Source organism: Lutra lutra, chromosome 3 (assembly GCF_902655055.1).
Source record: "Lutra lutra chromosome 3, mLutLut1.2, whole genome shotgun sequence".
Taxonomy (NCBI): domain Eukaryota; kingdom Metazoa; phylum Chordata; class Mammalia; order Carnivora; family Mustelidae; genus Lutra; species Lutra lutra.
The window spans coordinates 2,549,453-2,610,400 of NC_062280.1; the positions used below are offsets into that span (position 1 = coordinate 2,549,453).

Genomic DNA, 60,948 nt, shown 5'->3' on the forward strand with positions numbered 1-60,948 from the left:
GGTAATGAAGGCTTGAGATTAATAAGATGGCCAAATTTTTGCATGAGTTTTTACTAAGCTTCATCTTTCCTCCCCTGTATTCGAATAGGTAACTTTTCAGACAAAAGCATGATTGTAATTTTATCCTTATTTAATTTCCTCTTGTCAGAAAATCAGATCCTTGCTGTAACCTATTATATATTTTTTAAGATTCTCATTCTCACTTTCTCTCTCTTCTTCCCAGTTTTGTATATTCTGCAATATAATAATAATAATAATAATAATAATAATAATAATCAGAGAAGAAGCAACAACATGGCAAGAACATCTCTAATCCATTAATAACAACATGGAACCAAATAAGATAGAGAGTGTATCCCACTTCCCTCCAGTGGCATCGGTAGAAGCAAATCCATTTCAGATTGGTCACAGCGTCCAACCCTACTATCCAACTGCTCATCTTGTCCCCAAGGATAGCATGACAGACGTGTAAAATTATTTCTGTCAGGCAGCTTCGGAAACATGACAAGCACACTCCTACACCTACTGTTCAAGTCTTAGTTCTATCAGTTCCTTGGTTTATGCCAAGTCTGAACATATAGCTTAACCTCAATAGGTTACAGTCTCCATTTGTAGAATATTGATCACAATGTCTGCCCCACAGATCTGGAAAGAGGATTAAGTGAGGTGATTCATGAAAAGCATCTGACACCTTATATGTACACAATACAGGAGCCAGCTTATTTTATATTATCATTATTATTATCATTACTATTTCCCCCAAATTTATGTGCATCTGACTTGGTCCTGGAGTATATTTCTTTTTGATAACAGTAGACTCAAGAGAGGACCATTGCCTCATTTCAGCAGATAATAGCAATACAAGAGATCATGTGTGCGAAGTTGGTCATAAAATGGACCAAAAGACTTGTTCAGGGACAAACTACCACTGAAGAAAATTTTAAAATACAGCACAGGGAATAGGAAGGATATTATTGATTGAGGGTGAAAATAAAACTTTACAAGGTTTTTTTTTGCCTAAGTTTTAGGAAACTAATAGATATGTACTTTTATTATCAATAGGTACCTAGAAAAACTGGGCACTTACAGAAATTTAAATCCTAGACAATATTGACTTATAACCTACAATGGAATTTTACCAAAATCTGGCCTCTTTCTAAGAAGGTGCACACTGGAAAAACCAAAGGTTGGGGAAGAAAGAGCTACTGGAGCCAGACAGACCTGGGCTGGACATCTAGCTCTCCATCTACCCCCTGAATTGCCATTAGCAAACTTCATTGTTTGTCTAATCTTCAAGTCCCTCAACTATCAGATGTAAAAATTTTTGTCAATACCATCAGGTTGTTGAGTATGTTAAGTGATTTATCATATGCAAAGAGCTTTATACAAAATAAGCATTAAGTAAATGTTACCCCCACTTTCCTAAATGCTGTTGGTTAAGTACAGGTAAACGAGGGGGAAGTGAAAGCATTATTTTGTTCAAATGGACTGCTCCCAGGCTATCCTTCATTTCCAGCACTTATCTTCACAAACTTATTCTTTGAACCCCACCATTTATTACAGCCAAGAGAACACAATGAAATGGCATCTATTTTTAAACACTTACTAGAAGATAGAGAAAGGAAATCTATTTCTAATGACTTTGTGCTTAATCCCATGACACTTGGTAGATGAAAAATGAGTCTCATTCTTTGCTTACAACTGTCCTTAGAGGTCACCTAATGCAAAATATACAAGCTAATCAATATAATACATGCGCATGGTAGCAAAGCAAACAGGACAGGATAAACACAAAGATAACCTTCTCGTCCTCCTCTTCTCTCCCTCAATGCCACACCCCACAGGCAAACTCTTTCAGCTGTTTCTGTTTTCAGTTTTGGTGATGGCCTCCCTAATTCTAGATATCATGATTTTATCTGTTTCAGTGTGTCCGCTTTAGACAGTATCTAATGAATCCCATATACAAGAGCTTGAAAGTCGGGTCACTTACTCAGCTCTACTTGTCTCCATGTACGTTATTATTTATAGTTTTTCTGTTACTTATTTTTATATATTATAACAACATACTTAAACTTCTATTTTTTATTCCAACATTCCAAATTATTATTATATAAGTATTATGATTAATATAATAGGACATTCCAAAAGCAGTTGCAGTGTCTCTAGCAGCCTCACTTACTAAGGGCGTACTGTAAGCTCCATGAAGACGGAGAGATTTGTCTGGTGTTGTCAGACATCAGATATTGTCTGAATGACCAGAACAGGCCTGCACCCAGGGTGTTCTCAGTACACATTTGTCAAGTGAATGAATGAATGACCAGACAGATGTTGTCAGCGTATTATCATTCTCGCCTTTCCTTTCATATGTCCTTTTCCTCCACCTACTAGCTACATATTTGCTTTGTCACACTATGAGCTTATTAGTATTCACCTATTGTCCTGCAGGCACAGCAACGCTTCCTATACTTTGCCCACAGGTGACGTAGGGTTAGTCATCTTTGCTTTCCCCAAACGTTGGTCAATTTATTTGGAGACAAGCTCTACATGCCATCTGTCTGCCCACGTGTTGGTTCGGAGAAGAGGACCCGATGTGCCCGTGCTGGCAGCAGCTTCATCGCGGACCTCGGGTGAATCCCCTGGTTTCTGCTCTGGTTCCCATTTGCTTGCTCTTGACTCGGAAGCCAGAGACTTTCTGAGATACGTTCTGTCAAGCATCAGCTCTACATCCCCGTCGCTCCCTTCGTCTGTAAAACCTCAACTCTCAGCCTGTCTCGTTCACCACACCATTCCCAGTTTCAACTCCCAAAAAAGTGTTAAAACCATTTGTTTGTTGGCTCATTCCCACCCTCATTTTCTTTAGGGTTATTGATTTCTTTCTTCTCATGCTTCTCTACTTCAAGCTCAGGAGATGTTAAAATGAAAACTCATACCTCATTTGCCCCCTTAGACAAGTGCTAAAAGTAATATTTTTAATATTTTATTTAGCTTGTGCATAAAAGAAACTAAGAGACACACATGATCTGTTATAGACAACTTGTTTCTGCTTTTTCTCTTCTGAGTTTGACTTCCCACATGAACCCAAAGATAGTCATTACATGATTGTTGATTCTCTTAACTTTCATTTTTTTTTAAAGATTTTATTTATTTATTTGAGAGAGAGACAGTGAGAGAGAGCATGAGCAAGGAGAAGGTCAGAGGGAGAAGCAGACTCCCCATGGAGCTGGGAGCCCGATGCGGGACTCGATCCCAGGACTCCGGGATCATGACCTGAGCCGAAGGCAGTCGTCCAACCAACTGAGCCACCCAGGCGTCCCTTAACTTTCATTTTTAATTTAATTCTGAGATTTATGGTAACTCTGTTACCATAAATCTTTTAAGCCACGTTAAAATCTTTTTTTTTTACAAAATGTGGCTCAAGATGAGAAACTATATTTAAAAAACAATACCGTCTCCACACACACACACACACACACACACACACACACACACACACTGTGAATGAGCAACATCCTACCTCACAGACAAGGGAGCTTAGGAAGGGCCGAGGAGGGTTGAATGAGGAACTGCGGCCTGATTTCCTGGTTGTGCAGCTGTGGCCACAGAGCCAATGTATTAAATCAGCTGGATTTTTCCAAAATCAATGAGCTTAGAGAATTCTAGAAAAAAATGTCCAAAGACCACCTACATTTATCACACCTTCACCTGAAGAGAAAGAATTCTCTTACCAAATTCATTCACTCATCAAGTGAAGACTTTGGAAGGAAGGAGTCTCACATTTATGGACTATATAGTGTTCTATATCTATATAATTATATGGATGATCTAATTTATATGTTATATACATGTTCTCTTTCACCTGTTACTTTTTTTTCATAGTCACAACAAACCTAAGAAGTAGGTATTATATTAGACTCTTGTGATTGACTTAAAGATTTAACACGAGAGGGTTTGGCTATTTGCCAGTAACCCCAAAAGTAAAAGACCTGTCATTTTTTTAAAGTATTCACTTGAAACCGATGCCCACATGGAGGCTGGAGTAGGGGCGTGAGTGTTTCACCAGTGAATGAGATGGGATTTGGCGAGCTTCTCTATTTCAACTGGATTTTCTCACCTTTCTCTCCAGTCTCTTGTAGCTCCAATAGTATTCTTTCATGTAAGGATTCCACATCTCAAGACTACCCCTTGAGTATTTCAAGGGTCTACTATTATCAAGACATAAAATAATGTAGCAATGCCTACCGAGGGGGAAAAAATGGCAAACTGGGATTCAAGGCCATTTTTCTAGACTCACTTCTCTCTTAGCTGGCCCACCGAGCTTCTTCCTCGTGCTGGGGACAGAACCTCCGCCAATGACTGTTGTGTGCGCCAATTCTGAGCCCCCCCACCCCACCCCCGAGGATGGGTACACCACTCCCAGCAGCAGAAGGCTCTGAAGCGGGTTAAGGATCTGTGAAGGTCAGCCTGTCAACGAGGAGGCTTATCTCTTCTTTATCTACAGGAAGATACAAAACTAACTCCCTCCTGACAACCAGCAGAGTGAGATGAGCAAACATAAACCCTTCCATTCACTCGGTCAAAGGACCGACTTAGTAACAGGCAGAGATGTGCCTCCTGAAGAGAATACGAGCTATTTGTGAAAGATTGACAAAGAAGCCAAAACTGAGTTAAGAAACAATGGTATAAGTTGTTTTGTTTTGTTTTGTTTTAAGATTTTATTCATTTATTTGACAGACAGAGATCACAAGTCAGCAGAGAGGCAGGCAGAGGGGGAGAGGGAAGCAGGCTCCCCACAGAGCAGAGAGCCCGATGTGGGACTCGATCCCAGGACCCTGAGATCATGACCTAAGCTGAAGGCAGAGGCTTAACCCACTGAGCCACCCAGGCACCCCAACAGTGATCTAAGTTTTGCCAGACTCAGAGAGCGTCCGTGACAGGTAGTCCCTGTTGACCAGCTTTATAATCCGCAGGAATGTTTTTACGACGCTATTGTTCTAGTTCATCATAAGGTGAGACATGAAGTCTTCCAGGTGTTTTCAGCAACCAGTAAACCAGTGCCTTTGTGCATGGGAAATAGTTTGTAAATGACTGTAAATGATTGTAAAATCCTCTTCTTCTTCCAAAATATTTCATCAACATGTTTCCTTCGAACCAATTAACTCTTTTTAGGAAGGGGACGTTTGCCAAATTGGAAATTAATAAGATCCCTCCTTCCATACAATTATCAATTTATAAAAGGATCCTGAATCCCCAAGCTCTCTTTCAGACTCATTCAGTGTGAGCTTTTCCTACTTCATGCAGCAGACTTTATTGGATATGGGTGTCCTGGGTTAGTTCTGGCTTTTTATTTTCCCCAAGAAAAGAAGTTCAAAAACAATTTTTTTAAACTAATAGCATCTGGGCTCCAGGCAACTTAGTGAGCTGAGATGCCCTTAGATAAGTATTATAAACATTTAGAAGGTACCTAGGCCAGATAATCAGTGAGATTATTAGTGTTTTCTCCCAAAGAACACAGTATGCAGAAAAGGTAAGATCTAATTCAAATTGCGCAAATAATACCTCGATACTATGTCACTTTAGAATTACAGAGTATCTCCACATTCAATACTCCATTTAGGCCTCATAAGATTCTTGTGAGATGGATCTTATTCTTTTCTTTAACAAGCTGAGTAAGTAACCTGCCCGAGGTGATGCAGATGCCATGTGCCCAAAGCCTACTCTGTATTTTAGTCCTTCGTTGAGGGCAAACGTGGTGTCCGTCCTGAGCGAGGGAGACAGTCCTTCTTTACAATGTGCTCGCAGTGTGTGTGCACATATTCTCAGTACAATGTCAGTGCTTCCTGGAGTGAGTAGAAGGTGGTCTTTTTGCCATCAGACAAGCAAACCCAAGCCAGGCACGGTCCCACCTGAGCCTACCTGCCCTGTTTCAGCTTTGACCTGCATAGACCATAAGTCATGTGAAAAGACTGCGCAGTCACGTGCCCATTCTGTCCTTGCTTGGATCCATACAAGGGGCCAACAAAGCTGAAAAGCAACCTGATTTGTCAGGTCACTGCTACGAGGGCAGTTGATATCACTTTCCTTGTGCCAGGTTGCGTCTGGGCCCAAGATTCTCCCCAGGAAAAAGTAGGGGAAACTCTTGAAGTGACGACAGCTAAGGAGAAACACTGACCTGGTAAAGGTCACATAGGACCACAGCCAGAAGTGAATAGAAAATTCTTCTGCTGATATCTGAAATGGAATACAGTGATATGAATTAGTTTTCACTCTAATGTCCCCTGAAGCACACTGAAATAGTGTCAGAACATGAATATATCAAACCGTCAATATATATATATATATATAATATCAAAACTGTTGGCCGAAGGCAGAAGTTAGTGGTCTGATTCTTGGCTCGCTCTCCCTGTAGGCAGGTACAATGTCACAAATGGCCATGACCCTGTGGTCCTCACCCCCACCACCTGTGCCCGCCCTTCTCTCTGCACCGAGAGGCTTCCCTCCAGTACACTCAGGAGTCGGCTTTGTCCCCAGCATCTTTCCCGAACTATTCACCCAGGAGTTGCTCCTCCCTAGGCCTCGGAGCCCTGGCACCTGGCATGGCTCCTTTGGCAGCCGGGAACCCTCGAAGTCTTGCAATCAAAGTCCCCTTTTGGGGAGGCTCTCCCCCTTGGGACCAGCAGACAGGACCTGTCGTTCTTTGTTTCTGCTCAACCCACCCGTTTTCCGGACTATCGCTCCTCAGAGCGGTCGGACCTATGAGTCTTTGCCAAATCGCCAGGGCGACCTGACCCAAGAACTGGGCCGAGAACGGAGCGATTTAGTTCAGTAGAAATGGTCCAGGAGCAAAACAGCCAGCGAGTTTAAGCCCTTGCCGCAGGTCCCACATAGACCTTCCCTCATGCTTCTGCCCTGTCGGCACCTTCCTGGGGTAACCTCTGCACTTCCTGTGACCTCTGCCGCACACAACTTGACCTTGGAGAAACCCCATTCCTAAAAGCAGTGGTTGCCCTTCCCTTGCTGCTTGTCACCCCCAAGTCATTCCCTCTAGAGTGGATCCCCAGGTGCTGCTGCCTGACCTGCTCGGCTGAGGCTGGTGGGGCTCTTCCCGGCAGAGCTATCCCAGTGGTGCGGACGGTCACCTGCAGGTGCCTCTGAGAACTTGCTGTCAGCGCGAGCCGCACACAGTCCTTTCTTTGCCAAGCCAGAGAGCAACCACTGGCTTGGGTACCTGCAGCCCTAAAGGACAAACATTCACGCCCAGAGACAGTACAGACAGTTTAACCAAAATCACAAAATAGTAGCCACAGACTTTGTTGGGGCCTTCGCTTTAAAAAAGAAATGAATCTTTTTCTGGAATGGACAGAAAAATGCTCCCCTCTAAAATGTCCCTGTGCTCATCCCAGAAGCTGTGACTGTGTCACTGTCCCGGCAAAAGGGACTTTGTCAATGGGATTAAGGATCTGGATCTTGAGCTGGGAAGGGGATCTGGGAAGACTCAGGTGGGCCCAGCGTAATCACGATGGTCCTTACAAGAGAAGGAGGAAGGCAGGAGCATCAGAGTCAGAAAAGGAGACGTGATGAAGGGAGCAGAGGGTCCGATCAGAGAAATCACATGATGCTGTGCAGCTGAACAGGGAGGAAGAGGCCATAAGCCACAGGACGCAGGCAGCCTCTAGACCCCAGGGAGGGTGAGCGAATGGATTCTTCTCTAGAGCTTCCAGAGTGAGCAGAGCTGGGCCAACACCCTGATTTTGACCCAATGAAACCCATTTCAAACTTCTGACATTCAGAACTATGAGATCATAAATTCACATTAAGCCACTAAGTTTGTGGTAATTTGCTATCGTAGCAATAGGAAGCTAATATAGTTTCTAACATTTAAACACCAGAAGTGGGGTGCCTGGGTGGCTCAGTCATTAAGTGTCTGCCCTTGGCTCAAATCATGAGCCTGGGGTCCTGGGATCGAGCTCCATATCAGGCTCCTTGCTCACTAGGGAGCCTGCTTCTCCCTCTCCAGCTCCCCTGTGCTTGTGTTCCTTCTCTCACTATCTCTGTCATAAATAAATAAAATCTTTAAAAACAAACAAACACCGGAAGATTTGACATGAAAAAGAAAATTTATCTTTTTGGCCTCTCTTTGAAAATCAGGAACTCTGTCCACACTTGGCGCACTTTCCACTGGCAGAAATCAGCTGGGCAGCTGCTGCCTCTTTCAGAGGAGAATCGTACAGCTTTCTGCCATTCCCTGTGCTCCCAAATGCTGAGCCCCATGTGGGTTATTGTTATCAGGTTAGCTACTCTGGTTTACGGCTGGGTTCTTCAAGCAATGTGTCATTGTTCCCCTGCCCTTTTACTGACTTGAACAGCTGCTTACATGGACGGCCATTGGAAGTTTTAAAACTTTCAATGCAAAGCCCTCGTCTTTGAAAAGTCCTGGGTAGAGAATTGCAATGAACCAAGGAAAGGAGATAATGCATCCACAGGCAAGCTGAACGGTGGGACCAGACTAACTAAGTGTCACCCATCAAGACACCATATCCTCTTGGGTTCAGACAGGTTCGTCTTAATAATTTTATTTCCTGGGTGATTTGTAGTAATCACAACAATACATAAATTCAGATAATGATCACTTGAAAGCTCTGGCATTTGGGGGGGTGGGTGGAAAGCAGAGGAGCCTAAATTAGATTATAGAAATAGTTGGCCAGTGATGGATTTGTATCATGTTTTATAAAATTATGTTAAATCCAGTAAATGTTAGCCAGAATCTGGGTTGTTTTGTCTGGGAAGAAAAATTATGGCCACAGAACAGCTTCTAAAGGTCTTGAAAATAGAAACGTCTAAAGCTCTGTTCTGAAAGGGAGCCCAGAGCACAGCAGCTCTGCCATGGAAGCCACCCACTCGGCAACTCGATCGTCGGAAAATATTTCCACTGTTTAGAGAGAATCTTACGCCAAGCCAGGTGCAACCACGACAAACTGTAAATGTCCAAAGTTGTACAAAAGGCTGCTTTATAAACTAGCGGTCAGTCTGTTTTCCCAGTAACACTGAATATCAAAAGGCAGCACCAACAGTACATTTCTAGAAATCATAATCACTTCCTCCATTAATAACACCTACTCGGAACCCTCACTTGTAATGGACACCGTTGTTGGGCTTTATTTTTGTAACACATCTGATGGCTCAGCCGTGCAATGGCCGGTCATTGTCAATGTGCCAGCTCTATTATTAGTTTGGTTTAGAAGAGTCTCAGTCCCACAGAGTAGAAGAGATTTTTTCTCCCAAACTGACTGTTCCCTCACGATGCAAACTCTGGTCAAAGAACCACTGTTTCCAGGAAACGAAGTGAATCAGGAAGGAAGACGGTTCCCAACTGCTCGTGCAAATACGTGTTCTTCAGAGGGAACTGAGTCACGTTCTCTCTGCAGCACGAGAGAGCTCCGTGCGCACGACTGGGGAGACATGCTGTTGACTTACTTGCTTCTGGGCCTGTAGTTTACTAGGCCTCATGCGACAAAGAACCGAAACCTGGATGGCTTAGACAACAGAAATGTATTGTCTCACAGTTCTAGAAGCGACAATTTCCCGATCAAGTTGTTGGTGTGGTTGGTTCCTTCTGAAGTCTGAGAGAGAGAATCCATCCCATGCCCATTTCTCAGCGTCTGCTGGTTTGGGGGCCATCTTTGCCTTCATTGGGTTTGGCTAATCACCCCAATCTCTGCCTTTGTCTTCACATGGTCTTCTTCCTGTGTGTATCTGTGACCCAGTCTCCCCTTTTCATAAGGATTGGGATGCCACTTTACTCCAATGGGACCATATCTTAACTAATTACATCTGCGACAACCCTATTTCCGAATGAGCTCACATTCTGAGATACTGGTGCTAAGACTTCAACGTGTAAATTTTGAGGGGACACAATTCAACTATAACAGGACCAAATCCATGTTCTCACTCTCTCTTTTTTTTTTTTTAAGATTTATTTATTTTAGAAACAGAGAGAGAGCACGAGTGGGAGGGGCAGAGGGAGAGGGAGAGAGAAACTCAAGCCAACTTGGTGCTGAACGCAGAGCCCAATGTGGGGCTTGATCCCAGGACCCTGAGGTCATGACCTGAGCCAAAACCAAGAGTTTGGATGCTTAACCAACTGTGCTATCCAGGCACCCCCAAATCTATGTTCTGTATCAAGTGGATCAAAACCCTAGAAAATCAAGCTCAAAGAAAAAGAGAGCAATTGTAAACAAGTCTTTTCTCTCATACACCATCTCTCTGTGCATGGCATTTGGAGAAAGGATGCATATTTATGAATGATAGGCCTTTATCATGGTGAAAGCTATGGAAAGTTTTGATCAGCATTTAGACATTATAGTTAAATTTTATCAGAGACTAATTTCCAAAACTGACAATGGTAAAGTAATATTGTTAGACTTTATTTGAAAAGCTAAAAATAAAAGAGTGAGAGCATTTCAAATATGATAAATGTATTTCTTAAAATAGAGATAACTGTGCTCAAGGGTAGGTTTTTTTTTTTATAACCCAAGAGACCTCCCCATGACTGTCCATCACGGTGCAGCCTTTGCCAGCACTGCCTTCCTCCTTAAGCCTCCTTGGCTCCCATGCTTAGCTCACTATTTTTCATTCTTTTCCTGACTACTCGTTACCCTCTTCAGGGTCTCACACTTCTCCTTCCAACTGTTAATGTAGAATTTCCTCCAAACTATACACCAATCCTGTCCTCTCTCCCTTCTCTGTCCTATAACTACATTTATTCCTTGAATCCAATAACCATTTTCAGTCACCTGAATGCTGATATTTCTAGCCTTGGCTTCTCTTTTGGCAATAACCGCTCCTCCAGTAAACCTCACTGGCCACGATGCGGCCACAGCGCCGAGCTTAGCCTCGCTTCTCTGGCTGCAGACTCTCATTGCCCTGAAACTCAGTGAAACTAAACCAGAGAGCATCATACCCTCCAATTCCCTGAGCTGTTTTCTTCTACTACACTGTTTCTGCTAATTTATTATTATTCAACCAGGTTCAGAACCCTGCAGTCATCATATGTGTCTTTCTCTGTGTTCCCATATGTGCAGGCATTCCGGAAATCATGCCGTCTCTACCTCTGCTCTGTTAAGTTGTCCTGGTCCAAACCACGTGGTACTCTCACCAGTTTAAATTGCTTCCTGTCCCCTCAGCCTCTCTTGGCTCCATTCTCAACTATACCCAGTGTCTTCCACTTCCAAGAGTTCAGCTGGACAACACAACTGATTCCCCATTATCTGTAAATTTTAAACTGAGGCACCAGTTTGAAACTGGGCATTTGTGGGGCCCCTGGGTGGTGACGTCGGTTAGGTGTCAGACTCGATTTCGGCTCGCGTCATGATCTCCGGGTTCTGGGATGGAGCCCCACACCAGGCTCTGTGCTCAGAGCAGGGTCTGCTTCTCCCTCTCCCTATGTTCCTCCCCCCAGCCATGCTCTCTCTCTCTAAAATAAATAAATAATCTTCAAAAAAATTATAAACCGGCATTTGTGACCTCTATGATAGGGATAAGCTCTTCTGGTTACCCTTGTCTCCTGCCAGTTCTATACAGGTACCTATTTCTCTGGCCAGAGTAGACTACTTACAGTACTTTTTTTTTCCCCCCAATGGATTTCACAGAAATGGGTTCTTCCAGTGTGTTCTTTAAGTCTAAAGACGTATTTATTCCATGTTCTCCATGAAGTCATTTCCGATAACCAAACAATATCTCTGATGCTTAGCATTTTGTTTGTGCATCATTCCACTTAACACGACCCTGATGATAGGCTCATGGTGTACGCTCAGCAAATTTCTTAATGACTGCCTTTCCCAGCATGGCCTGCTGTAGGGTGACTGGCATGCTTTGCTTACCCTGTCTACTACATTGCAAAGTCCCAAAAAGTAAGGATTCTATTTTATTCATCTCTTTATACCCCTATAAACTCATCTGTGATTTTTTTCTGAGCCTTCAATATACCACTAATTAAAGACTATTGATTTAAACTAAAAATGATATTGGAAAATCAGCATGACACACCAAGAAACTGTTACATACTTCACAGCCAGTAGGCGAGCAGAAGGTCAAAATTATTATTTAATCTAAATAATTTGTGAAATATACATTAATCACTAGATCATTTAACCTTATCTTTAAAACTTCGTAACAATCCTATTATGAACCATGGGCTGCTAATGGCTGGACGCTTGAAGGAGAGGAGGGAGGAACAGCACAAGCAAACTTCTTGCACGCATGGGCCCTACTGAGAGCGATGGGGAAGGATGGTCCCAAATCCCAACCTCAAGAACGTCCCCGTGACATTTTTATATGTGACTCTTCCTATTGTTCTTTAGAACAAGAGACAAAGGTTTGGTTTTGCCTCCTAATCACTTAAATTGAACATTCGATAAATAATAAAAGTCGTCCCTCCTTGTGCTTTCTCACAAGCTCCCAATAAACCACCCAAGTCTGTGTTTGATTTATCTTAGAGGCTGGTTCTCCTACAGAAGAATGAGAGACTCCTTTCTCCTCCAACGTGATAACGTTGGTTTCCCCTGCGCTAGTGGATATATATGGAGTGATAATAAGGCCGGATTTTCCGAGGATCCAGAGAAAGCTGACACCACGACAAAGCAAATGTAATCTAAAAATACGGATTTACAGATATGGAAAATATTTGCCGTTTTTGTTTATTTGTATAGGAGGAATACCGATCCCAGCTGTTCTGGCTCCAAATACTTTAAAACACGATTCGAATTGCAAACTATGATAGATTTTTTTGTCAGGAAGCGTCCACTAAGTTAAGATGATGGAGAATTTACTATATGTAAACAATTCTTTTACGTAACCTATTGCAGAAAACCAAGTCGCTAGTACCACGAGGATGCAAGTGCTTGTCTGAGTCTCTGGGGATGCTGCGGGCAGTGGGGACGGACCACACTGAGCTCCGGAGACGGGCGCCAGCCTCCCCGCGGACGCATTGCTGTAGCCCCTGCAGCACATTCTCATCGTGAAATGAGGATGCTAATAGTGTTTACTTCCTCGTTACTTGATTGCCAACATTAAATGAGAGTTTACACAAACTGCCTGCTCCAAAGAAGCTGCCCCAGCCCTTTAGCCACTCTTGTTATTTTTTTAAATAATTTATTTATTTGACAAACAGAGGTCACAAGTAGGCAGAGAGGCAGACAGAGAGAGAGGGGGAAGCAGGCTCACCGCTGAGCAGAGAACCCGACTCGGGGCTCGATCCCAGGACCCTGAGACCATGACCTGAGCCTAAGGCAGAGGCTTAACCCACTGAGCCACCCAGGGCCCCGCCACTATTGTTATTTAAAGCAGTCCGTTACTAAATCAGATTACACTGATTCCTTTCTCTTTCTTTTTCTTTTTTCTTTCCTTCTTTCTTTCTTTCTTTTCCTTCCTTCCTTCCTTCTGTCTTTCTTTGGCTCCAAGTTATTTGGATATCAATGGCTTTTAAAAAACGGCTTTATTGAGATGTGATTCACATGCTATACATTTTACCCATGTAAAGGATACAATAAAATGGTTTTTACTACAGTCACAGAATGGTGCAACATCAACAAAACCTAATTTTAGGACATTTTTGATCTATGTTTTTTGCATAATAAATTACCAACTTTTTTTTTCCCAATTATTGTATTCTAATTGCCTTTTCAGAATTCTGCCTACAGTCCCTGTAAAGGTTATATTGCATACTAGAGGAAACCACTTTATTAATGGAACAACCTGTATTTTTTTAATTAATTTAATTAATGTGAGGACAGTACTGGATGGATTCTGTCTTCCTCACTGTCTCACAAAATGTCTAAGATCCTAAGATTAGACTGGTGGGAAGGAGAAAAGCAATGGCGTAATAATTATTTTTTTCAACAGTTGGATTGTAGGTCGGACTCATGTCCTAAGAATGAAATGAGTTCCCTTAACCAAGTATACATTGTATTTTTAAAGGGCTTGAGGAAGAGGAAAATGCAACCCTATATCTTTAAGTGGCAGAGAGCGTAGTAATAAACTATCACATGATGGGGATCATAAATTTCTTTAAAATTCTGCGATCTGAAGGACAACGCTAGATAAGGAGGCTTCTGAGGAGAGGAGGGGTGGTTGTTTATTTCATACTCAGGTGAGCCCAGGTGGACCAGGTCCCGCTACTCAGGACTGGACATCTCGAGGGACAGGGCACAGAATGGGAGTGCGCGGGCAGGAAATCACACTCTGGCGCTGGTGTCCCACAGGCGTGGGTCGAAAGCTGAGGTGGGACAGACAGAAACTGGAGTCACAGGCAACGAGGAAAACCTGGAATCCCCTCAGCAACGTGCCCAGGCCCAGCTCAGTTCAAACACCCGCAAACACCCTGAGCTGTACTCAGATCCCTTCGCTCATACACACGTACTGGGTTTTAGAGTTTTTTTAAACAAGTCAGTAGGCTCAGGAAAAGTGAGCATGTATGTCGCTGCCAGTCCCCAGAAGTTTCCTGGATTAGTTCGGGCAACAGCTGCGTAAGTATTTCTTACACTGGCTGCCTGCCTTGCCCACTTCCTTGTAGGAAAGACCTTTGTGGAAAGATTTTTTTTTTTTTTTAGCAGTTCAGTTTACTACTTGTATCTTATGTGGATTGACTAAAGAACATTATTTCTAGAACTAGGAGTGTTTCAAGAATAACTATGACTTCTGGAAGCTGAAGAGACAGGACCCATTTTTCTCTTTCTCTGTCTGGCTCACTCCTATCCACCCTCTAAGACGTAGCTCAGAACATTCAGTATCAAGAAATGAGAAGGACCAAAGGAATAAAACTATGAACATTTATTACGTAACACTCAAACAAATAGAAAGACATACCTATTTAACAGGAAGAAAAATTCAAAATTACGAGGAAATCAATTTTTCCTAATAGTAATAGTATATATTCTCTAAAACGACAATCAAAATCTTAATGAGTTTATTTAGAATTAACAAAATGACTCTAAAGCTTACCTAGAAAAATAAAAATCCTAGAAGAATTAGGAAAATTCTGAAAAAGGATGAGAGAGCTTGTCCACAGGTATGTTATGTTATAGTTAGAATTGGTACTGACCCATGAACTTCTAGACTCCAGTGCATGTAACAGAACAGGATCTAGAAACAACCCCACATGGTGTAGGAATTCGGCACTATTTTGTGAGCTCTGATAATGTGCCATGTATTCTCCTCATCCCCGGACATACACAAATGTATGTCATCCTGACCATTCAAGAGATCGATATTTAACCCCATTTTATGTGTGAGCAATCAGGCCCAGTGTGTAAGCCGTGGACCCAGCAGCTGGACTCAGACAACCTCCCTCCAAGACCCATCAAGGGAAAAAATGTCACTCAAGACAGATGGCTAACTGAAACCCTACCTCAGATTTTGTATCACAGCTTATTCTAGGTGGCTTAGATACTTAAATATAAAAATAAAACCGTGGAAGTCATTGAAGAAACTATGAGCTTTTAGAAATCTTGATGTCTAGAGGACTTTTTGCCACCCACACCGAAGTCAAGATCAAAATAGAAAAGACTGACGGGCCTGACTCCGACAAAGTGGTGAAATACGAGCCGTCGTGCCCACGATGGGCAAACGTCCACGACCCAGGCACCGGAAGAGTCTCGCGAATCAACCAGACGGCGATAGACATGCCAATGAAGACAGGAATAATTCATGAAAGTTTTAAAAAGAGACAAAAACATGTGGGAAGATGTTCAAACTTACTAATGATTAAAGAAATGTACACTGGAACAGAAGGAATTTTCATGTGTCAGTCTGGCAAAGACACGGCAGATTAAATCCCATGTTGACAAAGGCCCAGGAAAACATGGCAACAGGAATTGGTACAACTCTTCTGGAGAGCAGTTTGGCATTTATAAATCAAAATTTCAAATGTGTGTCACTTACAGTCTAGCAATTCTTCCAGAGAATGTGTAGAGATCACGGCCTGAGTATCCAAAGTTATATATACAATGATACTAAATACAGAATTATTTAAAAACAATAAAAAGGGGAACAACCTAATTGTACTTTGATCAGAGACAATCTAAACAAGGTATAAACTATAGGGGAATACTATATAGCTGTGAAAAGTGACAGAATTTCTAGTTCATTGATATGGAATAAATCAGGATACAGAATAACATGTGGAAAATAGCCACACTTATATAAAATTCTATCTATTTGCACACATACACACATTTGCCTAGAAGGGTATTCACCAAAATATCAAACTGTAATCAACTCTGGGTGAAGAGATTTGGGGTGAATTCTACTGTCTTGGTTATATTTTCATGTGTTATTTGGAATTTTTAAATAAGCAAATACCACGGACAAAGGGACAGAAGAGAAGAAAGTGAGGACGGCCTCTCTAGGAGTCCTTTCCTGATTCCAGGCTGCTCTAAGAGCTGTTCTCTGGCCTCTCACAGCACTGTGCACATCTCAAGCACAGCAAAGCCACATTACAATGTAAAGATACCGTTTCCCATGAAACCCTCACCTTTAAAATATCCCTGATATCCCACGTGTTTTTGTTCTTCTTGTGCGAAGGTCAGACTAGTGCAGAGCAGGCACTGCATGACTCAATCTGGGACTCCAAAACGTCTTATAAAGTGATAGATCGTAAGAGACGCAGTTGTCAGTTTTATGAGATAACGATGTGATTTTTTTTCAACAGTTTTAATGAGATAAATAAATTGTGGAGAAAATGCAAAGTAATGGCCTCTTTTTTTTTTTTTTTTTTTTAATGGATCTGTCTCCCTTCAAGCAAGATACAGGGCCTCAGTAAATTAACATTCTTCAGAATCTTTTGAGCACTACTATGTAAGTCTTGGCAACAACTAACACTGATTTGTGACTGGGAACATGTCGACCGATTTCTCTGAAACTCTCACTTCTGCAGCTGCAAACTCGAAATGGAGGCATTTCACCCAGCAACAGGCATCTAACCCCCAGTGAGGAGGGGATGAGGAGTAGCTAAGCGTATTTGTGGAGGGTTCTCCTCTGGGCATGCTTTATTTCTGCTCCAAATTTTCCAGTGAACTCTGTCTCTATTTTGACATTGAAAACAATGTTTCAGCTCTGAGGGACATTCAAAAATGTTTCACAATAAACTCCTCTTATCTGTTTGTTGACTTCGTCATGTGAGATGTGAGCCACAGATCACAAATTATATTCCAGGGTTAGTGCTTTTGAACTCTAACAACACACATGATTTGAAGGTAGAAAATGGTCTCTAATAGATATTATTAGATATTCCCATGAAATATAAAATACGTGCAAAGGGGAGTAGGTAACACATCAGATAGCCCAAGAGTAAGAAAGAGCCCTGTAACTGAAATTAGTTAAAAACTGAAAGACCTGTACTTCATACCCAAACTGTTAAAGTATTTTTAAAGCTATGCCGGAAGACGGTGTCGGTTTTGTGGTGTTAATGAACGCTGCTTACGTTCAAACAGGGCAGGATGGTAGCACATGAGAAGTGCCGGCTTCACCCTCATGACACCAACCAGAGGGAATGCCTTCTCATTGTTCTCTGGTTTTCAGGTAGTTACTCATCACGAGGCTTGTCTCCCTGTGTTTAGGCGGGAGGGATTTTCACACGCTCCCCCAGCCAATGAAAGCACCAGCTTTTATTAACGATCATGTGAAATCTGTGACTCTTACTTCATAAATATTGATACTGCTAGATCAGTCAGTGTCTTCCTGAGTGTTTATTTACTCAATCCTTTGTCAATTAAACTTTGAGTTTCTACAAATGTGTTACTTTAAGCTTGTGTCATCATTTTGAATTTAACGCGTTACATAAAACTGCTCATAAGACAGGTATGCATGGCTAAACATTTATTTACTTAAAATCCATGGACCTAAAGTTTAAAGCAATGTAAAACATTGGAGAGTATGAATGAAATACTGCCAGGAAAAAGAAGGATGGGAGAGAATTAAAAGATTAGAATTAGAAGAATGATAAAAGTAACCCATAAGCTATAGTCAAAACAATCGCATATGAGGTAAATAGTAAAATGTAGAACATTATGACATTTAATAACTATTTGATAAATACTGGAATTAACTGCTTTAGCTCTGAGACCAGTCCTTTTTTTAAGATTTTATTTATTTTATTTATCTATTAGACAGAGATCACAAGTAGGCAGAGAGGCAGGCAGAGAGAGAGAGAGGAGGAGGCAGGTTCCCTGCTGAGCAGAGAGCCCGATGTGGGACTCGATCCCAGAATCCTGGGATCATGATCTGAGACGAAGGCAGAGGCTTAAACTCACTGAGCCACCAGGCAGCCGAGACCACAGAGTCTTTAAGACACCTGGTCAGAGAGCACAAGGACAATCAGGTTTCCCTTCCAGTATCAGAACACAAGAGCGTCTCTATGGGGGAAGCTGCTTCCCTAGGAGAACTCACCCTCTCCAGACTAACCGTTTCACCTTGCAAATGTCCTCGTGTCATCAGCCCTGCACACCTGCTCTCCACAGAGCCTGGAGCTCCTTTCTGCTGGAAACGAGCAGCTGTTTTGTATTCAACCTTCTGCCCACCTTCCTCACTGGCTCCCTACACCTGTCGAGACGGGCTACTCCAGGAAAGTCGCTCACACCCGTGCCACAGCCTTCGGCACCAGGGCTTAGACGTCGGTACAGTCTCACTGGCTTATTTCTTTATGCCAGAAATGTACGCTTGATCTGCTGAGGATTCTGCCCAAGGTTGGGAACATGCCACAAAAAGGAGCTGAAGGTTTTTGTACTCATTTCCTGTCTTTTCAGGGACATCTGAGGAGGAAGAGTAAACATATGGACGCTGTCGACTATCTTTGACTGAGAACATGCGTTGTGAATTCCCTTCCCACTCTCCCCAAGACCCCAAGGATGAAGTCTTCTCTTCATCCTTCTCTCCCTCTGTCCCCTCTCCTTTTCATTTACACAGAAGTGCCTAGAAGTTTAGGAAATATTAGAATTAAAAACAGTGATGAGAATATTCCTCTTTTTAAAAATCAGACGTTCTTTCTAATGTCCACAAAAGAAATCGCAGCTAATTGTTTTCCAAAGACGTAAAACTAAAATGTAAATTCAGTGTACTTTTCTTCTAGACAGATGGGTTGGTAGACTTCCACTATCAAAGGGAATATGTTACATTTGAAGAAAAAAGTGAACAAGTAAAGTTAATTGGTATATTTAACTGAATAGTCCATCCAACATGACACACTTACGTAAGGGTAATTCAGGTAAAAATAAATGATATTGAAACAAAGAATATCCTTAATTCCTTCTCACGTGAATCTGAGCAACACTGTCCTGGGGGCTCTGTACCGGGTATTGGGCTGAAAATGTGGATTCCCTATGAGACACATATTACTACTCCCGTTGCGCTCACAGAGGTCCCGGGAAGGGGGACGATGTAACGAGGAGCACAGAAGCGGGCAATGCCAAGGCCGCAGCGCACACCCAGCGCTCCGTGCCGCTCCTACGCACTTCCCTGTTCCACCTCGCAGGGATGTGAGGAAATACCCCGATGTACCTCACTCACGCCTCCCACAGTACTCTAAGTGCCGCACAGGGACCAGCCAGGACATCCTCGATGGGTACGCAGGCGAACTGGAAACACTTTCGTTCCTGGAAATGCAACTGGAAATCCTCCTGCTCCGTGAGCTCCTAGTCACACCCGTGTCCCCATCTAAGGTAGCACATGTGCCGTGACAAACAGACCCTGGAGGGGTGGTAAGGATTTTCTGACACTTCCCGTTAGAGAAGGCCTTGCCGGGGTCGTGTGGTGTGGAGGGCAGAGGACAGCCTCTGCAGACAGACACTCCTAGCTGTGCCACACATGACCCTTCGTGTAGGACTCAGTTTCCTCGTCTGTAAAACACGGAGGGTAAGATCTCCTTCACTGCGTTACAGCGAAGATCAAAGAAAGTGCTGGCAAGTAACAGAAGTTTACGAGTTAGTTCCTTTCCATTGTCGTGTCCCTGATTTAAACACCTCTGCTCGGTCAGGTGCGCAGCAAACAGACCCGCGCACGGTAACCATTCCTTCCAGAACACACAGGCACACACTGGGTTCAAGTGTTCCTTCAGGTATGATTTGTTTTGTGACTGTGTCCTGCCTATTAGGGATTATCTGTTGAAAGAAAACCAGTTCTTCAAACATATATTTCTTCTGAAGCGTTTTAACCACCATAAAACATGTTTATCCTCTCACCTCTTCAATCAATTTAATTCAATTAGCATCTGTACTATCAGCACTACGACTGCCTGTGTGAGTGGAGGACAACTGCTTTCTCAGACAGTTTAGAACAAAACTTCTCCGGTGCACCTTTGTCCCAGCAAAATGCAATGAGGAAAATGTTCAAATAAAAAAATATATACTAATTTGCATCGAGGCCAGGGTGAAGAACGTGGAAAAAAAGCACTTGTACTTTGATCTCTCATTGGTCCATCCTTTAGATAAAATATTTGCTCCCTTTTGGACTTGGAGACTGTAAACAAGTCTCCATATAAGGAAAAAAGTCTCTTAACTTTTAAAGTGTGACTTAGATGTAGCCGGTTCCGACTTGTTTGTGATGAAGGTGCATGCGTTGTCACAAGGTTCTTCCAACATTTCAACTCTACCCGTGAATTGCTATGTTTGTAAAACAAAAATGCTCTGATAGCAAAGATTATTCTGAAAGGTGGATCGTGGGGGAAAAAAGGAGCTGGAAGGGCAGCAGCAATGTTTAAGTGAGATAATGAAGAGCTTCAGTAAGTGTCACTCGGAGGGGAAGGTCAAATTCAGGGGCCTTCTGTCTTGGCCGAAAAGAATCTCAGACTACATTGATTTCTCAGTCATTATAAATATATTAGACTAGAGATTTGTGTACCTATTCTATGCTTTTAAAGTTTCTAATCTATACTTTAAAAAAAATGTAATTGCTATATCAACAATCTTAATGCAAATTTGTTTTTAACTCAGAATCTGGGGGATAAATATACACTTAAAAATCAATGAACAGATAGAGATCAACACCATCTTGGTGAAGGAGCCCAATGATGACATGAAGAGGTATTTTTTAAACTTCATCCCAAAAGTATTATTTGTAAGGATGCACCGTAAACGGTTCACTGCGGGAGTGGGATGGGAAAGGGGACTTTGTCCATGTAAAATTCTGTGCTTTTTCTTTTCCAAAACAGGAGCACACTGTATAATCCAGAACATTTTTCAAGGTTGTTTTTTTTTTTTGTTTGTTTGTTTTGTTTTGTTTTGTTTTGTTTTTTTAATCGTCATCATCCTGCAGCCGCACAGGGTAAAGAACCTGGAGTAAGAAGTCTGGGCCCGATGCGCGGACGTCGTTCGAGCCGACGTGACCTCGGGCAGCTCTTTCCCGCTCTCCGCGCCCGCAGCTGTGCGTCCGCCGCGTCTCCCCGCGCACTTCACCGCGATGCCCGCGTCTTCCCCGCGAACCGCTCTCCAGGGAAACTCGGACGCAGCGCGCACGGGGCTCGGGGCTGCCGCAGGTGTCGTCCACAGGAGAGACGGTGCGGGCACCTGTCGTCCGCAGGAGGGACGGTCCGGGCACCTGTCGTCCGCAGGAGGGACGGTCCGGGCACCTGTCGTCGGGCAGGAGGGACGGTCCGGGCACCTGTCGTCGGGCAGGAGGGACGGTCCGGGCACCTGTCGTCCGCAGGAGGGACGGTCAGGGCACCTGTCGTCCGCAGGAGGGACGGTCCGGGCACCTGTCGTCGGGCAGGAGGGACGGTCCGGGCACCTGTCGTCCGCAGGAGGGACGTCCGGGCACCTGTCGTCGGGCAGGAGGGACGGTCCGGGCACCTGTCGTCGGGCAGGAGGGACGGTCCGGACACCTGTCGTCGGGCAGGAGGGACGGTCCGGTCGCTGGGCCGCACGTGCGCACCGGGGACCCCGCGCGGACGCCGGAGCCGCGGCTGCTCTGGGAGGGCGTAGGGACCGACGCGGGGCCCGCACGTCCGGCTGCTCCGCTTCGCGCCGCTTGTGCCGCGGGTCCATCTCGCGGTCGGCCCGGGAGAATGTTCTCGAACTGGCTTCCTTCCCAGGGCGGGGGCGGGGCGGGGCGGCGGGGCAGGGACCAGCGGCCGGACCGGAGCCGCCGCACGTGCCTGCGCTCGGCCCCGCAGCAAGGACGGCGTCGGCGGCCCCGCACGGAGCCCGCGAGCCGCGCAGCGGGACAGGCTTGCGGTCACTGACTGCGACGGGGACGACGTGCGTGAGTCTCTCATGAATGTCTTCACGGGGCGCGTGACAGACACTGTCGCCTGCGCGGGCCGCGTCCCTCGTCGGTGTGACCCAAGCGGCCGCGCAGGGGTCGGAGCGTGTCCCCCGGTTAAGGCGGGTCCGTCCGTCCGCCCGTGAGCAGCAGAGCCGGCCCGGCCCGCGGCTCCCGCCGCTTCCCTCCCTCTCCCGGCGGACGCGGACTGACGGCGAAGACTCCAACTCGGCCCCTTCGCCCCGCACCGGCCTCGCCCCCGGACCCGCGACCTGGCGAGACGCCCCACGCGGAGCCGCGACCTTCCCCTGCGGACCAGGCTCCGCGCATCCCGCACGGTCGGGCCGGGACTCCCGCTGGGACCGACCGGGGACGGAGCTCGGGGCCCGCTCGACGGCGGCCAGACCCCCGGCCCGACGGACGCGGAGCCGGGGCGACGCCGAGGTGTCCAGTTCCCGCGCGGAGGGACTGGCCCGGAGCCTCCGACTGGCCGCGTCGGAGCAGAATCCGCACTGGACGCCCCGCCAGGGCCGCACCGCGTCTCCGCCACCGCGGGCCGGGCGCAGGGTTGGCTCCGCTCGGGTCCGCGGCCGGAACCTCTCAGGGACCGTCTCAGGAGCGAGGCCCAGCCCTCCCGCGACAGGCGGCACGCGACACACGCCACCTCCCCGCGGGGCACAGGGCACTTCCCCGCGACTCCCCTGACTTGACCCAGTGGGGCGAGCCGGCCTGACACCGCCGGAGAAGGACTCGGAGCTCGGGGACGTGGCCAAGGACCGGGCACGGGCCGGGCTTGTGGGTGCACATGAGCAGTGCGGGGACAGTGCGGGGACATGAAAACCCACCACGCTCTACCCTCCATAGTCCTACATCCTCTAAAGAGGAAGACGCCCTCATCCGAAACCCAGGTTCTGTGACAACAGGAAACCATCGGGTGGCGCAACTCAGGAAAAGGAATCCAGATTTTAGAAATGGTTTTATATAGAAACATTTTACAAAGATTTACAACCGGAGATCATCGTGTCATAGGAGAGGAGGAGGCAGACAACCGCAGGCAGGAGGAAAAGTGCTCACAGGGCGGACCGCGGTCCCCTCGAAAGTGCACGACGGTTAGGGACTGGCATGTGGCGAGATGACTTACAAAACAGTTTTCTTAAAAATCCGTACAAAAGTGTTTCTATGGCTCCATCCTTCTCACAGACGTGTGACGGAGCCACACGGGCGACCAGCCTTGCTCTACAACTGTGTAAAAATAACTCCAAGCACAACATGAAGGAAAAATGCTCTACGGGACACATTTTAGAGCCAATCAGATGATTTTACGACAAAACCTTCCCATGTGAGCGCTGTCTGCATCTCGTGGCCCAGCAGGAAGCGGCTCCCTCACATTCCAAGATACACATGGCAGGGGACGCGGCGGAGACAGTGCTGGGGCTCAGCTCAGGTCTCCCCTTCTGTGGGACTTTCGCTCCCAGGTCCTGCGGCCGGACCATCTGGCACATGAAGCCCCGAGCGGTCACCGCGGTGCAGCCACAGCCTCGCCCCCCCGGCAGCTCCGCAACAGCCACTTCTGTCAGGTGCTACATCGGCTGACCACGCCACCTCACCAGGAAAATAAAAAGACGAAGGTGCTCCCTAAACTACAACCATAAACCCTATGTGGGAATGCTAGTGAAGGACTCCATTCTTCCATATAAATGTAAATCCCTTCCAGTCTATAGGGTCCCTAAGAATAACACTGGTTCCCAAACTCTCTTCTTCATAAAGGAAGCAGAATTTGTATTTATAATGGGAATAAGATGTTAGAAGAAAGTAAATGAGCCAGACCTGGACACGAATGAGCTTTAGGGGAAGATGAAGCATCTGAACGAATTCTTGCACAGATAACAGATATTTGCCAAAGAATAAGTTAAATCCCATGACTAACCACTCTTACGTAAAATCTCATGCACTCATGAGAAACAGGGAGAAATCAGTGTTACCATTCCACTGGCTACGTTTAAACGGAGCTTTTCTTTTCCTATTTTTCTTCCACCTTAAATGTAAGGGAAATTAACCAGCTCACTTCCTCTGACCTAAGTTTCCTAAATAGCTTTCAGCCCTCACAGCACAAGGGGGAAACCAGAGAGAAGGGCCTCGCGGCGCACCGAGGCCGAAGCAGGAAAGCAGCGAGCGCGCGAGCTAACCCGGCTCGAGGGCAGGGCAGCCCCAGCTCCGCTATCTCACACAACGGATGTGTTCGCTGGATTTTCACTCGAGACTTCTTTTTCCTCAGCACCACAGGCAAAAAGCTTGCTGCCCAGAGTTTTCTGGGCGAAGCGAAAATACATGATGTGGCCCATAGCCACAAAGGAGACTGAAATCAGCACGAGCAAGCCGAAAGCTTCAGGATTCGGAGCCAGGATGACCATGATGAAATGCAGAAGATCGAGAAGGTAGTTCATGGAGTTCTGGACCCCGTTGATAATGCCTCGTTCAGACTCAATTACATTTTCTTGCAGCAGCTGTGTCACAGTTAAATCAAAGGACCAAAGACCTATTAATAAAACATATTTGTTAACAACTGAATTTTAATTCATAGCTTTACATTTCAGATTCACAGTTTGAAAATGCTGACATGTGCAAAATATAGATTTATCCCTGGCAACGTAAAGGCACTGTGCATGTACATCATCATAGCCTTGTCTTGGAGAGTTCTCTTCATCAACAAATACTGGTTAAGTAAGTGTTGATTCACTAAATTATTCACCTGAAACTAAGATTACACTGTATGTTAATTAACTGGAATTTAAATAAAAACTTGAAAAATAAAAAATAAAATAAAAATGCTGGGTTAGTAGTATGGGTTACTAGTGGTTTCAGGAAAGGATTTCTAGAGCCGCCGTACAAAACTCAGTCTGATCTACAAACATTTTAATTCTATTTTACTGTGATTATTTATACAACAAAAGTAAAACTCTGAAATCAGAGACAATAAATCTGAATATAAGTATGAGTATTTTTAAAACTTAAAGTGAATGTACTAATATCTTCTTACGGTTAAAGTTTAAGGAGACTTTAATCCATTATTACGTTTACTGCTTGGGTTCTAAAGCCACTACAATAAAGCTGTCTTGCCTGAATATTAATTATCCTTGATAAATTAATGGGCTGCTTTGTATCATAAGATAAACACAGTTTCATTTCAAGAACAAATTCAGGCAGAGGTAATTCATCAGTGCTCTATTAATAATTACTTACATTTTGCCTTGTAAGAAGTCTTTACATTGTGTTTCCTTTCAGAGCTACAAAATCCACTTGTCTGGCAAAGTATATTATAAACACACATAAGCTGAAGGGACTTTCTGAAGGCTTTTTTTCCCTAGCTATCCCATCTTTTTTTTTTTAGACCAAAAACACTATCTTTTTTACTTCGTGCTATACCAATAGTCTCTAAATTATAGTTCCTTTGGTAGAGTTATTAGCAATATAAAGACTCTAAATTACTAAATGGCATTATAATTACTATAGCTCATATGTTTTTGAAAATTAAATTACATCAGGAGTACTACTTAAGATGTTCATTTATAACAAAACGTCAAGCCCTTATCATGTTTTAAGACAGTATATGTACCTAAACACACGCTATACTTTAAACTGAAAAATAAAAACTTTATAATTAAAGACTGGATCATACATATGGATAAATAATGGATTTTGCTTAAATTAACACTCGGGGACTATTTCAGGTCATTTCTTGAAGAATTTTCTGAACCTGCATTGCAGAAAGACACTGTAGCTCATCGACTTACCAATTCTAGCAGCAATGACGCCTGCGAACAGCAGACTGACAGAGATTATGGGCACGGATTTAGGACTCATCTGTGGGACGATACTGGCAGGGGCAGACCCGTTTGACACACGTATTTCAGTTGTTAGGATGATTTCAGGTATTTTCGTAGGGCTCATCGTGGACAGTGGCTCCGTTTGAATGAACCTAGAACGGATATCTTCAAAAGGAGAAACAGACAAGTCCAAGGGGCTTCCAGGCATGAACACGGAGATGACACACAAGATCAAACAGGAAAGCTGTGCAAATCCTGAGATCAGACCAGTCCGAACCAGGCCACATTTTCTCCGGAGCCAAGTAAAAGCCACGGTTCCCATTATTCCAGTGATGGCAGAGGCCCCCATCAAAATACTGAGGAGAGACCCGCTCAGCCCCTGAGTGTAGGCGTACCCTGTGGTGATACAGTCAAAGCCCAGCACAGTCATATAGAGGAACGCGAGGCCCATGCCCGCCAGAAACACCGGCTGGTTGTAGTAAGAAACCCATCCGTCCCGGAAGGTGCGGAAGGGCTCTGCCATCTGGGAGGCGCAGCTGGGCTCTTGCTCGTCTTCAAGCTCATGGACAGCAGGGCTTTTCTCACCCATGAGATGAGTTCCCTCCAGGGATTTTGGCTCAGTTTCTGTTAATAAAAGACATCATGATATATGTCAATATAATGTGTATTTTCTTTTGCTAATCTAAGAATTTCAGCCAAGGATTTGTGTTCAATAAACAGCATACAGCTGATACCCCTCTCTCATATACAGTCTGTCTCCCTTTCCCCACCAACTCCCTTGGAAATGATACTCCCACCTAAGAAAACAAATTGTATTTCCACCAAAGTAAGTAATAAGAAAACCCATAAAATAAAAATACAGTAATTGTCTGGAAAACCATAGCATCTTATTTTCTGGGCCCTGTAAGACTCCATTTGCCCAGAAACTCAACTTCCTCTCTCTTCCTGGGAAATGTCCACTTTAAGTCCACACTCCCTTCTCCTGTCCTACAAATAGCTACGTAATGCCTCTCTTTACAGACTCTTATGATTTTCTTATTCCCTTTTTCCCCTCCATTGTTCTTCCCATTCCTATGGCTCAATTTTCCCAGCCATCACTCGATTAATTTTCCCTTCATGTCTACTGCTCACATCAAGGAAAATGGCCAGGGGTCCCATTCCAACCTGCTGAGATTCAATCCAGAATCATTCCTCAGGCCATCCAAAGGCTGGGTTTGATTCACATATTTAACTCCTTCAGCAGCAATAAACCTGATATAAATTCAACGTAATTTTGGTCTTCCCCAGTGTTTAAGGTCTGAACACCAGAATAAAAGGAACGAAGCATTGCGCTGAGCTTACCTTTCTGTAAATTCAGCTGTTTTAATTCAGCTTCCTCTACTTTAAGTGCAGCTTTCACAGCTAGAGCAGGTGTTTTCTGATAAACCTTCCAGAGCAGAAAGTACTCCACACACATGGACACCAAATTCCACCCCGAAATGAAACCACAGCCAATGACTGCAGAGCCAAACGTCATAATCTGGCCAACAGCCATGGGGGCCAGGATGTTGGTTAACTGGTCGATTCTCCGGATTGTTGCATTCATATCTGCAGAGGTAGGTATGAGAGGCAGATAAGTGCGCAAACCTGTCAAAGAGAGACTGCCCACTCACAAAACACAAACTCATGGTCCAAGTGTGTAGATGCCTAAAATGCAAATTTCCAAAAGCTTTCTGAGCAAACCATTTTGTTTGGAAACAATTTATTGTTTGGGACACGTCATTTTACATTTGCCTCAAAAATCACAACTGCTTTGGGACTGAAAAAATTAAGTCTAATATCTAGAACGGTGACTCTTTTTTCATTTTTTCAATAATTATTAAATGCCCATGATGATCTAGGCACCAATTTTCTCACTATAAAGAACAAGAAGAATATTCTGCCGTGTCTTCATGGAGTCTACCTTCCCCGGGGAAAAGAAAGAATAAATCAATGAGCATATACATTTATAGCATGTCAGATGTTAATTAAATATTAGGGTAAACAATAAAGCACAAAAAGGGCATAAAGCGTGCTCAAGGGAAAACAGAAATTTCAGTTTTAAACATGGCAGGGTCAGGAAAGGACTCACGGAGGAAAAGAGCAACATGGCAAAAACATGAAGCAGTAGGAGGAAAAAGAGACAGTCATGTAAATATTAGTGAATAGAGGATTCCAGACCAAGGAGGGGACAAAAGTCCGGGACAGGAGGAGCTGTCTACAGTGTGAGAGGCTCAACAAGGAGGCTGGCAGGGCTGCAGCAGAGTGAGGGAGGGAAGAGGTCGGAGGAGGGAAGAGGTCGGAGAGGGAGGGCAGACTGGCCCAATCACGCAGGGTCCTGTGAACCCACGGATGCTGACTTTGACAATGAATGCTTCAGGAAGCCCTTGGAAGCTGATGAAGAGAGAGACGGCACGGTCTGACTTCTATTTTTAAAGGTTCATTTTAGCTTCTGTGGCGTGAAAAGACGGGAGCATGAGAGGAAGGACCTGCAGACAAGAGCAGAGGTGAGAAGACAGGCAGAAAATGACGTGGCATACACCAGGACAGCAATAATGGAGAGGGGAGATGGGTGCTGGACATACTTCAAAGGTAGAATCAGAAAGACTTGTAAACTGATTAGATTTAGGGTGTGAGAAAGAGAAGACTTAAGGGGTCTCTAAAGTTTCTTGTTTATTTCCTGAGCAATGACTGGGAAAAAAGCTGCTATTTGCTGAGAAAGGAAAAAGGAAAAAGGGTCAGGTTTGGGGCAAAAGAACAAGTATTTAGTTTGGAAATTCTGACTTTCACAGACCTACTGACTGTAGAGAGGCCACAGCAAGTGGGCAGTTAAAGATGTCTGGACTTAAAGGAAGAAGTAGGTGGCCAATCTGGTACTCATCGGCTGGCTGAGTTGGGGTTTTTAAAGGTTTTATTTATTTATTTGTTTTAGAAAGAGAGCACACACGAGCGAGGGGAGGAGCTGAGAGAAAGGACAGGCAGACTCCACGCTGAGCACAGAGCCTGACACAGGGCTCGATCACATGACCCTGAGATCATGACCTGAGAAACCAAGAATTCTTCACCAACTGAGCCACCAGGCGCCCCAGCTGGTTGAGTTTTAAAGCAGTGAGACTAGATGAGATCAACCAAGGAACTGAGCATAGATCTGAGACAAGACAAGATCTGAGAACCGAGTCTTGGGCATGTCAATGTTCAGAGGTCAGGAAAATGAAGAGGAAGTAGGGAAAGAGGAGAATATTCAGGACAATATGGTATCCTGGAAGCCATGGGCACCACTGTTTCTAAGAGGAGGGGGTAATGAGCTGACAAGTGCTGCTGTAGGTCAAGGAAGACGAGCGCGTCTGGACTGGTCACATGGCAGGTCCTACGGGCTTTAGGTAGAGCAGTAAGGGCAAATGCCTGACGGAAGCTGCCTTTAGAGATCAGCGCCAACTGCGGGGACACCATTTATATTGTATTTCAGTGAGGGGTGCTCCCTGGACTCACAGCATGAATGTTGCCCCCTGGCATTATGGAGAGCAAAGCCCTGACCAAGGAGAGGAACGAGAAAGAGTGAGAACAGACATTGTTTTCTTGAGTTTTGCTGAAAAGGAGAACAAAGAAATGGGGTGGTAGAGGTGTAGGGAGAAGTAAAAATGTTAAAAGCAAATGAACATTTTTGCTAAATGCAAAATTACTGCGCTTTAAATTATGTTGATGGGCACGATACAGCAGAGGAGAAGGGACGGAACCTGAACCATTCTGAAGCACCAGCAGAAGGGCAGAGGCTTACTTCTTGGATGCGGGCAAAACCATCCTTGTGAGCAAGAGCGCAGACCACGTCCACGGCTGCATCAGACGTGACAGCGAGAGCATGTATAACTTCTCATTTCTCCTATTTTCTCAGTGAAGCACCGAGTGAGGTCATCACTGAAAGTGAGCATGGGAAGAGAGGTGCGGGATGGAAGAGCTGCATGAGGGAAAGGGAACGCAAGACCTAGTCCTTTCAGAAAGTGGGAAGAGCAAAGGACCACAGAAAGCAGGACGATCACCGGGCGGCATGAAAGGGCCAACCTGAACCCAGTGGTCACGAACTTGAAGTGAGAACAGTGAGCACAACTGTGCATTTTTCTCTGGCCGTGTTCTACTGGAGAGGGTCGGATTTAACCAGGATCTTACAAAAGAAAAGTGACAGAAGGAGGAGAGGCCAACGGAACTGAGGGCACATGCTAGGAGGCAATCATGGGTGCTCAGAATGCCTGACCTTGGAATTCCAGCTAGTAAGGAAGGGACACGAGAGGAGTCAGAGACAGTGTAAAGGAAGTGGATTTAATGACATGTAGGTGACAATCAGGCTGGAGTACTGTCAGGGTAGGGGTCTCAGAAGGAAGGAGCTAGAAAGATAGGAGGTGGCAATTCAAGACATGTATGCCCAAGGTTAGGATGATAGAAGGGGAGGCTCGAGTGGTGATGACAAAGGCTAGGATATGACCACAGGAACATAGAGCTAAGACGGAGTGCAGGACAAGACGAAGTCAAGGGGAAGAGGGAAAGTCAAGAAAATGACCTATTTTCTTATCCTCTATCTCGCAGAGTAGACTGGAATTAATGAGACAAATCCTTATCAGTCATGTCGGGCACCTTAAGGGAAAAGCAATGCGTGACTAATAAGTGAGTTAACAGAAAATTGCCTTTACTCCTTCTCTAATTCTTCCTGGTCCTCAACTGCCTTCCAATTAGTCCTATGAGTGTATGAGGCTTACGTGATAACAGGAGAACTTTGACACGGTTCACCTTTCACTTGAGAGGCAAAGGCAGTTTGCGCTGACCTCACCTGTGACCATTTTTTGCAGAGACCTCATAACTTCCATCTGCCACCACCAGTGAACTTCCAGCTCCTGTGCTAACACGTGTAGAACTGATTGAAATAACTCAATATTTTGATTCCAAAAATTGAGGATTAGGGAAAACGTACACATGTTCTGAAAACCACAGACCAACAACAAAAAAATTAGTTTAATTACAATGATTTGCCGTTCTGGCACTACCTCAGGTTTCAGGTGCTCCGGAAGCTTCCCAATTCAACCAAATTCTATCTTTTATTTTATGCTTAGGAAGCTGATAATGTTTACACGTAACGTAGCATCAGGAAGCAGCTTTTATCTCTCTGAAGCAGAATGAACTACATGATGGTTTTTGGAAACAACCTAATCATTTACAGGCTAGGGAAGAATCAGTCCTCTGAATAAGCAAACATGGCCTTTTTACAAATTTCTCTTTATTCTTATGCAAACACACAATGTGTTCTAATTTAACTCCAATTTAACTGTTTTCAGCCACAGCTGAGGCACAAAATGCGACAGGAAATAGCTACTTGCTATTATACAGAGTATATTCAGTCTCATAGGACGAGACTAATAACCAGACCCACCGGGGAGTAGCAGCCAGGATGTCTGTCTACCTTAAACATGAGATCAGGTTTTAGTCAACAGAGTTCGAATAAGAAATGTATCTGCCACACGTGACCAAGCTAACTAGCAGGTGTTTCTTTAGGACAGAGGACAAAGAAAACAAACAAAAGAAAACAAAAACAAACCACCTCAGAAGCTATTAATAAAGAGTGGTTAACAAAGAAAATGGGCAAGGAAATAAAGTAGAGGGAAAAGTCTGGGAAGAGGAAATGAGTTTCAAGCAGGCTGGACAGGCTAAGGGTCATGGCACAGGAGAACGCTTTAATAAAACACTAAACCAAGTACCGAGGCAAATTAGTTAACTGATTAATCAATAGCTTTAGGTAGGAAAACAATTCCTTTTCTGGAACTGTCCAAACTAGATGCTAACAGCTCTATTTTGGCTGGATGCCACCAAAATTCTATAATTTCTTCACCTTCCAGGGAAAATATCTCCTGTGTTTGTTGGTTTATTTTTTTACCCTCGGTGATACAACTTCCAATTTTAAAACCTACTCTGAAATCAAGAGACACTGGGCTAAGAGAAGGGGAGCGATCAGCACCCAGCTCACAACCCCTCCTCTTCGGGCTCACAGCCCTCGCCCTGCACAAACATGCACAGACACACTAGCACACGCGGGTTCAGCATCCCTGCCCAGTCCCCTGCTGGGTTTCCTCACAGTTTTCTGGGGACTTCAAAACTCGGCCCGCAGAAACGTCCGTGCTTCCCAGCTGCGGCAGGTGTCTGTGTCCAGAGACGCCACCGCAGGGAACCCAGGCGCAGCAGGGGTCCCCTGGACGTGCACTTTCCCCTTCTCTGTTTTTCCTCTCTCCGTCTCCTTTCTGTCTGTTCTAGAACTCTGCCTTGTAGCAGAAATGGCCCCCCAAATCCATGGTTAGACTCTTGCTGACCTTCTGAACTAGAAGTTTCTATCCTACTTGGAAGCATGGTTTTTAATTAATTTTTTTAACAAATGCTGAAATTGAAACTTGAAGAAAGACAACACAGAGGCATCCCTTCACCAGGCTACCAACCTCCACTACCAGCTGGATGCAGAAAAGCATCGCTTCCTAAAGCTGGGTCACAGCGGACCGAAGTTCGACAGGCAGCTACTTCCTTCCTTAAACCTGAGAAATTCCAGAAGGCTAGAAAATGGACTCGTTGGCCTAGATTCTCCCACTCTGCAATTATTCCTAATAATAAAGGGCAGCTGAGAAACGGACCTGATTTTGTTGTTGTCCGGGGACATCAAAAAGCCCACAAAGTTTTATGGAATCTTTGTTATTTATTTATGTACGTATTTAGAACAAATTAAAGATTCTGAGTAACTTAGACTTTATCCGAACTTTCTTCCCCCAGAGTATACAGACTTCACTGAGTCAAAATGAGTTAAGAAATTCAGATTAGGAGAAAGAAAATCGCTTTATAAGCCAACTTTTTCTCCCAAGTATATTCTAACAGATATGTACGTGACCTATTTTCAAAGCATACTTTTTTATACCCTTTGAATTTTAAACCATGGACATGTATGACATACTTAAAATAGTAGGTTAAATAGAGAAAGTAAATAAGCAAAAAACAAACAAAAAAGGACATAGCCTTATCTTAAGTTCAGTGTAACAAAAAGAGGCATGGAATTATTTCCCATTAGTAAATGATTATAGGAAGGGAAAAAAAAAATCAATGAGAATCACTACTTCACCTGTAGAAAGAATGTCATGCGGCATACTCACACTTGCTAAATTCGTCCTCTTCAAACAGCAACCTCTAAAATCCCTGTGTTATTTCTGTCTCGATTATAACACTGCTACAACAAAGTGATGATTTTTTAAAAAAGATTTTATTTATTTGACAGAAAGTGCAGGAGAGCACAATCAGAGGGAACAGGAGAAGGAGAGGAAGATGGAGAGGGAAAGGGAGAAGCAGACTTCCCACTGAGCAGGGAGCCCTATGTGATGCGGGGCTCAAACCCAGGACCCAGGGACCACAAAGTGATGATTTAAGCAAATGCCTCTCTTTCTTCGTTTGGACCTTCCATAGATTTTGCTTCCTTTCTGTCACCACCTTCTTGCCTTTTTTCAGCCACATGACCCAAAGTTGCTTGTTATCCCCAACACCTAATCTCGCCTTCTGTGTCCTAGGATAAGCCATTTAAATCATCAGCAATGGCTTTCTTGTCTGTCAGGATGGTTGGGCAACAGGCTTATGACACCCATTATCTCAGTGACCAGTAGAATTGATTCAGCTGAAATGATCAGCAGATAGACATACCCTTCCTCCTTCACCCCGTGTAATTATCAGTCCAGTGGGTGTCGGTGGGGGGCAGGTAGAGAAGACTGAGCGAGGTGAGTTATTCTGCGCCCAAGTAATATGGATGTGATAGGACATGCTGCTCCATAAGCATTCTTTCACCTTTCTCTGGCCCCTTGTACATGTTTCCAATAGACAACTAAGATTGTAAGCTTCTTAGAAACCATATTCTGGCCTTAATTTTGTTAGTATTTGTAACAGCAATTATGTTGTATATCATATATAATGGAATAAAAGTTATAGACTGTAACTTTAAAGTTGAAGGAATTAACTGTTAGAGTCTCTTTTAGGACTAAGGAATTTCCAATTGCTTTAGAGAAAAATAAAATCCATACTGACCAGTTAGCACTGGTAATAATATCCACGGTATGACTGATAAAATCTCACGGCAGATTTTCACTGTTCTAGGTATTAAGTAAAGAGACCATGAGCAGAATTTAAAAGAAAGAGCTCAAAAGGAGTGTTCTTCTACTTGCCAGGTTTGCACTGAATAAAAGATAAGTTCGCTGTCTCATAAAGTAACTTGCTAACAGTGAGATAAGTCACTGCACTGAGACTGCTAAGGTGACATGAGACAAAGACTCGTTTTCAATTTATCCTTCTTTAAAAATACTCAGAAGAGGGGCGCCTGGGGGGCTCAGTCAGTTAAGCCACAACTCTTGGTTTCAGTGCAGGTCATGATCTCAGGGTTGTGGGACTGAGCCCCGCACCAGGCTCTGTACTCAGCGTGGAGTCTGCTTGAGGTTTTCTCCCACTCCCTGTGCTCCTTCTCTCTCTCTCTCTTTCTTTCTCAATCAAGTAAATAAATATTTTCTAAAAATAACCAGAAGAAAGGTTTAGCTTCATTCACAACCTCTGACTTAAAGTGAATCCTCATATAACCCATTTAGTTAAAAGAGAACACCAAATTACCTGCTAATTTGCTTCTGTCTCCTCCCGCAACAACGACAATCCAGTCCCTCTGGATGGTGATGGCAGTGGCAGTGCTGGCCAAATTGGCAATATTGGCAATAGTGATGATCAAGATGTAGCAGGAAGTCTGAGGAGTCACCGGAGAAAGTGGGGGTAAAGGGTCAGCATGAACACACTCTACCTACCTCACTGGAATTTAAATGGTCTTTGGTGGCATAATAACAAAATTTTAACTTCATTTCACAAAATCGTAAGAAATCATTTTACTTTGTCGACATGATATGTTAAGGTACCAGTGGTCGAGTTAAAGGGCATAATATCTTCCTAATCTGTATCATCTATAAAACACATCCTACAAAAGTTGTAAAAGTCATACATACTTTCATGTGACATAGTTACCATAATAAGTGTTAACACGGGGGTAAGGTTGTAATTTCTCCCCAGAATATCTCTTTTGGAAAAACCACTGAAGGGGAAGTGAAAGGACCCGTATTTAAGTCAGAGTCCTGACACGGGCTAGTTGCACGACAATGGGTAATCAACTAACATCACTTTGCCTCAACTTATTCATGAACAAAATAAAGGGAACACACCAGAAGATTTCGATTGTCCCGCCTGGCCTTGAAGCTGGATGATATCAGTCTAAGTATTTAAGAAGATTCAAGAGTGACATCAAATCCACTGTTTTCCGCCCCCTCCCCAGGTCTTTCTCCTTTTTTCATCAAGGTCCCTGAGAACCTAGTGTAAGAAGTTTCAGAGCTCATGACCCCAAACATAAACACCCATTATTACCGGAGGAACACAATCATGACACACTGATAGGTATATGGGTAACATTTCTTAGATATTGTAAACAAATTACAATACTAGTGAGCTGAAAACAACTGAATTATATAATAAACTCTTAGAAATGCCATTAAAAAACAAATAAGAAAAAAACAACTGAGAAAGTTAAAACTCAATACTTAATAAGTGCCTACTATGGGCAAAAAAAACCAAACAAACAGAAACAAAACATAGTAACTGTAGGGATATTAAAGTGGACACAGAGATCAACAGTGTCTTTGTAAAAAGATATTCCCTAGTCTCAATGGTTTCATTTTTTACCACTACCAGATGTTCTATTTTCTGCCATTAGGAATCCCACTGGGAACTTACAAGAACCCATCCATGGTACATGGTCAGGAGCTCGTTTTTATGTAAGAAAACCATCATCAGAATGATCCCACACAGGATGACCGAAACATTCTGTACCACCAGCGAAGTCTGAGCCACTGCACAGAAGGAGAGACAAAGCATTCACTACACCAAAACATCACAGGGGGCCATTTTTGTCCCCATACCCCTGTTCTACTACATTCATGCATATGCAAATTATTGTAAGGAAAAAAAATATTCCTGAAGTGAATCCTGAATGAACTATTTCCAGTAGGACCCACCATATCACATCAGGCCAGCAAAACTTGTAGAAAGAATGAAGTATTCACCATTTTTCCTATTAGTTGAAGTCATTCGTAATGACCACAATTTCATTTAGTGTATTCTCTTGATGGTTTACTGTAATAAACAGAACCACATTACATAGACAAGCTCCATGTTTCAGCACTTTGTTGCTTAAGCTAAAACAAGAAACCATAGGAAGTGACAGAAGAGGTTAAGGAAGAAGTCATGGCATCCATAACCTCCTCCAGGGTACGCGGAATCTGATACGATCAGATGGTCTAGATAAATAGGAAAGACATAAAAATTTGCCAGGAATGAAGAGTAGCAGTGTGGTCCTCTGGGCATTCTAATGTTACATGCCGGGCTATGAAATCCCAAGCTACACCTTCCTTCACAGAAAACGCCAACTTCCTTGGAGTGAGACACCCACGCAGACAAAGTATTGCAGTAAGGACAGTCAGTGTACCAAGTAAGGACACCCATAGTCTTATTTATAGTCTCTTCTCTGCCATGTACCAGGAAAAGTGATCTAGGGGAAGATACATAATGTCTATTATGTCTATGAGGTGAGGATAAGAAGCCATTCCTGCCTTCTTTACTTCTCAAGGTCATTATTATGCTCAAATAAAATACTCACGAAAGTACTTTGAAAAATATAGAGTTGTGTGTATGCGAGGTATAATTATAGCTCTTGTCTTCAAGGGGAGCAAAGCTCATTCTGGCTCAGAAAGTCATATAAAAGCCCAAACGGCTTTCTGAAATTAGTTTGGAATGAAATCCCAACATAGAACTCATTCTTTCATTGTACAAGGACTACATGAGGTCCTTTTAGTTTTTAGGAGCCCACAGACCAGAGGAAAGACCAGAAAGATATGTGAACAGATAATTGTAAGAGTGTAAGTCCAACAGCTGAGGTACAGACAAAGTCTTCTGGGAGCGCGGAGGAAGAAAGGATCAACTCAGCCTGGAAAGATCAGAGATTTTCGTGGAAGGTGACTCAGGAGCTGATTCCAACGGGAGACCGCCGTCCCACCACACACTTTTCACCCAACTCAACATTCCCAACCTAGATTTTCAGTGTATGACAACTGTTAAGGTTAAAAGGTCTCGATGTATAATATTCCTATGTTCCTATGGAAACAACTAGGACTGTTTTTCTAGCACACAAGACTTCACTTTATATGCGTTTTGGTCTATCCATTCTCAAGACAGAAAAATGTCATCTTGACCATTTCACTAATAGCATCAAGTCCTAGAATTTGAAGATCCAAATTGCTTTCTATACACAGGTCAGTCACCCTGCACTGAAAGAAACTAATACCTCAATCTGTCACCAATGTCTAAAACAGACATGGCCAGGTCTTGGATTACCAAGTGCATAATTTGGGAAATTTTTACCCTGACTTCTTATTTTACAGTGCCCTTATATTCTGCACAACTGAATTGTTCACTTTCTCTCTTTGCAAACTGCACTAATGTTCTAGAATAAATGTCACATATTATCATTTCTTATCTTTGCATCAAAAGTTTATAATTCAGCTCTTCATGATGCAGACTCAGCCATGCTTACTTAAATCTATCGTTGTTGAGTCCCTACACAAGCTGCTATGTCAAGCACTGTAACCCAGAGGACAGATGTTAAAGCTGTCCCAGCAACATCACACTAGCAGACTTCAGCGCACATCATAGTTAGAAAGATTGTCAGAGTTGAGCAAACTTTTAATGTTTAACATGGGTCTCAGAAAAGAGCTATGGTGTTAATTATTAACATTTGGAATTTATGAACTGCCAAAGATCTAAAAAAAAAAAAAAATTACTAAGCTTAATATCCTGGCGTTCCGATTTTGTGCAGGGCCCTGGACCCTGCAGGCAGAAGAGCCGCCATGTAGCACCCATCCCTCAGGTGCGGTAGGCAGACACACAGTGCGCTAGTCCCAGGGGTTTCCGGGCCCCGAGAATACAAAGCCTTAGGTAACCGGTACTCACCTCTGAGTCTGGCGTTCTTGTCCACCCAATCACCAATGATGGCTCCGAGGACTAGAACAGACCCTGCCACCACCAGCCCATAGACTGCAGTCAAGAGGAGGCTGTTTCCATAGAGCTCTACCAAGAACACAGACACAGCAAAGTGCCACATCCGGTCTCCCTTGAATGAAAAAAGAGAAAATATTTTGATGAAATTATTTTTATTTTTAGTCAATTATACTGAGGAAGTTGCTTCCTTATCAAAAAGGTACTTCTAGGCTATACCATGAGATGTTCAAAGTCAACAACTCCTCTATGACTTGAACATGGGTCAGGTGGTAAAATCATCCATCGTAGCCCAGTGGAAAACATTCTGGCCCATTTAGTAAGTAAAATCAGAAAGGTATGATATCAGTGAGAAACACACACACACACTCCTTATCACTCTAGAAAAAAATGTACCTTCCATACCAAAGAAGGCTTTTAGAGACAAAACTTGTTCCCTTTCAGGTCAGGTTTCCACCGGGGCCTGGAATAGACCTGTTCTGGCTTGGGAGGCGTAAAGTGTTTGATATCGAGCTGGAATGAAACTACGGTCTAGTCACAAGTATTCATATGCCTTGAATGTCAAGAAAAAGCCAGTTCCCCAATTTGTAAACTGATAAGAATGAACCATATGCTCTTTAAAGTTTCTTTTACCTCCAACATTCTAAAATCTATGTTCTATTTCACAAATGAATTTCAAAGTCAAAAAACAGCAAGGCTCAGAAAGGTGAAATTAACAGGGGCAAATTCTGGCACCACATTTACAAAAATGCCAAAAATAAATGCATAAGCAGCTTTACATTTGAACATTTTAATAGAGATGGGTTTCAAAGGGGGGAAAAAAAACTACTTATTTTTTCACTCCAGACTATATAGGAAATTTTGGAATTCAACACTGGAAAATGTAGAAAAACAAAACTTTTATATGAGTCAGGTAAATTACTAGGTAAGAAACCTATAATGAACCTTATTATGAGATTTTTGGCTCCATCTTTGACCTCTGAGTTAACATAAAACAGGACAACAATGTTCTATTATAATTTAACCCTGGAAATCACTACCGGAAACGAAATTCCCAGGACAGGCTCTTCATGGATTTGACCCTATGTGTAAGTGCTGAGTCCTGGTTCTTTCCAAAGTCTCTTAACATCTGTTTGATAAATTTGATGTATCAGGAGCAAATATTATTCAGGTCTATCAAACGATTTAAAAATTTTAATAAAGCCAAGACAACAATCTTATGCATTCAAAATTTAAAACGGATGCACATTATACAACAGCAATCATGTGGACCAGGATTTCTCTGTGGGGGTGATTTAACGCAGGGATCACCTGGCAAAGTCTGAAACTGTTTTGGGTTGTCACAATTCTGGCGGCAGGGGTGGGGAGTACTTCTGCCATCTACAATACATAGGGCAGTCTCCCACAACAAAGAATTATTCAGCCCCAGATGGCAATAGTACCATCTCTGCCACCAGGTAGAGAAACCCTGATGTAGGGAATTATGAACATAATTTAGAAAGGCAATTCGAGGGGCACCTGCCTTCAGCTCTGGTCCTGGGATTGAGTCCCCACATGGGGCTCCTTGCTCAGCAGGGAGTTTGCTTCTCCCTCCTTCCCTCCCTCCCTTCCTCTCCCTCTGCTAGCTGTCTTCCCCTGCTTACACACACAAGCTGTCTCTCTTGCTATCTCTCTCTTTCTGTCAAATAAGTAAATAAAATCATAAAAAAAAAAAGAAATGCAATTCAAACTTGACATAACATCAGGCCCTCGGTGGATGGGGTGGGTATGGTCAAGTAAATGTTAAAACAAGCACTACAGGAAACCCACGGGAGCTCTAGAATCGTGTGCACTCTCACACACCTCAGCCGAGTGCAGGGCCCAGATTAGATACTGTGGAATCAACAAAGGAGTAGACATGCCCTGAATCCCAGTTGTGAATGAGTAAATACAAGAGTGGCCAAACCGAGACCGATTTACCAATCACACTGTTCTGGTACATGAGATTTGTTCCCCGAATGTTCAAAAGTTCAAGGATTAATCAGTACAGTAATTACTATTTCTGACACAGCTTGTATTCGCTTTGATAATATAAAGTTTCTCCACTTAAATTAAGTAGGATTTATTTAAGTTTCAAATACTATTATACTAAATTATTAAAAAGGTATGATACACTACAATTTGTCTGAAACCAATAAAAGGACAAGTTTATATTAAGATAAAGATGTCCATAAGAAAAACTGTTTTCTTAATCTTCAAGAGGAGAAGCAAATTTAGACTATATTAGAACACAATGGCATGGGGAGAGTTAGCGCCTCCCACAAGTAAAGAATAAAGAGTAAGCCGAGTACCTCCCTCCTTTACCTTAATCCCCATTCCTCTGAATAGCTCCCAAGGAAAAGACAAAAAACACAGAAATGCCCTTAATGGCAGGTTGCCTCTGTGGGTGAGTTTCCTCCTTCTCACCATAAAGAATGAAAATTATTACTCTATTTCTATTATCTTTCTTTCTTTCTTTTCTTTCTTCCTTTTTTTCTTAACTGCTATTTTTTACCCCCAAAACATATAAATGCTCTTAATGACAGGTTGTCTCCATGAGTGAATTTCCTCCTTCTCAACATAAAGAATGAAAAATATTACTCAATTACGTCTTTCTTTCCTTTCTTTCCTTCCTTCCTTCTTTCCTTTCTTTCTTGTTTTTTAAGTCCTATTTTTTTACCCAAAACATTTGTTTTAGATTTCTCTACAGCGGGCCGTCAAAACAAGTGCTACTAAAAGAAAATTTTCTCTCTTGTTTATCCTTGTATGGTATGACACCTCCTTGATGGAGAGGCACAAATTGCCCCAGTTACCCCAATTCCTAAAGAGTTCAGGCTTTAAGTGGCAACAGATCGCACGCTCACAAAGCCCAAGAATCAGGCCAAGTCTAAGTAAATGTTGACCAAGTGCGATTTCAAGCCCACCCATTCCTTCCTTACATCCATTTCCTGCCTCCTATGTGCTCTCCCTGTACTTTGATGATTCGTTTACATGTCCATCTGCCCCCAGCTGACTGCGGGCCCACAGCCAACTGAGTATCCAGGAACCAATGACCACAGCCAGTAACCCACTCACTACTTACTGAGTGGCTACTGTATACCCAGTACTCCTGCAGGCACTAGAAACTCAGCGGTACCTAAAAGTCAAGGTCTGTGTGTTCACACAGCTGGCATCCCAGGGAGCAGAGACGTAAAGCAAACCTAGAACAGTTCAGGGGGTATAAACGCTATGAGGAAATAGCGTGAGCGGTAAAGTGGCATTTTGTGTTAAACAGAGACTTCTCTGAGCAGAGACCTGAAGGAAATGAGGGCCGGAGCCATGCCGACACCCAGGATATGAACAGACACAGTCCATAGCATGAATGACGAGGGAGTGGATGGCAAGCTGAGGACAGGGCAGAAGCTGATACCCCAACCTCCCCTTCCTCCCATGGGACATAGGTGACATTCCTCATGCACTCCTGGCTGCCCTAAGGCTAAGAAAAGAAAAAACAAATCGTTAACGTGTAGAGATCACAAACCTCCAAGACCCCAGTCTCCCTCAGTTTACAAATGTCTCCGTGATCTATACGAGAACAAAGCATTTCCATCAATGACCCAGCTTCCAGAAGCAAAGACAGACACAATTAACTGTCCTGATAACCTGCAGCTCACAAACAGACCCTGGAAGCAGGGAAGCGGGCAGACTGTAATGTTCCTCGAGGAGGCTCCCAACCATCTTACTGGTAATGCCTTGCTAGAGGGAAAAACAACCTTAACTTGACAATGGCAAGGCTTCCGGTATCCTTTGTGGGTCCTCTTTAGCATGTGAAAGCTCTTTTAAAGCACCCCCCAACTCCCAAGGATACCATCAGTGACCCCTCACAACCCCAGGGCATCCTGCCCATGGGTCCTGTGCTTTAATAAACCACCATTTTGTACTAAAAATGTCTCTCGAGAATTCGCCTTGGCTGTCAGCTCTGGACTCCACCTCACCAAACCTCACCTGTATTCCATAACCCCATCATGATGACATAAGATGTAAGCAACTGTTCCCCCTTTCCACTGCCTTACACTGTTGGTCACCTTTTTGTGACCAGACATATTTTTTGAAGTCCAAACTAAATCACCTTTTAAGCTCCTCGACAACAGATCCACTTGTCATGGTAGTTTGTTATTTTGAGAGTATAGAGTAAAATATATTAATCTACTGGCAGACAGAAATAAAAAGCATTCAACCCCACATAAATCTAACCTTCTACGCTAACACTTCCATGTTCAGTGTATAGGAAACCATGATTTGGCAGAGTTTGCAGGGGAATGGATGGATAGATATGCGTATATGTACATACACATACATAAGCACATATATTTTGCTCTAATAAAATCAGCCAGTGTCAAACAGGAGACAAAACGCAAAAGGCAGAATCATCTAGAGTTAGTGAGCATTCCTCTTTTGCACTCTTTTGCAACAAGAAGTAAAACTCCACTAAACCTTATATGGTTGTAATTCCTGGGTTTTTTGTTTATATTTTTTAATCCAACTTTCCACAAGAATTCCCTTTGCTCAACTTAATGTAAGACTGGGGTGTCTGTCACTTTTCTTGTGGGACTCTTAATGAACATGACAAACAGTTCCTCCTAGAACATCTAGAGTTCCACCCTTTTGGCAAATCTAACCTCCCAATCTAGTAACAAGGTCACATAAACATTAAACAAGGTAATGAGTATTTGGAAGTGAGGCACCTCCTTCTTCTAAGAGACAGGTCCAGATCACAAGATGACAATTTCAGATACTATCTCCACCACCTGTTACTGGTTTTTAAAATACTTAATACTTACTAAATTAAATGGAAGAAGAAACTATTGATTTATATATAATTAAGAGTAGTTTCACTAGTTTCTACTTAGAATCACCAGCTGTTGGAAACAAAACAAACTCAGTTTGTTTATGTGTATTTGCAGAGTCATCCCCATCTAAGCCTCTGGGGAGATAGGAGCTGGCCTTTCTAAAAAGCCAAAGCCATCTTTGAACTGCTATTTCTTAAAGAGCTGATAACCAAGCTTAATAATTTCCCAAGAGCATGGGTACACATTTCCTCATGTAATAGCCTGCATTCAGGTCTTAAGAACGATCGAATAGAATGATCCAACAGATCCAATGATCCAGTTAAAAAGAAAATAACATTCACAAAATTTACCCTAAAAATTCTCTCTTCTTATTTATGATTTTTTAAAATCAGATATTACATAGGAGGCATAAATAGAATTTACTCAGATACTGCTTTTCAACAGAACAATTGTTGAAAGATTCTAATCATGAATTAAACACACATCCAGCATCCTTTTGGGATTACTCTTTTTTGGGGTGTGGATGAAGGAATCCAGGCCAACAGAAACACTGGCACTCTTCTAGGACCACGTAGGAAATCTGAAGGAGAATTATAAATCATCTGCAAATTTTCTTTGGATGATGGTTTTTAAGAGAATCTGAGATGACAAACACATATCTACTAATGGATAACATTTTTAAAGCCGAGAATTCTTATCTCTCAGATGTTTGTTCTTCGGGTTAATTATATTTAAATTAATCTTAGAATGCTATTTTTAGCCTAAGGCAGTCATTCCACTCTTGTACTGTATTTTCATTGTGCAGTATGCTGGAACTTATCATTTTAACAAAAGAAGAAAATGGAGAAAGACCTTAAAATGTGACACGGGAGATACATGAGACATTCACCCATGCTTCGTAGCAAATTTTACCACTTCCTAAGCCTAGTATCGCGAACTATACTTGACAAGCAGTGCAAGTATTCCTGTCCTTGTCATTTTATCTTTGGATAGCTGTTCATCGACACAAAGTGGGATACTTAAATACATACACTCACACGGACGGGGAAATATCTTTGGTGAAAATAACTTTCACTAGAACTTGTGTGTTTGGCGGCTTTATTTCTTCAGCCGCACGAAAAACCTGGAAGACGGTTGAGTAAAACTGGGCCGCATGGAAGGAAACGAGAGGTTACGCAAGCAGGTCGTGAGCGCAACCGTCCGCATCGCTTACCCAAGTGGACAGCGAGTGGCCCAGGTAGAGAAGGAACTTGGCCGAGCTCAGGTACTGCGCCACGGAGCCTGCGGAGACACGGAGGGCGGCGGGAAGGAGCGTTTAGTCGTCGCAGGGAGGGGGACGCCACTGCGTTCTGTGTCCTTGAACACGACCATTAAACGTCGATTTGCGGGGCAGAGTGTCCCGCACGGAACCCGCACACTTCGTGCACCCGCCCCTGCAGCCCCCCGCGCCGCGGTCGGCCCCGCGAAGCCTCCCGCACAGTCGCGGTCCCGGACTCCGTCTTTCTTCCCCGCGACAGCCCGCACCGCCCGTCCGCTCCCCGACGGCTCCCTGCCCCCGCCCCTGCCCCCGCGCCCGCGCCCGCTCACCGCAGCATCCTGCCCCGCGGGGCTCCGCTCGGGCCTTGCTCATGACCGCCGCCGCCGCCGCCGCGCTCCGAGGGGCCGGGATCGGGGGGCCGGGACCGGGGGCGCCGCCGGGAGCACAGCAGCCGCGCGGGGGACGCTCGGCGACAGCGCGGAGTGCGGAGAGGAGCGGCCTGGCTTCCCGCGTCTCCCTTCCAACTTAGCTAGCACTGTAGCTGAAGTCGGAAAGCCCGGCCTCTGCGCGGGACGCTCCGGGACCCGCGCCGCCGCCGCCGCCGCGCGCACTTATACGGGCCGGGGCGGGGCTTCCGCGGGCCGCCCGCCCCGCCCCGCCCCTCTCCGCCCCGCCCCGGCCCGCCCCCGCGGGCCCGCCCCGCCCCTTCCGCCCCGCCCCGCCCCCGAGGGGCCCGCCCCGTCCCGGAGGAGCCGTCCGTCCGCCCCGCCGCGCGGACCCCGGGGCGCATCCCCCGCGCGGCCTGTGCGCCCTCGGCCGGGAGCCCCCGGGAACCCGCCGCCGCGGCGGAGGGTCGGGAATGGCCCCGGGAGGCTGGAAGGGACCGCGGAGCCGGACCCGCAGGGCCGCAGGGCCAGGCCCGGAGCCGAGCGAACCGGCAGTGCGGCCGGGAGAGCTCTTGGCAAGGCGGCCCGCCGCGGGGTCCCGGGCAGAGCGCCCGCCGGGGGCTGGGGCCGGGGGTCGTCCCTGCTTCAAGGACCGGGTTTGTAACGTGGGAATCTGGACACGGGACGCTGGTGACGGCCTCCCCGCTCTTCCCTCCGGCCGCCCGCACCGGGAACGCCACTGCTTCCCAGGGCTGCGCGGCGGAGCATCTCTCCAAGAGAATCAAAGGCAGGAAAGGGCGCCGGGATCAGAGCTGAACCGCCTCCGGGGAGCAGAGGGAGGTGCGGAAAGTGACGCCGCGCAGGGTGTTAGGGACCCACTCCCAGCCCAAACCCGGGTCCCCAGATCCCCCCTGGAGGTGCGGCAAGGTGGAGCCACTGCGGACACTTCCTTCCCATCCTTCCTTCTTGCTCGTCACCTTCCCTCCCGCCCCCACCCCTGCCTCCCTTCCCCACCTGTCCTCCGAACGCCGCCGCGTCTGACAGGTCGCTACCAGCAATACCGGTTGCCCCAGTTGCGGCCCGGGTCCGCACCTGTCCAGATAAGGCCATCCAGGGGCCTCCTGAGGGGGTGGGTGAATGACCTAACGAACATCATCGGGCTTAAGCTTCCATGAATTCTGCCTTTCCCCCTCAGTGCGAAGCCCCTGGGCACAGCAGTCCCTCTTGCCAGCCCATTCCCTTACCCTTCTCAATGTTGCCAAACCCCCGGGAGTGGATCCTACACACTGAAACTCCAGTCAGATTCCACACCCTGAGCCCAGGCCGGACTGACACCCCCAGGGAAGGAGACTCAGATAAGTACAAGCCCAGTATCTGCACCATCAGTCGGAGCCTCCCCGGCCCGCCAGCGGGCGGGGCGCCGCTGGACTCGTTGGGATGTGGTCTGGAGGGCAGAGATAGGGGCTTTACAGTTTAGCTTCTGCTGTTAACTGCTCCTGTTTTTTTCCCTCTTTTAAAGCCCCCCCCCCTTTTTTTATCCTCAGGACTTAAAGCCCTTTGTCTTTACTCCAAGAGAAGTTTTGGGTTGTCTTCTATTTGGAGAATAGGATCATGCAGCCACAAAATAAGAGGGATCCGAAGGAGGGAGCTGGCCCACTGACCGCGGCCAGGGCTTACTGGAGATGGGTTTGTTGATAAGCTCCTCAAGAAAGGCAAAAAAGCTAATGACACTTCGCTCGTTTGCCACAGCGTCTCTCAGCAGCAAGGACCCCCAAGTGCATTGAATTAATTCTACTGCAGAAGAGAAGCGCTGTGCTGTTCCCAGCGTCCAAGTGGCATAAAGGAGGTTCTGTCGCTTTAAAAAAAAAAAAAAATTGCTTCTGTTGACACTGGCTGAGAAGTATTTGTGGGAATAGTAGCTAAGTCCATGTACACCTCAAAACGTGACATGGACACTTCCCTGTTGTCATCAAGAGAGCCCAGAAGCCCAACTGAGAGACGGAGAAAGAAAAACGAACAGATAGGAGACTGCAGCGAAGCACATAGGGAGATGGTCTGAAAATGAAAACGGGCAAGATCCGCGTGCGAAAGCCAGCGTGGTGTTGGAGCGTTGGCAGGGAATCCTAGGCCCTTATTAATGGAAACAGTCAGGATAGTGTAGTTAAGGCTCATGGGGAAAAAAAGGAATTGAAAATGAAAATGGAATAGAAGTCCTCAGAGCATGTACAAAAATGCAAAATGACAGTAATCTCCTGGCCTTGACATTCAAGATCATAAAGCACAGCTTAAATCACATCCCAACAGGCTACTTCTTCCTTCTGAGGAATTATTTGAGTGGCCGAAAATTAAAATTTCTCTCAAAAATATGTATTTCTTCCAGAACTCAGAAAACACAACTTCTCTATCAATGTAATCATAACTAAGCAAGCCGTGCAAATTTTAAATCAGTTTACAAAGACATAGATGCCCTAAGAACCATTTTCTAGCTCATTTTCAAAGTTTTTAAGTTTGTGAATAGGTTAACTTTTTATAAATTCCAGGTAGAATAAAAAGTATATTCTAATTTTAAATGGATAAGTATTTATGGTTGAGAGGGAAAAGGGGTTTTTATTATTTTTAGGTTGCTTTTTCACTTATCGCCAGCATCCTGTTTCCTTGGCTGTGTCTGATGTGCTTACCAAGACAAATGCAGAATAAAGAATGGTCACCCCTGCACTGCCCTAAAGAAAAGCCACAGGGTTATCGTTGACTAGTACAGGAAGAGCTCAGATCTAGAACAGAGCTTTCTGATGGGTGTGAAGCTCTTTAGCCTAATTTAGGAGCTATAAAGCTACATTGCATTCAAACCCCTTTTTCGTATACAGACATATTCAAGAACCGTTTGATGTTTCTATAACCTATAACTGACTGAACTTTTGAGAAATTTAAGTTGACACCTAATTTAAGTTACGGACATCTAACTGAAAAAATAAATATCCTCTCAGGTTTTCATTTTGTTTGGATATTTTAAATAGACTTGAGCTTGCAAAGGTTCTCATGAATAGTGACTCTCATTCCTCTCTCTCTCTCTCTCTCTCACACACACACTCTGTAGTCTGTAGGTTCCAGTTGGAAAATTAAATGCAGAATTCAGAAGATCCCAAAAGAAATACGTTCCCATGGCAAATGCACAGAGACAGAAAACGTGTTAGTTATTGTCAGGGGCCGGGGCTGGGAGGAGGGAAGAGTGGGTAGCGGCTGCTTAATGTGTACGGGATTTCCTTTTGGGCTGATGAAAATGTTCTGGAGCAAGAAAATAGTACTGGTTGCACAACACTGTGAATGTAGTAAAAGTCACTGAAATATGTACTTTAAAATGGCTAAAATGGTGAAATGTATGTTATGTGAAGTTTACCTTAAAAAAAAAAAATCTATTCCTGTATGGGAAGTTTGCCATTTTTCAGCAACAGTGTTCACTGGTATAAATGTAAACCAAATGTTGTCTTAGGAGATCTTAGAAAGGATTTGGGAAGCGGAAGAGAGACATCCTGCCCGTCATACTCACTGGAAAATGAAACATGGAACTGAGTTCACTGGTTCGTTTTCCTCCACGTGGCAGCCAGAAAACACACACACATTTCATTCCATGAATGTTTCACATCGTGCCACTTTGCTACAGTGTCACATACACGCTCTTGTGTTCTAAAGTAACAGAAGACAGACACAATGTCGCCACCAAGTCCCTTCGCAGTCTCAGACCTCTCGGCCTTACCTTGCCCAGGCTGCAGAAACAGGGCGGCGTTCTCGCCTTCGGTCATTTTCGCTTGGCACCGTTTCAACAGGCACTGTTGGCTGCAGGCCCCCCAGAAGCAGCACAGAGGGCCCCCCCGTGTCCAGCGAGGGCTCCTGCATCGCACACTCGGGAGCCTCCTCTTCCGCCTCGACGCTCCGCACCGCGGCCTGTTTCTAAGCACCTTGAAGCCGATTCCCACTCTGCGGGCCACACACTTATGCCTGACGTTTTGCCTTCGGGCTCTGATAAAAATGTCAGATTCCTCAATGTTCCCTTCGGGACATGGGTGACCTGTCCAGTGCAAGAGTCCCTGTGTTCCCGCTCCCCGACCCCAACCTCCTAGTGACGTGGTCACTGTGTCTGCTCCTCCACGTTGTTCGTTTTTAGAAACAAGACTCCCACACGCGGACTTGTCCCTCATGTCTATAAAGTGCCCAATGAACATGACAATTATGAGTATAGTATAGCAGAAAATAACTGTGTCTCACAGACATAAAATCCTGATTAGACAATACTCCTTGTCTTGGGTCCCTGAAACTGCTCCGTCTGTGGAATAAGAAAAATCCTGACACAATAAAGAAGAGCCACATCCTGTGTCCTGGACAAAGCCTTCCTCTCTGATGCAGTTAGAAAACAGTGATTGGAGCGATTACTTCAACAGTTAAGGACAGTTAAAAATCCAGTAAGAAGGCCCCTCCCAAGGTTGTCTGTCAGGAAAACAATGTTTTACTGCGTTGTTATCTGCACTGGGCCATGGACATAACGAAGTCACCATATACTTGAAGCACAGTTCCGTGGCAGATGTTCAACAAGGAGCTTGTCAATACTATCTCATTCATCTTCATAACACCCCTATGAACTACTACTGTTATTATCCCTACAGTACATACAAAAAGACCGAACTCGGATTTGCTAACTTCAAATTCGCTTCAACAACATGGATCCAGGGGTGCCTGGAGGCTCAGGGGTTAAGCCTCTGCCTTTGGCTCAGGTCATGATCTCAGGGTCCTGGGATGGAGCCCCCGCATCGGCTCTCTGCTTCTCCCCCTCTCTCTGCCTGCCCCTCTGCCTATTTGTGATCTCCTCTCTCTCTGTCAAACAAATAAACAAAATCTTTAAAAAAAAACATGGATTCCTAAAATACTAAGTAAATGAAACTTTTTAAAAACCTGAGTTGCAATAGTAGTATGGAACGAAATCTCAGTAAATATTGCATATATATATATATATATATATATATATATATATATGGGTTTTATTTCCTTGAGAGGAATGGAGGGTGATTTTGTTCTATACTTGATTTTGCACTTGAATTGATTCCGTTATGATACCTCTAGGGAATCTGGAGTTATTAAGACAAATATAATCCTTATGTATTTTTAGACTATCTACTGGATCCAAATATTCATAACCTGAGAAATAGTATCACCAAGTAAGGAACCTTGGTTTGGTAACTATTTTGGTGCTTCTGCACTTAAATTATTGTTTGAACTGAATCGTCTGGTCCATCTTTATGTGAAGTGTAACGAGGGCTGCTGAAATGGCGCTTCCTGAAGATCGCCACACTGCACGTGAGACCAATTTTCAATAGATGTTGTTATATGTGCAGTTATGTGTGTGTGTGTGTGTGTGTGTACACTATGTGCAGTTGCCAACAATGTAATGTATAAGATGCGCCGCTCGCACTGATGGGCGAGCATGTCGTCCAGGCCGTCAGTCTGGAAGAACGCATCCTGACACCTCCAGGTTTCATCCGATTTGGGAATTTCGGAGTCCGGCTCAGGCTGGCTTTGGCCGTTGCTCTGGGCCTACTCGGGCTGACCCGGCCATCCGGCTGGGCCGACTGTGTGTCCATCCCTGTCCTCCCTTGTCCGCCTGCGCCCTATCCTTCGGGTGGACGGCACGGGGCAGGCTCAGCTTCCCGTTTCCTGTGGTCACAAGGTGTGCACCCTGTCGTGTCACCGACTCTGTGTTGTCGCCAGCACGAAGACGGCTCCATCCTTTGAAAATGATAATAATGCACTCCTAGGAGGTCACCTTAGAACACATTCATGTTTTGACTAATTTAAAACTGCCAGTGAACAACGCCTAGACTGCAATGACGGGTTTACGAGGAGGCAGGCTGTCATTAAGGAGGTCAGTCGTCTCTCCTCAGCACCAATGACTCGAGACGCGTCTGCTCTGCCTTCCCGAATGCGGCGGGTCGCCCTTGATGGTGTGGCGGCCTGATGCGGGCACAGAGAGCGTCGCTGTGCTGGGGGCCAGCCTCCGGAGCTCGGGGATGCGGCCGCAAATGCCTGAGGAAAGATGCAGATTTGTGTCACAGGAGTCTCCTCAGTCTACTGAAAAGCCTCATTTTTTAAGCAGTTGACCAGCTCAAGTGACACTTGGATCACAGCAAATCGAGTGTTTTCGTCTGCCCATCGCGGGTTTATCCTGCACCGGCCATTTGGGTATTTGGAAAGAGTTTCTTGCTAAAATCTCAGGAGTTACCTTAAAGTGATGTTTATCCTTATTTGAATGTACTATCTGGCCCCGAGGAAAGTCTGGCACATTTTCTCTTTCAAACTGTTGAAAAAAAATTTTTTTTAAAGATTTTATTTATTTATTTGACAGAGAGAGATCACAAGCAGGCAGAGAAGCAGGCAGAGAGAGGGGGAACAGGTTTCCCGCTGAACACAGAGCCCAATGTGGGGCTCAATCCCAGGACCCTGAGATCATGACCTGAGTTGAAGGCAGAGGCTTTAACCCACTGAGCCACCCAGGCGCCCCTGTGTTCAGTCTTGTACTTGAACATGACCCTCATGTGACCTCTGGAAGTAATGGTTATGGATTTGTTACAAGAGATATTGCTTCTTGTGGGACATTTGGCTCTTAAGCAGGACAGCTTCTGTGCTTGCCAGGTGAGGTGAGAATGAAGTAAATATTAGTGGTAAGTGGCAGTTAGAATTCAGAAATCTTGTATCACCAGGCATCATCTTACAAGTGACCCCCTTTGGAAACTATTGCATCAGAGAAATCCCGCCATGGCACAGATCATTGGAGAGGGTATCCAAACCGAGGAGCCAGTCAGATTCTCCCATATAGGAACTTGGGATACAAAAGTTTAAACTGAAGGCCACAGGATTTGGATTCTGAAGCTCCAAGTTATGTTTCTTTTCTCTCTCTCTCTTTTTTAAAGATTTTATTTATTTATTTGACAGATAGAGATCACAAGTAGGCAGAGAGGCAGGCGGGTGGGGGTGTGGGGGGGGGAAGCAGGCACCCTGCTGAGCAGACAGCCTGATGCAGGGCTCGATCCCAGGATCCTGGGATCATGACCTGAGCCAAAGGCAGAGGCTTAACCCACTGAGCCCCCCAGGTGCCCCGAGAACTGCTTTTACGCACACGACAACTCTACCGATTTCTCCTGCTCACGTACTTCAGACACTGCTCTGGTCATCCTGCCGTTTGCTCTGAACTGCCTTGTAAGCCGTGGGGCCTGGAAGGCTCCATGATACAAATATTCCAGAAGTGCCCTAACTGTGCCTTTTCGTCAGACTGACTAGATACTATCTCCGTGCAGAAAAAGACCAAAATAACTTCCAGCTGTTCGGACACTCCCAGCTCAAACTACTTGCAGTTCTCTGCCAGACATGCCCGTGAAAGACAGTGAAGCTTACACAGCAGGACATGAACGTCCATCCAGATCCAAACACGGTCCGCTCAGCCAGCAGAGGAGCGGCTGCGCATTTCTGAAGTGTCTATAAGGCTTAGTGGTAAAAATATCCTTCTGATATATAACAGATTACTTCTGGATATAAATATTGTATAAATATTGTTCAAATCATCCTTATATAACTATTGCCCCTTCAAGGGAAAGGAAACTTATCTACTAGAATCCTTTCTCTTTTATAATTAAAAAGGGGAGGGAGATCCTTCTGATATTTAACCTAGAATCTTTGAACCTAAATTGTATTTGCTGGTCCGCTGTTAAGAAGTTAGTCTCTTGCTGTAACATGAGATAAAGAAGGACACATTATCATCATAAAGGGGACAATCCAACAAGAAGATATAACAATTATAAATATTTATGCACCTAACATGGGAGTACTCATATACACAAAACAGTTAATAACAAGCATAACAGAAAGAATAGGCAGAAATTCAATAATAATAAGGGACCTTAACACCCAACTTACATCAATGGAAAGACTAAACCAAAAATCAACAAGGAAACAATGGCTTTGAATGACACACTAAACCAGATGGATTTAACAGATATATTCAGAACATTCCAACCTAAAACAACATAATACTCATTCTTTTCAAGAGCATATGTAATATTTTCCAGACTCAATCACATATTAGGTCACAAAACAAGTCTCAACAAATTCAAAAAGATCAAAATCATATCATGCATCTTTTCTGAACATAACATTATGAAACCAGAAATCAAGCACAAGAAAAAATCTGGAAAGAACAAAAGTACATGGAGGTTAAATAACGCTCTACTATACAATGAACAGATCAACCAAGAAATCAAAGAAGAAATTTTAAAAATGCATGGAGACAATGAAAACATTGTGGTACAAAATCTGTGGGATTTGGCAAAAACACTTATAAGAGGGAAGTTTGTAACACACAAGCATATTCCAAGAAGCAAGAAAACTCTCAAATAAACAACCTAAACTTACACCTAAAGAAGCTAGAAAAAAACAAGAACAAACAGAATCCAAAACCAGCAGAAGGAATGATATAACAAAGATTGGAACAGGAATAAATGATATAGAAACTAAAAAAAAAAAAAAAAAAATAGAACAGATCAATGAAAAGAGAAGCTGGTCCTTTGCAAAAAAAAAAATCAACAATATTGGTAGACATCTAGCCAGACTCCTGAATCAAAAAATAGAGGGGACTCAAATAAATAAAATCAGAAATGAAAGAGAAGATCTAACAATTGACACCACAGAAATACAAAGGATTGACAGAATATTATGAAAAATTATATGCCAACAAATTAGACAATCTAGAAGAAATGGATAAACTCCTAGAAACATATAAACTACCAAAACTAAAGCAAGAGGAAATATAAAATTTGAACACCTTTTACGAGCAATGAAACTGAATCAGTTATCAAAAATCCCAGCAAACAAAAATGCAGGACCAGAGGTCCTTACAGGTAAATTCTATCATTTAAAGAAGACATTTAAAGAAGAGTTAACACCTATTTTTCTCAACTTTTTTGAAAAAAGTAGAAGAGGAAGGAAAACTTCTAAATTCATTCTCTGGGACCTGCATTATCCTGATACCAAAACAAGACAAAGATACCACAAAAAAAGAGAACTACAGGCCAATATCTCTGATCATCATAAATGCAAAAATCCTCAATAAAATACTAGGAAACTGAATCCAATAACACAGTTTAAAAAAATCACTCACCATGATAAGGTGGTTTTATTTCCAGGATGCAAGGATGGTTCAGTATTTACAAATCATTCAATGGGATACATTACCTCAATAAGAGAAAGGATAAAAACTATAAAAACCCTCAATATACATCAACATAATAAAGGCCTTATATGAAAAAACCACAGCCAACATCATACCCAATGGTGAAAAACTGAGAGTTTTACCCAAAAAGTCAAAAATAAGACAAGAATGTCCACTCTCACCACTTTTATTCAACATAGTACTAGAAGTCCTAGCCACAGCAATTAGACAACAAGAAGGAATAAAGGACATCCAAATTGGTAAGGAAGAAGGAAAACTTTCACTCTTTACAGGTGACATGATACTATGTATAGAAAACCCTAAAGACCCCACCAAGAAACTATTAGAAGTCATACATGAATTCTGTAAAGTCTCAGAATACAAAATCAATGTATGGAAATCTGTTGCATTTCTATACACTAATAATGAAGTAGCAGAAAAAGAAATTAAGAAAACAATGCCATTCACAATTGCACCAAAAAATAATAAAATGCCCGGAAATAAGATTAACCAGAGAGGCTAAAGATCTCTAGTCTGAAAACTATAAAGCACTGACAAAAGAAATTGAAAACAACACAAAGAAATGGAAAGACATTCCATGCTCGTGGATTAGAATAAGACAGATTTTCAAAATGTCTATACTACCCAAAGTAATCTACACATTTAATGCAACCCCTACCAAAGTACCAATAGCATTTTTCACAGAGCTAAAACAAACAATCCTAAGATTTGTATGGAACCACAAAAGATGCAAAATAGTCAAAACAATCTTGAAAAAGAAAAACAAAACTGGAGGCATCACAATTCTCGACTTCAAGTTTTATTACAAAGCTGTAGTAATCAAAACAGTATGGTACTGGCAGAAAAAGAGAAACACAGATCAATGGAAGGGAACAGAAAACCCAGAAATGGATCCGCAATTATACGGCCAATTAGTCTTCCAGAAAAGAGGCAAGAATATGCCATGGGGAAAAAAATGTCCCTTTGACAAATGCTGCTGTGAGAACTGGACAGCTACATTCAAAAGAATGAAACTGGGCCACTTTCTTTGAGCATACACAAAAATAAACTCAAGATGGGTTAAGGGCCTCTATGTGAAACCTGAAATCATTAAAATCCTAGAAGAGAGCACAAGCAGTAATTTCTTTGACATTGGCCGTAGCAACATTTTTTCTAGTTAAGTCTTCTCAAGCAAGGGAAACAAAAGAAAAAATGAACTATTGGGACTACATTGAAATAAAAAGCTTCTGCCCAGCAAAGGATACAATCAACAAAACTAAAAGACATTCCCTACCAAATGGGAGAAGGTATTTATAAATGACATATCTGATAAAAAGTTAGTACCCAAAACACATAAAGAAGTTATACAACTCAGCATCTGAAAAACAAATAATCCAATTTAAAAAATGGGCAGAAGACATGAACAGACATTTCTCCAAAGAAGATATTCAGATGGCCAACAGGCACATGAAAAGATACTCAACATCACTCATCATCAGGGAAATGTAAATCAAAACCACAATGAGATACCACCTCATACCTGTCAGGATGGCTAAAAACAAAACCACAAGAAACAACAAGTGTTGGCGAGGATGTGGAGAAAAAGGAACCCTTGTGCGCTATTGGTGGGAATGCAAACTGGTGATGCCACTGGGGAAAACAGCGTGGGGGTTCCTCAAAAAATTAAAAATAGAAATTAAAAATTAAAAATACCATATTATCCAGTAATTACACTGTTAGTTATTTACCCAAAATATATGAAACCACTAGCTTGAAGAGATATACCCCTATGTTTCTGGCAGCATTATTTACAATAGCTGAATTATGGAAGTAGCACAAGTGTTCATCAGTAAATGAACGGATAAAGAAGAAGTGGCATCTATATACAATGGAATATTCTTCAGCCATAAAAAAGAATGAAATCCTGCTGTTTGCAACCACATGGATGGATCTAGAGGGTATAATGCTAAGGGAAATAAGCCACTCAGAGAAAAGCAAAGTCCATATGATTTCACTCCTTCGTGGAATTTAAGAGACAAAACAAATGCATAAAGGAAAAAAAGAAAGAGAGATACAAACCAAAAACCAGACTCTTCACTATAGAAAACAAACTGGTGGTTACCAGAGAGAAGTGGGGGGAGAGGTGGCTGAAATGCGTGAAGGGGATTAACAGTGCACTTATCTTAAGAGCACCGAGTGATGTATGGAATTGTTGAATCACTATATTGTACACCTGCAACTAACACAACACTGTATGTTAACTACAAGGGAATTAAAATTTTTAAAAAGTTAGTCTCTTGGACTTTTCTGGGTTGCAAGATCATTGCAGGAGTCCCAATATCACGTCCTTCTCCAACCACGTTCAAAGACAGGAACAGCGAGTGGTACAGGGGCAAGAGCTTCCCTTAGCATCCCGCCTCTCACCAGAAGCGAAAATATTCCCTAGGAGATCCCTTACAGGATTTTCCCTTACACTTCATTGGTCAGAACTGGGACACATGCTTGTTCTTAGGCCAAAAAACTAGAACTATTTTCCCTGAGATCATGAAATTTCCAGAGAATATCTAAATAGGGATTCTCTTAGCAAAGAAGACTTAGGACAAGAATGGCTTTGCTATCCCCCAGCTTACTGTGCTACTCGAATCACCCGAACAGCTTGCTAGAAGCCGGAGTTCTGTTGACACTCCTTGGCTCTAACTAGGTACAACATTGGTACTTTTAGGTACCACTGCTAAGGCTGATTGCAGAACTAAGGAAATGTTTAATGAAAATGATGTGTATAATTCAAGGAAAAGAACTAATAATCCTTCTAAATTTTTGTCAGTACCTGTGATTTTTGTCAGCATTTCTGAAGAGCTGTATTTAAATGGCTTTTTGCCTTCATAAATGGAATAAAATCCACGCAAATAAATAGAAATAGTTTGTGATCTGGACTGTTTTTGAAAACATGTCTCTTATTGTGAATATAAGAATATTTTGAGTTCATGGTTTCCCTACTACTCAGTGTCCACAAGAACAAAATCATGAAACAAAAAGTGAAAAATTCAAACTATTTTTGAGTACCATACAAGTCGTAGATACTATATCTAGTATATCTATCATAGACGCTTTCAAAAAAGTGGAAACCAACCTTTTGAAATTCAATTTAAACTACTTGTTTATGAAAACACAAGCTTGGTCTCAAACACTGTTTTCAGTTTAAATGAGGAAGTACAGGGTTTCAGGAAGTAGTAGTCCATGGGGTGGCAATGACTTAATGGGGTGTTACAGCTTTGCAAGATTCTCCAGACTGTTAGGACCAGTAAGACTAATGTTGCACAGTTTTCAGATACACTTTTTAAGGTGATAGTCATCAAACATAAACAATACTAAAACGGTCCATATTATACTAAGATATCTCAGAGTAAAATGTCTCCTCAAAAAAAAAAATCTGTTTCCAGTAATTTTCAAATGATTATTAAAGATTATAATTTGGATAAAATGATAAAAATGTAATTTGTCCATTTCTCATTATAACTGAACCTCCAAATGTTACATTTCATAAGAGACAGACATATCAGAGTAAACCTGGCTATCAAACCAAAACTCTCATCTCATCTCTACCTTTAAAAAATAACCAATACAGGGCGCCTGGGTGGCTCAGTGGGTTAAAGCCTCTGCCTTCAGCTCAGGTCATGATCTCAGGGTCCTGGGATCGAGCCCCACATCAGGCTCTCTGCTTGGCAGGAAGACTGCTTCCCCCTTCTCTCTCTCTGCCTGCCTCTCTGCCTGCTTGTGATCTCTGTCTGTCAAATAAATAAATAAAATCTTAAAAAAATAAAAAATAAAAAATAGCCAATACATTAAAATTAAAAGTCATTCACTTTTAAATGATGTATCCTCTAAGAGATAACTGTTAAAAATATCTTCAGTTATCATTGATAGGTTTTTCCATACGTTTTACAGTATGTGCTTTTTATAGTATGTGGTAATGTGATGTCATCACCAGTAATCACTTTATCACTCTAGTAAATAATAAGCATTTATTTCGATATGAAAGTGAAGTTTATAAGGTATAAGATCTTCTTGATAAGATTGAAACAATTTCACAGAATGCAGGATGGGCAACATTATGTTTTCCTATATGATTATATAAAATCTGAAGATTTCCAAATTTGATTTTTTCTCTTTTGTCTGCTTATTCTTTTTTTTTAAGAACTTCTTTTCCACATTATAATTTACTTGGGTGTTAGACACTTGTCAGGATGTAAGAGAATATCATGTCTGAATTGGTGCTTATGAAACGAAGCCTATCTCATCAACTTGCCAACCAAGCAACGAGATCACTGTCTGGCAGTGGGTTGTTGGCTAGTGGGTTCATTTGTCTATTTTTCTCCGGTAATTGTTTCTTTATATATTTCTAAGTAAAACACAAGCCCAAGAGAAAGGCCCCATTGCTCAGAAACATTTAAAAATGGGAATTAGAGGACTGTAATTATGAATGGGCTGAACTATGTCCCCCCACAACTCCTATGTTGATCCCTAATCCCTGGTACCACAGAATGCGTCCTTTATGCAACAGGATTTTTACAGGTGTGATTAGCCAAGATGAGTTCATACTGCAGTGAGGTAGGCCCTTATTCCGAGATGACTGGGAGGGTCAATTTGAGAACAAACACACAGTCAAGAAGAATGCCATGTGAAGATAAAAGTAGGGGTCTGCATGTTAAGGAACCCCAAAGACTGCTAACGAACCACCGGAAGCTAGGATAGAGGCAGGGAACAAGCTCCCTCACAGCCTCCGGAAGGAACCAAGATGGCCACACCGCTCTTCCGGACTTCCAGCCCCCAGAACTGTGGGACAGTAAAGTGCTGTTGTTCTACGCCACCCAGTTGATGGTACTTTGTTAGCAGCCTTAGCAAATTAATAATCAACCATAATTCAGGTTCTTTCATCAGAAAGAAATAACGTTGGACTTTTCCCAAGCACTGATTTTTTTCAGGATCAAACACAAGGTGGTAGTGAGTGCTGAAGCAAGCCACCTATCGCATTTCTACCACTCGCCATACAGGTAAAACTTTGTAATAAAAATTCTTTGGAAACTGATTAAATTTTGGTTATCAGTTATGTATACATAACATGAATGTCACATATGGCAGAAATAGCATTATGCAACATTGAGGGAGAGCGTGCACAAGTAAGGGAAAAATTATAACATCCAATAATAAGATACATTTCAGCATTACAACTGGAGAGCTAAACTTTTTCATATGCAAAAATAACATGAAAGACTATATCTAAGATAAAAAAGCCATGATTCAACTTCAGTAATCAAAAAAAAACTGAAGTGGTTGGTTAGTAATTATCTTACGAATTTTTCTTCCCATCTTCATGAAGTCGATGAAGGGAAATTTCACACTTCTGTTTCTGCCCTCCAGAGTAAAGATTTGGATATAATATAGCACAATGTGTGATCATTTGGCTGGTGGCTAAAGGACCCAAAGTAGAGATATTCTAAAATCTAGACCCAAAGTCATGATATATCTGTGGCTGTCTTAGGGTATGGTAAGGCCCTCTAGCAAGATTAAACCCTCCTATGAAAGAGATAGTCCCTACTGAGGAGGGAGGGACCAAGGAAAGAGGCGAGATGGAGACAGAGACAGAAAGTCATCAGCACCACCCACGGAAAACAGAACAACCTGACAGGTAACCCTAGAAAGCTCACCATAGTAAATATATCATTTGGCTTTGCCACACTTACTTGAAAAATCCTTTAAAGCCATCTAACTTACTTTCTTCCATTTAATTTTCACCAAGTAATCTGGTACTAATTGATTTAATTTTGCAGATCACATGGTGCTGGGCAGAGAAAGTATTAGGAAGTGTTCTTTTTCCTGGAAAGGAACATGCCTCTCTGCAAATTAAAAGAGCAGAACAAACCAGATCCCTGAGTTTAGCAAATACAATCGAGTTATAACAATAAAAAATAATAGCTAACACCTGCAGAGCACTTGCTATGTGCCTGATGTTCCTTTAAGTACTACCAAATCATTTAGTTTTCACAGTAAACCCCATGAAGTAAGTAAGTGTAATTATTATGCCATTTTCTAGACAAAGAAATTAAGGATTAGACCTCTGGGGAAGTATTTGACTGAGTTTCTGGACCTGAGAGTTAAGAAACTAAAACCTTAACCAGTAGTAATTCCCTAATGGACTTTACCTTCTCACATTTGGCTTAAAATAGACAGCGTCGTCCGTCGTGCATACAAGGTAGCACTCACTCTGTCTCAGCAACTCTGTGCCCAATGCCCTCTTGAGAGCGCAGACAGCGATGAAGAACTGCAAACAAGATCCATTATCTTCTCAGACCAGCCATGGCTGAGTGCTTCTCCACAGCTGTCCTCTACCTAGCATCCACGGGGAAGAGACAGTATGAAGTGGCTTGAGCATTCAGGGTGTACAGATTACAGGAAGTGTTGTGTTGACCCTGTTCCATCGCGGGTTTAGAAGTAGCATTGCAGAACCACACGCAGTTTTGTAAGGGGGCATCTCTTTTGCAAGCAGTAGATATTCAGACTGCAAGGAATGAAAGCTTACCCCACCGTGCAGCAGGAGCCTTCAACGCATTCCTCGGAACCACTGTGACTCCTAAAAAATGTATGAGTAAAACTTCAGTTTGAAGTTCCTGCTTTTCCTTGATAATCCTCCAGATCTTTAGATGAACTGAAATAAGCACCACGAAGTCCAGGCATAGAAAAATTCTCTGTGGTTTACCTTTCACCTTTACCAATAAAACTTATTTAAATTTTGTTACTTTGTTCAGAATAAGATTTTTTAGGAGTTAAGACTATGGAATTGGGTCTCCAGTATTCCGTTATATTATCAACATTAAAGAAATAAAAATAATCAAATTAGAGAGCAATGAAAGGAGACATAAACTGAGGAAAAACATGAAGTATTGTTTTATCAGTCTCTGTGTGAAGTATAATTCCCCCCTTCCCTCATCAATCTTGAGATGGG

At 43.4% G+C, this 60,948-nt stretch overlaps 2 protein-coding genes across 2 annotated transcripts; one reads left to right on the plus strand and one right to left on the minus strand.

The window, feature by feature from the left end:
- Nucleotides 1-23,201: 23,201 nt before the first annotated feature.
- SLC40A1 (solute carrier family 40 member 1) lies at nucleotides 23,202-44,921 on the minus strand. The gene is made up of 8 exons (XM_047721109.1): nucleotides 44,648-44,921; nucleotides 44,274-44,341; nucleotides 38,169-38,328; nucleotides 35,898-36,013; nucleotides 34,740-34,866; nucleotides 27,408-27,653; nucleotides 26,034-26,690; nucleotides 23,202-24,778 (listed from the first exon to the last, which is right to left on the minus strand). The coding sequence occupies exons 1-8, from the start codon at nucleotides 44,688-44,690 to the stop codon at nucleotides 24,465-24,467; spliced, it is 1,731 nt and encodes a 576-aa protein (XP_047577065.1). The 5' UTR covers nucleotides 44,691-44,921; the 3' UTR covers nucleotides 23,202-24,464.
- LOC125094954 (spidroin-2-like) lies at nucleotides 44,689-46,879 on the plus strand. Its single transcript, XM_047720634.1, has 4 exons — nucleotides 44,689-44,800; nucleotides 45,048-45,263; nucleotides 45,904-46,063; nucleotides 46,249-46,879. Exons 1-4 carry the CDS (start codon nucleotides 44,689-44,691, stop codon nucleotides 46,253-46,255), a joined length of 495 nt encoding a protein of 164 aa, XP_047576590.1. The 3' UTR covers nucleotides 46,256-46,879.
- Nucleotides 46,880-60,948: the final 14,069 nt, after the last annotated feature.

Bases quoted from the DNA above. Each gene is read 5' to 3' on its own strand.
- LOC125094954 (XM_047720634.1), top strand. From the start codon at position 44,689: ATGACCGCCGCCGCCGCCGCCGCGCTCCGAGGGGCCGGGATCGGGGGG. The intron at 44,801-45,047 runs GTGCGGAGAGGA...CCCGCCCCCGAG, and splicing joins ACGCTCGGCGACAGCGCGGA to GGGCCCGCCCCGTCCCGGAG. The intron at 45,264-45,903 runs GCCGGGAGAGCT...CCCCTCAGTGCG, and splicing joins CCGAGCGAACCGGCAGTGCG to AAGCCCCTGGGCACAGCAGT.
- SLC40A1 (XM_047721109.1), bottom strand. From the start codon at position 44,690: ATGAGCAAGGCCCGAGCGGAGCCCCGCGGGGCAGGATGCTGCG. The intron at 38,329-44,273 runs GTAAGCGATGCG...TTTTCATTCAAG, and splicing joins GCCACTCGCTGTCCACTTGG to GGAGACCGGATGTGGCACTT. The intron at 34,867-35,897 runs GTAAGTTCCCAG...GTGACTCCTCAG, and splicing joins TGTACCATGGATGGGTTCTT to ACTTCCTGCTACATCTTGAT.